Consider the following 72,089-nt stretch of genomic DNA (forward strand, 5'->3'; position numbering starts at 1 on the left):
CTCACTCTTCCACTCTGTCACTCCGTAACGTTACAAAGAAAAATGTTCCTTGCACATATATACTACATCACATGGATACTCTGGCCTGTGGCTCCATGCGTTTCTCATGTATGAATGAGCTATGGAAGAAATGGCTGTCACCACTATAACTCCTTCCTTGGAAGTCCAGAGTAAAAGACAGGGCAGAGCAGAGGGAGCACTGCCGTAAGCTGGGACGACCAAAACAGAGACCAGGCATCTCAGAGGAGCACCAGACATCTCCAAAACTTGGCAGCTGCTTGGCAGCCTAAGGAAGAGGAGCTGCAGGCCTGTAACTGTTGTAAGATGCCTGGAAATGCCTGGGGAGGGAGAAGGATGGGGGAAGACCTTAAAAATAGGAAGTGTGAGAGTTTTTAATGCATAACTTTCTTTTATCCAGAATACATGAATTCTCATGAATTTCACAATCTCATCACTATAAACTAGGTTAAGTACATCTGCCCTGAGTTTTCAGGGGAAATTAAGTGAGAACCAGAAAAAATTTGGAAGGTGGCATTTCCAGTCAGGTGCCTTTGCCAGGCGTAACAATTTCTGCAGCTATTTACAGCCAACCCTTGGCACTTCTCTTCCATTTCTGTTGACATCTCACCAGACAGGGGTTCAATAGACCTCTTAGGACAAACTAAAGCCAGGCTGCTTTTGAGTATGCCCAGCACTTGTCCAGTCTGGGAAGAGGCATGCCTCTGCAAACATTGAGATTTCCTGATGAAAAATGAAACCTTAACTACCAACTTATGGCAAACGAAATCCTTCTGTATTACCAATCATCCAAGAGCACTCAGGATACTCTGGTGTAAGACTGATTAAGCTTAGTTGAAGTGTTGCAGAGTAAAGACAGTTAACAGATTTATTGCCAAATCAGATACTTCTTGAATAAACATTTGAACAAAAAGTTAACATTTCCTCCTTCAAATAGGCATTCTGTCTTGTCCACTCAATGTTAGATGAAAAGTGTGCCTGGGGGTGCTGAGTAATACTTTAACAAACAGTGTCTGTTGAAACCCCATTTACAGGAGGTGGACCTGGAGCTGTGGTCCCACCAGAACTCTACTGCCCTTGAGAAAGCTAGGAAAGCAGATGAGTTGAGATTACCACTAGAAGTTGTAGTTTCTTTTAGTGTTTTCCTCAGAGGAGAATGTATAAATAGCTGTTCCATGGACTGGTACAATCTGTTGGGAGGGCAAGAGTGATATAAATGTGTTCCTCTTGTTTCTCTTTCACCAAAAGGAACCCATTTCTACCACAGCTGTGTATAAAAATGTAGGTAAATTAGAAAGTAGAATTGAGGGGATTTTTATGTGACAGATTCAGACTTCTGTATAACAGCTCAGAAACTGTAAGTGTAAATAGTCTTTGTTTCTAACAAAATTGCCAATGCCCTGCCACGAACTGAAACACCTTTTTCTAGTGTTTCCTTCAAACACGGATTTAGAAATAAAAACCATACTGCATCACCAGATAAAACTATGGAAAACATGCTGCTTCAGCCTCTGAAGCCAGGCACACTGTATTAATAATATTGTACAGCAGGAATACTGCACAGACAAAACCCTCTATATTAATAAAAGTATATTTGCCTCCAAAATTGTTTTGGCGATGCGATGAAGTCTCGCGTAGCTGTGTACACTCATTACTTTACCAAAGTCAGGTAAGAATGTGAAGAACCTTTATTAGTTTTTCATTAAAAACATACATAAAAACATACATTATCTCACACTTGCTAATCGAAAGACATAAGAGGGTTCAAACCCAGCTGTTTTTTCCAGCTTTTTCATAATGAGATGCTGCTGAACGTTTAGCTGTTAACAAATAAAAATAACTGTGGGAAGAAACTGAATGGTCATGAAGACAATCCTGCCACTGAAGGAAATGGTCACTCTGCAAAACATGCATTCATGTTATGCTCAAAAAGACGGGACCACCTCCATTTCACAGTTTGAGGACTTACTATCAACAGGTTTGCAACAGTGGCCCAGAGCAGTTCCTGTAATAACTATTACACCAGCTTTGAGTTAAAACTGGAGAGCATTACCACCATCAGTGATGAAAGATGTTAGAATAACCTGTCAGCATATTTCCTGGTCAAAACAAAGCCACATGAGAGTCACTCTAAAACATTAATAACAGAGGCAGAAGATACTGCTATTGTGAGGCAATGTGCTTGCGTTCCTGTGTGTGCATGAGACAGAGGGAGCCCACACCTCTACTTCTCTGTAGTGCAGCCTTGAGAAAACTAGAGAGAGAAAAAGCACAAGAGGTGTTTTTCTTCAGCCTGGCAGACCAATATTTAGAGGAAGAAGCTGTGAACAAAGACACTGCTGCTTCTTGTTTGATTCATCCATCATTCAGGGAAACAGGTCTCTGTTCTCTGAAAAAAAAAAAAAAAAAAATCACAGGTCTGCTTCAAAGAGCCACTGGTCTTCATCATATTTCTTCTAAGCAGAACACCCTGCAAAATCCTAAATGTGTGTCTGAATGCTCGGGTCAAAGGAGCAATTGTTGCTTCCAAGTTGTCTTGTCATCTAAGTGGCATTACTGAGACCAAGGCCTCTGAAAGATCCTGGCAACAGGGGACCTCCCAGAGGTCCTGTGAAGAAATCAAAGAAGTCATCCAATGAGGAGTATAACCGTATTTCCCTTTCTGAAATGAAGACCTGCCTTCTGACCTCCTGGCTGCTCAGAATAATGCCAGCATTGTTATGACACATTCATTTGCCCTCAGGTGCAAGGTGCCTTCACAGGAACACTTCCACCCAGGGACATTAAATACAAGCAGACTGGGGTTGCGAGGGAAAGCCATGTGTTAGAAACCTTCTAATCTACAACCTTCCCTCTCCTCTGGGCATAAATATCCCTTCTCTGCCCAGGGTCCTCAAAGCACTAAATCCTGTGGAGCTATGTCAGAGCGTCACAGCGATGAGCTACAGCCAAGTGTGTGACACACACCAGGCTGATCTGGATCAGGGCTGTGAAATTGCTCTGTGGCAACTCAGATGTCCTGAAATGATGTAATGCTTAATAAAACCAAGACAGGTACCGAAGAAAAGTTACTCTTAGGAAATATGTATAGGACTTTTTTTTTAAACTTCTTTTCCTCCTTACCAAATGGAAAATATGTCAAAACTAGAAGAGAAATAAATAGCAAGTTCAAAAATTACTATTTTTCTGATTAAAGACAATTATGGAAGATCTTTACTCTTGTATGGATCCATAATTTTATGTAGGCTTTTGTCTATCTTACAGGACGTGGATAAATAAGTGACAGATATGTGACAATGGAATATAAAAAGGACATCTTAATATAGATTACTTTCCTTGATATCACATAAATCATAGACTTCATGGTGGATGAATCATATTCTGCCCAGTCTTCATTAAAAATAATCCTGGGTATTATTCTACTGTCATGCCTAAGAAACAGAACAAGGCTGGAACTAGTCTGAGGCTCAGTCTGAGGCTTGTCTGTAGTAGCAGGCAGGAGGCAAGACAACTGGCACTTTTGTGGTTACGTCCCTGCTCAGTGATGACTTCTGAGCTATTTGCCAAGGAATTTGGGAAAACAGCATGAAAAGGCCTCAGTCCACACCAGCCAGGAGAGGAGAGGAGGTTGGAATGGCTGCTTCCCTGCCTCCAGGGGCTCTAGCAATGAGGTCCAGCAATTCGGGACCATAGAGGAGCTGCTTAGCCCCGTGTGAGCACACAGCTGAGCTCTAGAGAGCCTGTTTGGACCCTTTGGTTAAGAAGTTGCAATGAATCCACTACAAAAGTCTGTTCATGCACGTCTGAGGAAGTCTCAAGTTCTGAGCCCACCCACCTCTCTTCTTTTTTTTTTTTCCCCCTCCCCAGTTTTTCCTAAGCGTATAACAGTGTTTTGAAGTAGAAATTTAAATTCCCTTCTAACAGGACTGCTTTTCTTTATTCTGGTCAAAACTGAAGCAAACTGAAAGCTAATTATTTCCTGTTTCAAGCACAATAGAGTGTTTATTGGAATGTTCCCTATAATCCTATCAGAATTGTTATAGGAGCTCAGGAATAAATGAGTTTCCAATTAATTAAATGCAGCTCTCCATATAGACAGATCACTCCAGAAACTGTCTTTCTTTTTTCCTCCTGCATCAACATCAGTTATTACAAAGCAGGAAGAAGGTATTCACTGGAGTTTAATACAAAACATCATGATTGCAGAATGTTTCACTCATGGTGAAATTCATCCTTAGTGAGTTAACGTTAAAAACTAAATAGAAATATTATTAGTTCCACTGTTAAAATGTAATTTATTTGGGTACAGTTTTTGCACTTGATTTTTTTTTTAAGCATTCTAAAATTGGTAATGTAAAATTGGAACTTCCGTCATTTTTAATAGGATTTTTAATAGCATTTCTCTCTTAATTGCATTTAAATTACATTTTAGAGAATTAACATTCATTCTTGATCAAGACAATATGAAATACAACAAAAGTTATTTGTGTATCAGAAGTGAAAAGATGATGATTTTTTCAAATGTTAAAAGTGGGATGAAAGGGCTATTTTCAAACCATCTTGATGCACGGAAACAAACTCTACAACTCAGAGAGAGCTATAAAGTAGATATGCTTATTCTAGCATCAGGGTGCAAGGGGATTTCTCCACAAAGCTTGTACACCAACAGCACATTTTACTAAAAATTTATAGAGTGTGGATATACATATTCACTGGATTACACAAGACAAATATCCATATGCATAAGTAAGGCTGGGTTAGCTCAAAAGGCTGGTGTCAGTGGTTCATGTTCTCTTTGCACCTGTGCATTGCCTCCTTGTGGGCATCTCCAGGGGTCTTCTGGAGGAAGGCTCACAGTCCTCCTCACCTTGTACTTTTCACCCTGTTCCTTGAAGCATACACAGATTCTCCTAAATAATTTCTTGAAGAAGAGTGGTCCCAGCCAGTTTACTCCCTCTATCTTATCTAAAAGCACCAGCATACTAGTTCCTACTGTCCACACATGGTGATCTGTACTCTACAAAGACTCAGCTTGTTAGAACCCATATGCTTTCCAAGGACATGTCTCTCATTTTTGCAGAACAAAAGTAGTTCTTGGTAAGTTTCCACAGAAAACTGCTTTGTTTTGATGAACACAGTAGTCCTTGGTAAGCTTCCACAGAACAGTCAGGGCAAGCAGGATTATTAAGCAGTATTAGCAATATTCAAAATCAGTTTAAGTTGCTGTAAGTAAATAAGTTGCAAAGCAGGTGACAATTTCTCTGTATCAATCTAGATATTTAGAGACACTCTGCTACAGGTGTTTTGGTGTCAGGAGAGTTGCTCTGAAAAAAACAAAAGTGGACACTTTTCTGCTTTACTTGCCTAGATACTCCATGCATTTACAAGGGACAAAAATTAGGCTGCAGGGCTCTCCAAAGAAAACTGGTCTAAGTGCATTCATTCCTCCACAGTGCTAAGGAGTCGCTAAGGAATGAGCTTAAAGCATATAAACTGATCCATGAAGATGCCCCTTTGGTGTGCTCTGTGGTATGTATGCTGTGGGGAAGGCATGAAAGAGAAGCGAACTCTTTGGGTTTACTCTGGCTGCAGAGTAGCCAGTGTGTTATGTGGCCGTATTTCAGCTACCCCGTACACTGGGAAAGGCATTTTATTATATTATATATGTGTAGGTACTATAAGGTAAAAAGAGTGGACTTGGGCAGAAATACCTGAATCATCTGTGCTTCAGATCTTTTGGTTTCTAGGAAACTGGTGGCTTATATATTTATATGCAGTGTAGAATATTGATAGCATCTACTGAGTTCCTGATTAACAGAGGCACCTTAGGAATGGTGAAATGAAAGAAAAAATGTTCCTTTGCTACCTAAGAAAATGTTTGGTACCAAACAATCAAAGACAAAAGAAAGCATAGATGTAAGGGGGGGTGGGGGTGTTCTATCTGAGCTACAAGATATAGGATACAGCAGATGCTGGTTGGTGTGACAGCCTCTGCTTCAGGCTATAGTGAGCCTTAACAATAACCTGGGGCATGATTTTGGATTCATAAGGTAGGCAAAAGTTCAAGTGCTCCTTGAAAGAGATCATGCTGGAAATAAGGAATAAAATTTACGTGTGAGAAAAGTTTCCAGGGACTTACAAGGCAGAGCAAAAAAGGCATTCCTGCCACTCAGATTAAAAACGTGTCTCCTCACCTGACTGGCACTAGTAAAACAGCTGTCACTAAGTGATTCCCAAGGTCCCACCAGTGCACAGCCAGACAGCTAAGTTGCCTTTTTGAATAACACCTGTTCCAAGCGCATCAAAGAAGCAACACCAAATGACCAGGGAAACAAAAATCCATCCCTTTTGTCTTGGTGCTACAGGCTTTCCTGAGCCAGCCAAGTACTGACAGAATTGCAGCCTGTGATCTTCCAGCTCAGAAAAGGGAGGTGGCTGGACAGAAAGGCTGACAATGCTGCAGGAGAAGTAAACACTCTTTCAGGCTGCTGGCCTGTGGAGCCAGAGGGCTGCAAGAGGCAGGTGCTTCTCATCCTGGCCAAGGGGAGTGTGATGCTGAACACTCCAGCTCTGGGTGGAACAGCTAAACTCCAAGGTCTGATGCACCAGCATCTGCATTTTATCCTCACAGTTCTAGGGGGGAGGGTGACTTCTAAGCTCAAGTTCCTGCATGGAAAGTCACTGTTAAAACATTTTCATCCTGGACCTGTGTCAGTGCCTGCTTTGACATGGAAAGCTACAAAGGCTGAGTGAGCCTGCTTAAAAACTTTGGTCCATCTACCTTTATCTCCATTCATAGCAAAACCACCCTGAAATCAAACCTCAGCAGCTGGTAGATTTTTGTTCTCTCCAAAAAGTGTCAGTTTCTCCACCTGAAACAGTGTGCACAGCCCTTGCTTTGAAGCTTATGCCTGGTAAGAAATCACCCTTATTGAAAGATCTCACTGTAGGGCACTGACTTGCCCCATTAAATGATCTTTGTAAATATTCTTTATTATTTCCTTCCCCTATAATTTATACTGGAAAACATAATTCTGAACAAATATTAATAACAACAGCCTCTGAAGATAGGGTGGTCAAACTGGTCCAGACTGTTGTTAATAGCCCTTGCATCTGATCTACCATTGTGCCTGATTGTTTTCCTGTCATTTATGCGTGTAGAGCTGGGAAATCTCATACTGGTTTAGAGCAGCAGAGTTGGAAGAACAAATCTCTTGGTGAAACATACAGAGAAAAAAAAATTTAGTATCAAAACTAAGAACTGGATTTAAAATTTAATCCAGGGTTTTAAGTATATATTCTGCCTACAATTTGGCACAAGTGACAGTGGTTGATTGCCTGAACTTTTACTAATGTTGGAGTAACATGGGAAAAATTACTAGATTGCTTTCTGAGATGAAAATCGAGTCGTTTGAGGGCATGTTCATATTACTACATTTGCTTTCCACAATCATGCCTGGTAAAAATAAGGAGGCATAAATATTTATGCAGAATACAGTTATAGGGAGGCACAGCCAGACCATTACACAGCCATTTGTAACTACGTGAGTTTGGGGCATATTCATGACATAAAAGACTGATTCTCATGAGCTACAGAGGAAATTTGGCCTCAGCAGTTCTTCAGGTCCCTATTATCCAGGTGTTTCTTCAATTCAAAAACTACAGTTAGCAGGAATGATTACACTATTGACAAGAAGTTATTAGTCATACACAGGTATTAGTCATACACATAAATACAGAGCCCTTTATGAAAAGCTGTTAGTGGGGAACTAAGTTTTGGGGAATTTGTTGGATTTTTGTCTGTTTTTTAAAATAAAGGTGCAAGTGAAATGGCTGGTGCTTTTAGAGGTTATGGCTCAGTTGTGATGCAATCATATCAGCCAGGCCGTAACATAGAATGATATTCAGGTTAGAGAAGAGCTGGTACTGCAGGAGCTGCTCATCCATACAGATTTTCATTGGCTAAGTATGATTTTAGTGTCCCTATATATTTGCTACAACTATTTAGATTTTAAATGTTCTGTCCAGAAGATTGCAAATGCTGATGATATTTAATACAGCATTTTAAAGACAAAAGGCACCCATGGTAGGGAGAAGTGATGGGTTAAGAGAATGACACCAGAGTGACACCAATGAGTTAAAGGTTATGAAGTAAGAGCTACTTTGTGATGGACACATGCAGAATAGCAATACTTGTTACCTTGTGAATTACCAGGTTTATAGATTATACAGCCAGATTATAAAGTCTGATCTGAGGCATAGATCAGAGCATTTTGCTGAATTGATTTTTGTTTGAATTACAGTATGTCTTCTAAGAAAAAAAAAATCCCAACTTTATTCTTACATTGTCCTGAAGGCCTTAAGAAATTCAGGGAAGGCTGCCAGTAATATGAAATGAGAAAGATGCAATCTCTTTCTCTCTGTTGCTCTCTCCCCTCCCCCCTGCCTTACAAATATGGAAGAGACACCATGTCAGAGAGAATCCGCAATTCTCTCACAGTATCAAAGTAGAGCTACCCCAACTGAGAACTTGTATGCTAGCAGTAAGCAAGATTCGGCTGGGAAGGAAACATCCTCTGTCATGTCATCAAATGACAAAAGCTGTGGGCTCTGGATTTTATTAGCCTTTGAACGTCCTGTTTTTAATCCTTTTGAGGGAAAGGCTTCATGTATTTGTGAACCCCCAGGCACGTCCTTTTGAATTATAAAGACTGTAGAAGATTTACACAAAACTCAGGCAGCATGAGACTTAAATTCTCTACCATGAATGTCTGGGGAGAGAATGCTTGGGACTAGAGACAAAACATAGAAAGGGACCAGCTAGATAATAACTGTGTAGGGCTCCAAACCTCCAGAGTGGGCAGTAGTTAGATGTATCTTACAATGGACACTAATTTTTTTTATCACTTTCGCTAAATAAATCCCCTGTGTACCCTTACAATTAAAAGCAGGTTATTATCCCTTTCAAAAACCTATCAGGGGTAGCAGGAAGAGATCCTGTTACTTAGTAGACTGAATGGATACAGTAGGAAAAAAGACACATGTCTCCAAGCTGCTCTTCAGGTCTTAATGAATATAAACAGAGATTGTGGTGACTTGGCAGAGTTAAGCTCTTAAGGTCATAGACAAACTACTAGGTGATCTTTCAGTTTTTATTAATTTTGATATTTTGTAGATCTGATGTAGTACCAAGGCTAAAAGAAGCTGAAATATTTAAAAACAAACAGCATACGATTTAAAGCCATGCAACAACAAGTGGCTTTTTTCTAGGTTCACCCAGTTGTGTTAAGTCTAGTGCTGCCTTCCTTGCTTCTAAACCACTCCAATGGCACTGTGAAGATCAACAGGAAGGCCTTGTACTATGACAAAGTTGTGTTTCATGACTAGAAACTAACCTGGGAATGACTAGAACTAACTATAACATCGCATTTAATTTGTGGTGTGAAATTTGTTGAATGTATTTGAAAAATTAGTCTGTTGATTACATATATTAAAGCGTACATTACTGAGAAAGCAGATGTAAATGCTACTTCATTACTTTCTTAAGCCTTGGGAATGCAAAGTCAACAGTGACTGCAATTAAGTGCAAGTAAAACCACATGTGTCCTTCTTATCAGAAGAGAGAAACCTCCAAAATTCTGGCATGAAAGCAGCCCCTGCTCAGTGGCTACCCAATGTCAGTGTTTCAGCCCTTTTAATGTAAAATACAGAGTAAATGGGATTGAAAACACCTGAGCATTGAAAGTACATGACAGGCAAAGGCGAGGGTGCCCATGACCCAGATGAAGATGTATATGCATGACAATGCGACCGATAATATTTCTCTGTAGGTCTTTGCAGTTGTCACACTTCTATGCTTCATTGATTAGACTGAAAGGACAAAAAACCCTAAGGTTTGTGATCATGAGTTTCGAGATGTTTCAGACCTGAAAACTTTTATTTGAAGGGGAACACTTTTCATTTTTGAGATACTTCATCCACTGTTATTTGGACATCATCAAATCATTTTACGTTCTCAATATTTTTCAGAGATCCAGCTCGAAACTGCAAGATGATGTTCAGATTTTTTTTTTCCTCTAGCATGTGGCAATTATGATGAATCAGAATTTATACTGTGTTCTGTCAATCACCATAGTAACCTGTACTCTCTGTATTTAACAGGAAGCAAAAAGTTATTTACTTGACAGAAATGGAGTTCTGGGAGGCATTGGCTTACGAACATTGGCAAGATATTTTAATGGGACTATTTGCTTCTCAGGTTGTTATGGGTACCAGTAATTTGATCTTCATCTGTCACAGACTTCACAAGAAGAAATTGATTGTAGTCAAAACACATTCATTAGGGTTACAGCTATTTTCTACTCTTATTGCCTGTTATATAAAGCTAGACATTGCCCTATTCAGTCCAGATTGTTTTTGTATATGTAAAGCATAGTAAAGATACCTTGATAGCTATTGGGCTTGGTTTGTATTCTCAGGAACCAAATGGATTCCTAAACTGCTAACAAGAGATAGCAATTGTTTATTGTTATTTAATGAAATCATTGCTGTTGAGTATCAGTTCTCTTAAAGTCTATTTTTTTCAAGCCCATCAGATTTTAATAGTTCCTTTGATGGTGTGAATTGATTTTATGAAATGGAATTACCTACTTTTAGTGTGTTAATTGAACTTTCTGACTGGTTACTCCCAACGGGGATCAATCCACTGATCTGTCTCATAAAAGCGGCCCCACAAAACACAGAGACAGCACCGGGCAATAATTGGTATCCGGTGTGGGGCAGAGGAAGTTATGGGAAGCTGAAGAGATCTTTCTGCCCAGTCCCTTGCTCTGTGGAACTCAAGACACCAAATATGCCTGCTTACTGAACTTTTCCTTAAGCAAATTTTAGTCTTAAAGAGTAAGCTGTAGGGAAATTAGGATGATTGCCAATGCAGTTTTTCTTTATGAAGAGAATTTCTGCACTTTCAGTACCCTGGTGAAAATATCCCATGATATGACATACTCTCAGAAATATTTATAAATATAAAGCAATCCATCAGGAAAAGATGGGGTCATTACAGTTCTGACCTCCTCTACTGCAATGACTGCTTCATTATTGAACTTCATTATTATAAAGCACTTAATTTTTTTCTACCTTTACAACTTACCTACACCACAATTAGCACACTATTGAGTTAGTCTCCAGTCCCTCAAGCATTCGTGTATTCTACCTATCTTTGGTTCAACATTTTATCATGCTGCAGTGAAATATATTTTACAATGCATACAAATTTAAAGCTTGAATTTCACCAGTTCTATAGGGAATGTTTTACCCAGAAGGGTGAATTTATTTCTTCTAACTCAGGAAAAATTTTGATGTTAACTCTGAGACATTAAAATGTACCAAAAAAAATATAATAGAAAACACCTCCATTAATTCAGAACTTTTATTTTATTAGAAACACAGGGCTAGTATTTAATATACTTATTGTATATACTTAAATATACATTATCTCCCATAGAAGCAGATGGAATCAATACCAAGCATCAAACGGTACGTGTACAGTGATTGTACAAAACAACCCCCTTTCACACTCATGTTACCAAATAGGTTTTCTCACCTCTATTCTTTGGAATGCAATTTGGATGATGTGCATATGTATGTGTAAAACGAACTATTATTATCACTTCAGCTGTGTGTGTGTTGGCACTGCAGGCTACCAATTTTGTTGAAGTAATAATTTGGTGATATCAAGGGATGGAAAACCAGATCATCTAAGCACTATTCAGAAGGAATTGCTGAGTAAGTGCATTGTGCTATTTCTTTCCTGCTAGGAGATTAAACATCATACCTGGATATTATCTCATAAACACCACACACACAGAGTACTTATGAGATAGATGAGGGAAGACTGGTAGCACAAGCAAAAATCAGAGGCATTAGGAGATAGCAAATGTTACCTGTGATATATGCATTTTTCTAGCATAATGAGCTTCCCCGGAATGCACTGGTTTTGCTCTACAAAACAGTTAATCAAAATATAAGCAATGTTTTTTAATCAAAATATTAGCAATGGGTTTTTTTTGTTCTAAAACCTGCAGAAGACAGGGACCTGAGGATGGTGTGCTCGATGGTTTACCTTTGGACACTAGGTTTGGATTTTTGAGCAGCTTAATAGCAAGCAAGCATCTTCACTCTAAATGTTCAAAAATACAGAAGTCTCATTTTCAAGTTTATTTCAAGCAAGTCTATATAGGCAGGTGCACAAAGAGACAGGCTTTCACTAGGCACACTCTGAAATGGCCAACACAGACTAGTTCTGAACAGGGACCATATAACTATGCCTAAGCTGTTAAGCCCCACTGAACTTTCCTAATCATCCCAAGTGCTTTAGCCAAGTGTAGGATCACAAGATTCATGCCTAACTCAGGTAGGCACAGACAGGTAAATTTGCATTTTCCCTTGTAGCTTTATCTGCAAAATGGGTATACAAACATCTACCTTTCACAAAGCTGTGATATGTTTAAATAATACAATATTGGATATATTGGATACAATAAGATCTTGGATGGGAAACTGCATAAATGCAAAGCGTAGGATCATTAATGCCCACAGTTTATGCTTTCACATTCTGATGATCAATGTATGCTTGTATCCTTTTTCCAGAAAATAACAGAATTATTGCTGAGATAATGGTGAACAGCTTGTAGAGAACTTATATATATGAGTTGTACATAATTTATGCATTGAAGAATTTGCATCGATATTTCATTTCCTTCATAAATGTCATTAGTAGAGAGCACTGGCAAGGGATATCACATACAATACACCTTTTGTTAATTTACATAGAGCCACAGTACACAGGTCACACGTAGCAAATAGAAGACTTTAGCTCAAGAAAAGACATATAATTGTAAAATGGATTTGTTTGCACAAATGAATGCAAAATTACAAATAAAGCAAGAAGACAGTATTGATTTTGATATAGCCACCCCTAAAACTACAGGGTTTACAGAGTCAATACTGTCTTGATTTAGGTTCTAACCTAACCCAAAAGTCTCAAATTCAGCTCTGTCCACTTATTATTGATTTGTCTGGCATGCTGGGTTGTTTTTTTTTCCAGAAATGCTTTTCTGCTCTCAAATTTTAGCTAGCTCTCCCAAAAGAATGTCTAATACAGTCACAAAGAGCAATTCTATTCCTTACAACTGAGCTATTGACTATCGTAATAAAAAGACAGAAGTCATGTCAGCTTAGCTTCTGACAGGACCTTACAGTCCTCCTTCATTCAAAAACACTTATGTAATCAACAAGCAATGAGTAATGAGTTGTAAAATATCAGCAGCCCTTAATTTTCTATCAGGTATGATAAAAACTTTATAAAGCTGTGCTATTTTTAAGGAATAAAAGACCTTATAACTATCACCAAGACATCAGTTCTTTGCTATTTTACTATAATACCTCATCCTTTTTATTTTTTTTTCTCTTCTGCTACCTGACATCTAAATGCCTATAATTTTAGGCATCAGGACCACATAGTGGCAAAAAAAATCCAGAGGCAGAGAGCTGAAAGATATTATTTTTGCCATTTGTAGACAGTAGTTTTACTTGATGTGCATCTTCAGCACCTTCTTCATCTTCTCATGGAGGGGGGGGGGGGGGGGGGGGAAGATGAAGGAGCACAGAGAGACAGTGCAGCTTCTTTAATAAGCCTTAACAATTTTACTTTGATTAAATTTGTACAGTAAAATTGAAATACTCTGGGTAGGGGTAAGAAATCCCTGTTGATGTATTATAAAGGACATCAAGAGAGGAAATAAAGCCACACTTGAAAGATATTAAAAATGCTATAAAGTTTTCAATATATTTAGCATGTAGGAATTACAAGACGTAAGTGATTGGCTGAGGTGCAAATATATGTGTGGGTAGGATGAAAGGGAAGTGTAAATTTGTCTGAGGAGTCAATCTACTTAGGTCATTATAGTTCAATATGGCCATGATACAGAAAAACACTTGAGCATATGTTTGGTTTTAACATGTGAGTCATGCTCTCAATATCTGAGCTCTGCTTACTTTCTCAGGTTCAGGTTTAAGTGATTTCATCGTAGCCAGGATCCTCTCCTGAACTGCACCACTCAAAAGCCCATAAAAGCCAACTAACTAAAAGATGGAATGGTTTTGGACTGGGTATCTACTTGAAGAATCCTTTTTCTGGACACACAAAAGTGCAGACTTTGCTTTCCATTATGGCATGTGCTTAGAAATGTCAACATATTTTTGCACACACAGAGGTTGAAGACGATGGCAGCCAGAGGGGATGTGACATCAGGACTCTGCAAGATTTTAACTTCTGGAAAATTGTGTTAATATTTTGTGAGAGGTGGCACAACACGATAATCAGATTTAACTTGGCCAAAATTACTATGCATTCAATGCTTATTGGTGTGGTTTGGTTAGGACTGGCTGGGGGCAGACAGCTGTGCCAAAGCATGGCCAAGGATGAGGCAGAGCAGCTCCTCCTCTCACCCCACGAGCACAAGAGGGGCTCTCCAAAGTGTCTCTGTGAAGACACTTTATGTTGCCGTCATTAACTGCTGATAACAAGAAATGGATGCTTTGACTGTTCTTTCTACCCCAAGTTTTGGTGAGATTTCAGACCAGGGCAGAGGAATGACTCTGGGAGAAGTCTAAGTCCATGGTTCTGAACCACTAATATGGGCTGATTGTGAAAAGAACTTGTGAAAACACCACAAGTTTAAATCTTAGATATTTTTCCCCACCTTCTCATCCCTGGGAGTCCATTCTGCTTCCTCTCTAAAAATCTTCTATTTTCTAGGGCAGAAGGAAATATAATTTTGGCTTTTCAGAAATGAACAAGGTAGAAAAGATAGATAGATACATGCCAGTGTCACCAGGTACCATATTTATTTTTCTTAACTCTGTTTCCTGAGCAATGGGAATTGAAGAATCACAGCTTTCACTGAACAATAAAGTTAATTTCTAATTCTCAAGGTTTCACAGAAAAACATTAAAACATGATTCGTGCGATGTCACCACAAATATCACTTGGACTTGAATTTTCCTTGCTTCTGAGCTTGCTCTCTGAGGATGCAACAATTCACTTATACAAGCAATTTGCAGAATAGAGAGGCCTGTTTATCTAATATGGCACAGACTTCTTTTTCTCCTAGGAAGCCATGATGATGCACAAGAACAAACAGCTATATTTTTATACAACCAAAATATTCACAAGATTTTTTTTTAATTGCTGCATTGTATTAATAAGCTACTAGTTAAAAGGCTTCCTTGAAACAATTCAGAAGTTGAAATGAAAAACTGTGTGTCTTTTTCAGCATCTTTATGTTTCATTTATTGTCAAATTCTCAGTCAGCAAGATAAGGTGGCTGATAATTATTCAGGGTTGCCAATTAACCTACTTAGCAGGTCACATAGGTAACTGGCATAGATTGTGTCAAATCTCACTATTGGGATAATAATTTAATTAGCCAGTGCACTGACTGAAGGCCAGAGAATCTGGAGAATAATTTAAACAGGAAAATAAAACCAGAACCTAGACAGGTATTATATTTAAATACATGAAAACAGTTTGTCACACAGAATTATGAAGCATACGACTCACTAGTAGAAACCCGGTGAAGCGTGGGGTGGGGGTTGGTGGTATTGAGGGTGGGGGGGATTTCAATAATAATATCCAGCATGGGTACAAAAAAATGTTATGTGTCGCTTTGCTTTTATAAATGAAAGATTTTTCTACATATGAAGTCATGACCATGTGTGTTATTCTTTAGCATTTAGACAGACTTGCAACGCAATTGTCTTTAATGCAGTGTTACAGACCAGAACTTCCCGGACATATCTGCTTTGTGATCTACGTGAAACAATCCCCGCCTCTCCTTTCCCATATATCCCAGCCTTGTTCAGTTCTTCATGTCTGGCTTTAGAGCAAAGACAAAGGAATGTCAAATAAGAAGGTCACATAATGGATAAAATTATATTGCTGGATCTTTCAAGATGGTCAGGAGAGAAGAAAAATTACAGTAAGTGCAATTGTCAAAGTCACAGAGCCAATGAAAAAGCTGCGCTTTGTACAGTAATGCTCTGCATTTCCAAGGTGACTGAGTAAATAGGAGGTAGGAAGAGTAGAGTCTGTCTGGAAGAAAAACATTTTTGGTGCAGGTAGATAAAGAACTATTAGGAGGAACAATAACATCTTTAAAAATGGTTTTCAGTATAAAACACTTTAGAGAGGTACAAACATTACCAGAAATTATCAGAGTTTTAATATAAAATATACACTGGAGAAAAAACACCACCACTAGTGACAGGACCTAGTTGGTCCTGAATGTGTGAGGTGTGTGGAGTCCCACAGCATGACAAAAGTACATGAAAGACTCAGGAAAAGACCAGAATATGGTGAACGTGCCCTCATCCTCATAGTCTATACCAATGGTTTACTGCCTACAAGAACAAGAGGGCGATAAAAGAAGCCATCATTCCTCCAAGTAGTGGATCATTCAGTTTAAACATATCTCATAGCTCTTATGGCCAAGAATTACAGCGTACCAAGCACCGCTCCAGGACTTGGAATTTATTCACTCAGGAGGAAAAAAAAGTGACTACCATATCAGCTCATGATAGGCCTGTAAAATAAAAACAGCCAGCATGCCAGGAATGAATGCTGATCTCTTAACTAGCTTTGCTTTTTTCTACAACAATGAGCATGAATACATGCTTAAGTTACTAGATATGACCTAGACCACTCATGTTGTCAAATGTATTAATTTGAATCATAAATTGTCTTGCTACTGAAACAGCTTATGTTACAGCAGAAAGGCTGAGCATATCTATTTCAATTCTGGAATTACAGAAACGACATGCAGCTCTTAAGTGTCTATTTTAACTGTGCCCACAGAGTACAAATGCTACAGTAGTCAATAACTTCTTAGTTGTTTGGGTTTTTTTTTTTAATAAAAGACTAGAGCAGGATAGCACTATTCATGGATGCTACCCCCTAGTTCAGGAGCGCCAGATAACAGAAACTGCTCACAGAGAAAAAAAAAAACTTTCACCTAAGAAAACTTAACATTGATGAGTTAACCTTTCTCATTAAAACTTTCCCTGATAAATAAGCAACAGGCTTAAAAATATAGGTTTGCTTGGTTTTTTAACATAAAGCAAGAGCTCTGAAGTACTGGATAAATTCAGTGCAAGGGCCTCTCAAGAGGTGTCAGCTCATGTAAATGAAGTTACCCTTTGCTACAAGTTTGGAGCCTAAACTTCAGCTGCCAGCAGTTACTAATCTCTGTGGACAGAAGGCCCACAGATCCCAGTATGCTTTTCTGGTTCATGTGAACACTTACAGTGGTTTCAGCTCATTGGTAATTTTTCATATATTATGTACTAAAGTTATAGATGATTAATCAAACTACATAGCCTACAATCATGGTAAAGGGTGACAGTAGATTAAGAAACTCTATTAGAATATACTTCACTATCTAGATATCTAGGTAAATCTGATTTTATAAATGCTTTGATAAGGCAAAAGCATTATCAACTCACTTCCACGCCAGTCTAGAGAGCCATCATTTCAGAGGTTAGCTGAAGGCAATAACATAGCCCAGACAGCATGATTCCCGTACTGTGAAGTCAGGACATATTCTAAGTGGGGTTTCAGGTCTGGATGGAGGTAAACCCAAGAGTGAGCAACGACATGGATCTGCAGATGTATATACTCTGCTGTAGCTGTGAGGGACTGCTGCAGAGACTGAACATACACTAATTGCATCTTCCACAAAGAGAAATCTTTCTACATGTGATCTGCTTCGAGTGATCTCTGGGAAAAGGATCAATTAAAAACTTTTTGCTCCCCTTTCATTTATTAGATTTTCCATTTAAAAAAAAATTCCATTGTTCTTTCATATGTAATTCACAGTCTGCAATTGTCATGAAGAGTAACCCCACTATATTGTTGTCATTGCACCATTTCACAACTCTTCATTTTAAAAAGTGCTTTCCAATGACACCATTATTTCTTCAGTTGCCAACAATCACCTGTGTATTTGTTGACTACAGATTTAATAAGGAGTACTAGCTGATATGAAAGTAAGATAGTGTTTTGGACAGATCCAGACCAGTTAAAATTTATTCACACCCTCCCCCAGCAGTGTCCAGGCTTCAATATTCCTGTTCAGTGCTAATCTCTTTCATTCCTCTCCTTAATCAGACTAACACTGATTTAGCGCCTGCTTCCCTGTATAGGTGATGCTAATTGCTACCATGCTTGCAGCAAATTGAACCATCTACCCCCCTGGGATGGTTTGGGGCAGGGAATGATTTCTCCCTCTGGTGAAAATTATGAGTGCTCACGGCTGCTAATTTCCACTGAAAGGAAAAAAGCAAGCAGGTTTTAATCGGAAGAGGGGAGATGAGGGAAGAAGGCAGCCTCTATGCCTCCCCAGGGTTACAGCAACTCCTCCACAAGGAAGGTGCTGCAAAGCTTTCCAGGGTCTGCCCCCCCTAACCCCAAGACAGAGCTAAACACGCTGCAGCATGGCCCTTTGCCCTATGCTCCCCACCCTGGCTCTCACCCTCACTCCCTCCTCACAGAGTGCTGTCTCATTGGGGGAGGTTAGTTACAACCTACTGGGATCCTTATGTGAGCATCCACCTAAATGCCAGGGCTGCGAGAGCAAAGGGCAGACTGCATTTTTTTCCCCATCACGATTGCCTGTTTTTCTGGACACTAGAAATGGTTTTAAATCACTGCAAGCTGCAAAGAGCCCAGACTGCTCTATCCCACTCCCTAGGCAAGCATTTTATCACCAGGTTGTATTTTTTACAAATAGATACTATATATTATACTCAACACAGTAATCCCACTTCAAGCCCTGGTGAGAATTATTGGAAATTTGGTATAGGACACAAATTAGTCCCATATAAGTTCCAATGCAGAAGGTTTGACTTGCTGCCTGCATCTGTGCTGGGCAATTCTGGCTCAGGAAGCAACAAGTGTTTTGGTTTAGGACTGCAGAATATGGATGGGTTTTGTTTGCCTCTGTGGCTTTCCCACTGCTCACAGAAAAAATTCTTTAACTTTCAGTAAATGCATAGCTGAACTAATAGACTGTCAGGGATTCATTACAAAAGGACAGTTCACCATTCAAGATAACTCTAAAGATTCACAAGTGTAAGGGTCTGCAACAGAATGTAAAACATTTTAAATGTAATGCAGTGATTAACCATGAGCTTGCCATAACAATCATCATTTAGTGAAAGTATAAATAGAATAAAAGCAATATTGAAGCAAATAAATGACCTCTGACATAAAAAATGGCTTGCATTTCATATTACTTTACTTAACTGCCCCCTCCTTCCCCCCACCAAACAGAAGGTTTATTGACAAAATCTGCTCTGGTGATTTAGTCTGTAGACTTAAAGAATGCAGCTCTGGGAAAAACGGAATTATGGGTTCTATTTGTGAGATGAGGAATGGCATGTAATAACTTAATGAACTGGAAGTTTATTAGTTGTAAAAGAGAGAAGTAATGGAATACATTGTCTATCAATCTTTTTTTTAACTTGAAAATGTTCAGGTGGGTAGGTGTCACATCCATTATGCATTTATTATCTTACTAATACAAATATGTGCTAGAATCTCAGTAAGCTACAAAAAAATACATCTCAGCTTCTAATTTAACATGTATTTTTGTTTTGCCAATTATTAGGCCTAGCATAAAGGACACAGCCAGCATAAAGATGAACCAATAACCAAATTGTATTTGACACAAAAGGGTCAGTACATGGGTGAGCACTGGGGGTACAAACAAGTCAGATTATACATAATCGACATCAATCCCACTGACCCCAACACCACCACACAACCAACAACGGGTGGAATAAATGGCAAAATGCAGTCTCTCATAGAAGGAACAGGAGACAACCAAGGCAACAAGCCAAACACATAAGACCAAGGAAGCCACACGCTGAATCTCCACACAGCCCACGTTTACAAAAGCCAGACCTGACTGGAGCCCAGTCCCAGGGAGGCGGGAGGTCCTTCCCCAACAGGGAACTCTGCACAGGGCATCCACCTCACACACAGACACTGCCCCTCCTGCAAGGGGTCCCAGCTTTCATCCCTCAGTGGGACACCTGACCTTGGGTTACTGAATGGGGGACACCCGGGGCTCCTTTACCCCATGGCTCTGTCTGCCAGGCCGCCGCACCCTGGGGGGAAGCCTAAAGGTAAAGTCACCCCCCCTTTGGGAAGGGCTGTGGGAATCACCCACATGTCAACCTTAACTTGGGATTGAAACCCCAGCATTTCAATTTTATTAGTCAGTTTTGGAGGCTCCATTCTAAACCCAAGTCATTAGAATTGCTACTCAGATATTTGGCCAGTTCACTTGAACACAGGAGCTACCAATTTACATCATCTAAGGTTACAGCCCTCTGCTCCCTGTACAGACTATGTTCATCAAAATTGTGAAGTGAAATAAATGCACACGCAGTCATGATGACAGCCTCATTTCAATAGCTATTTATTGCTCAGAAGACACATAAATATAAAAGGACAGTAAGATAACCATTTTAACAAGAAACATGTAGAGAAACCAGTCTAACATAAAATGTAAGACTCAAATCCTTAGCTGTTAAAGAAGTTTCTCCACTGTGCAAAGTATAGGGATTTACCTCAGCTATACTTTCACATGGATTTACTTATTTTGCACAATTGAATGATTTGCTTCAAAATATTTTGGATAATGATATGCAGAACAATGACAATAATAAAGTAGTCTAAAATCTGTTAGGACGCTTCTCCCAGTCTTAGCTGATATTATGTCTTAGAAACACAACGTAACAAATAGAATTTAGCCCTCAATAAATACATTAAACATGTGCAAGTAATAAAAACTGGCAGAGTAGGAAATTCAAAGTTCAAGTCAATGCATATGAAGGTATAAGTAGAACAAAGCAGTCGGGTTCTACTCTATCAGCCCCAATGTTTCATGCACTGCATAGATCCTTGGATTGATCTATTTGCTTTGATTTTCTATTCCAGAGATGAAAATAGGCAAGGAAGGAAAACCTGCATTAATTTATGCTTCTCATAGGCTCCTGTGGGTGGACCTTTTTTGTTTTACTGCTTTTTTTCATGTGGCCAGTCTAGCAGCAGATGTCTTATGCATATTTAGCTGTTTAGAAGACCAGTCATAGCCATCCCACTTAATCAGGTAATAGCATACTATTGACATATTAGACCAATTTAATACATTTGTTTTCTTTATCAATTTACATTTCATCTCAGAAGTCCAATACAATGGGATTTTGAACCATTTGTGCCGAGCACAATCGAAGGGCCAGTAATCCAATTATTTGATTTTCTTGCTGAAGAGAACAGAAGAGAGGGAAAGACATCTTCCCCTCACTCCAGCAAGTGAGCTGCAGGCCTACATTAGGATTTAAGCTTCCTGTGTAAAACATCCCCCAAGGGCAACAGAAGGCCACTTAAATACAGTTTGGAGGGCATAAGTGGAACATGGCTGTGGCACGTTGGCTTTCTGCCCAGGAATAAATTCCAACCATTAGCATCAAACACACATCCTGAACCTCTCATACGTTAATTAAATGCTACCTATCAAATAAATAAACAGTAACAAATTAAAGTAGCACAAGTAAATTAAAAAAATAAAAATGCAGTAATTTATACTGTGGATCATCTGTTGTGGATTGCTTTCCAGATTGCACACCTCAGATTATCTCTCAGACTTTTTTTCTCACAATTGTATTTTTGCACATGCAAAATGGCCCTCGATGCACAAACTGAATTTATTAATGGCGTACCCTACATGTTAATAAAAATACAGTTTTAAAGAGCCCTTGCTTTTCCCATGCAAATAATTTTGTTTACTTCTGCTAGTCAGCAGAATCTGACCTATTTGCCACACAGGTTGAGTCTCCGTGAACTGCCATCTAAACAAGAATTCAGACAACAATAATTAAGCATGCAAAAATGTACCTTTAGATACCTCAGGTGGAACTGCACATTCTGGTTTAGGCAGTGGAGAATAATTTCAGCAGGCCTCAGAATTTGGAGTGCTGTGAAGTTAAAAAGAATCAGTCCTTTTAAAGTGCTCACAGGAAAAGCAGACTGTATTCTGGGACAGATTTTAAAAGGGGAATTTTCAGTAAGCAGAACTTAATTACCTAACTGGAATTTTGCCATGATGTCCTGGGTAAACCTTCACTTTTTGTGAATAAGAGAAAAAAACTCAGGGAAACTATTATGCTCTATCTGAACCATATCTATCATAGCAATAAATTCAGCCTTGTACTGGGATGGGGCAGTACTAAGAAGGAAAGCAAAGGGAAATATCTCACCTACTGAATATTAGTCTCATTTCCTGAAACAAGTTGATTCTTCCCAGGAACTTATTTCTCAGAACTTCCTTAGGGTATGAAATAATTGGCTATTAAGCAGTGTGTTCTTGACCCAAAGAATGGAGCAGAAAACATGCAAGACTTGTCTGGATTACGAGGAGAGATAAAAGAGAAATTAGAGTTGATGTGTACTGACTAAACCCATGTCTCTCTTGATTTTGCTACTTCAGACTGGGAGGGTTTTACCTGCACTTGTACTAGGGCAAAGACCTGAGGGAAAAAGCAGGCAGAAAATGGGGGAAAGGAAAACAGAATGGCACAACTTTCTCCCTTTTCAGATTTTAGTGGAAGGTGTACCTGCCCATGGCAGGGGGACTGGAACTAGATTATCTTTAAGGTCCCTTCCAACCTAAACCATTCTATGATTCTATGATTATTTTTTTTTTTCCCCTGCCTCTTTGCCCTGCATTTAGTGTGGGGATGTGAAAAAGAAAGGTTGACAGCTCCATATTGCCAGCATAGTGGTCAGCCTGTCACCTCAAGGAAAAAGAGAAGTTACAGAAAAAGTGTCAGCACACTAAGAAAAAGAAATGCAAATCCTACTCATCACCAAGCCTGTACACAGTCTTCTGAACAAGTGATAGTTTCCTTTTTATTTCCCCTTGTAAATGTGATCACCTGTAACCTACCAAACCCTCAGCGTGTCCCTCGAGGGCTGCCCCAGCGCCCGAGCGTGGGCAGGCAGTGAGCCAGGTGAGCTGCTGCGGTGGAGGCTCCAAACGCCACACGAGGAACGGCCGAGGCCGCCGGCCTGCGCAGAGGCACTTCCCCTGCCCTGCAAGGATGAAAACAAGTCGTTAGTATGCACCAGGCGGTGCTGACGGTTGAGCCCGCTGCTGAGGAGCGCTATGCAGAGGGCTCAGGTCCTTTAGTTTTGCCAAATTCTGTGCACTTGGAACACCTGTGAAGCACACCACCAAAACACACCTCGGCTTGCATCACTGTCCGCGTGCAGCACGTCGTGACTGAGGTGCCGGGGCAGGTGTCTCTGAGCCATTCATGAGATATCTGCCCCTTGGTGTCAAGTGCTTTGCAAGTAACGAAGTCTTTACAGGTCTGGTAGGCCTCTCTACCTGCACCTACTCTGCTGCTGGGGCAGGTGCCTCTGGGCATGGTGCTGGTTCACAGTGGTTTGTAATGGTTCCCAGTAAGTGCCTGTACACTACAGCACACAGCATGGACACAAACGGGAGGCAGGAGATGTCCTGGGCTGGGCTGCAGTCTTGCTGGGATCACAGCAATGCAGAGCACTAGCTGTGGGGAGTGGGGCAGGCAGCTGCGTAGAGGGCTGCCATGGATGGGTTCAGCTCCTCGGGAAGGACAGGCCAGGACAGCAAGAGGGAGAGCTACCCTTGATGGGAAACAGCAACTGGGGTGCATGGACCTGGGCTTTGGGACAGATGATGAGCCAACTGGCAGTTTATGGGTCAGGATTAGAGGGCAGCCCATGGTGGGTGAGATCGTGGTGGGTGACTGCTACAGGCCACCTGATCAGAAAGAAGCAGATGAAGCTAAAAACTGGAAGAAGCCTCGTGCTCACAGGCCAGCAAGGGTCAGAGCGCTGAAGCTACACAGAGCACTACTAATGAAGTAGCAGAACACACACATACCATGAAATGCTCCTAGTAGATTCTAGCTTGACTCTGTCTACCTTAAAAGGTGGCTCTCATCCTCTGTACAAGCATTGTGCTGCCTTCCAGAGGATGGTGTGTGCTACCTGTATAGCACAGACCTTCTCAGCAGTCTCCAAGAGGGTTTCTTTGTCGTCTTACATCCCGCCAGGATGTTCTGCAGCAGAAAGCAAGCTTCTGGCCTCTCTGGCCTTATCCTGCTGATCACAGTTTGATGCCCTGAATGTGTAACGCATGCAAAGAGGACGCACTGGCTGCAAATTCTGGGAAAGCGTTTATTTTCATACAGGCAAAAAGGAGGTTGTACGCGTAGGAGGTGTATGTGCATACACCTGCTTTAAATAAAGCTCCCCCATGTTTCCAGGTTAGATTGCACTCTATTTCAAAAGCCTTCACCTGCCACATACCCCAAAGCATCTGAATAGAAAGAGGATTGGAAAAGCTTTGCTAACTACTGTAAAAGGAAAAATTACTCTAACGTAGGTGTTTCAGCAGATTACATGATTCCTAAGTCCTCACCCTTATTGAGTGAAGGATGCCTTCAAGATAGAGATAAATAGTACTCAGTTGTAAGACAGTAAATTTTCACTGGTGATGAAAGTCAAGGCTGAAGCTTAATGGGGAAGAATAGTATCCCCAACACTGTGCTTTGCCATTCCTACCTCTGTGGCAGGAATTTCCCTGATTTTGTTACAGCCCGAGTCCTCCATATTGCAAAAGATGGCAGGCAGAGCCAGTTTTGCCTCCATATAAGAACAGTCATTACATGTTCTTATGGTGATGTGCTAATTCCCTCAGGATCTCTGAAAAGATCACACAGCAATCAGAAAGTCCTGTGGTGTGTTCTAGTGATGTGGGACCATTTCTAGAGAATTTGAGGGAGGAATTTTAATGTATTGGGAAAAGCTAGCAAGGATGTCATTTAGCTGCAGGAGTCTTCCCTCCTCTGCTCTTTACAGACTACAACTTCAAACAGAAATTAGGACCCTTAATTTTCTTTAAACTGTATGGCAAACTTCAGATTCTGTGAGTGCCTCAGGATCTTGCCTCACTACACTCTTACGCACACCTACATAATATCAGTGCTTTGCTTATTCCGTATTTCAGTAACTTAATTACACGATGAATTCTCTCACGCTGCAAATTTATCTTCATTGAGCTAACTTTTGATCTCGGGTATTAACTCTGATCAGTGCTAACACAGAGACAGTCTATCCAATTAGCAGGTGGCAGCCTCAGAAGCTCAGGACAGAGCACCTCTGTCACTCTGGTTTCCAGGAGCTTTGACCTCAACAAACACACTTGATGAACCTGGCCATGGTATTTTGGCTGCCTACCTCAGCTCATCTGCTTGGATGGCACTTTGCCTGTTAGCAAGGTAATATGCCTGCTAGTAAGGTAATAAATTCAGGAGATGCCAGAAAAGGATGGGTTTAGATCCGTAACTTGCTAAACTCTGTTAAAATAGCTTTCTTCTGACACTGAGCAATTACATAAAGCATCTTGACTTTCTCTGTATAAAAGTGACTCATTATCAGAGACTTCCTTGTATGGAATCCAAAAAACTTTTTTTTCCAACATCAGCAAAAAAGTATATATTTCAAAGAAGACTGGTTTTGTGGTTTTTGGAGGCTTTTCTGATATTTACAACATCAAGGAATCTCTGTGTATCTCAGTAGTTACACTTGGGGCAATGATCATCTTATTCTGTGTTTCCCCACGTCTAGAGCAAGGGGTATCTGAGCCATAGTCCAGGTGCCAAGTAAGCCTACCACTTTGTTTTGTTGGCAGTTTCAAAGTCACAGGGAGAATCCATGACTCCCATTAAAAGCCACTAGTTAATTGTGAACACCTCTGCCTTACCACTTTGTACCTCCATTTAACCTGTTGGTATGTTTGTGTCAACTGATGTCTGTTTGCTCTGACATGGCAGAGCCCCAAAGCTATGCAGATAAGAACGCCAAGATTTGAGAATGTGCTCTAAGCTGGATGAAATCAATAACTTTCCAGATGTCCCTGGATGCTTGAGGATGTGTCAAATGAGGCTGTGCTGAAGAACTCTTAGGTGACTTCAGGTGTGAAATGCCTAAGTGTGAAGAAAACACTGCAGCAGAACCACGCATTGACCCTGTTGCAAGTTCTTGGTAGCCACTGGGCGTTTGACTCTAGGGATCCAAATCAAAGCTGATCACTACACAGTATGGGGGACTGAAATCTTACATGTTCAGAAGAGCCTTTCAGTCTGCCTCTTTGGCACACCAAATCTGTGCTTGAAAAACATAGGCTAGAATGGAAAAGTGAAGCTCCCAGCTCTACTAGTGGGAGTCTACTAGATAATTTCTGAAACTAAGCCTGACTGACTGTGTGACTGTATTAATTCAGCATCTCAACTGGGTCATTAACTCTGAAACCTATGAGTGATCATGCAAATAGAGCATTAGAACATCAAGAAAAATGCAGGGACCTGTGTTCTTAAATTAGCTTAGGCTCGCTTGCCTTTGCCTAGCTGGGAATCACCACATTGTGGCTTCAAGGGTCCTTAACAGGAGAGAAGAATACGTGGGGCTTAGTCATGGCAGAAAACTGGGTCACACTGCTGCTAGGGCCAGAGGAGTAGAACAAAAGTAGCACTGGCATCTCCTGGCTTTTAACAGCCCGATATAAACAGAAGAGAGAAGAATCCTGTGACTGCCCTTCTGCCATATGCTGCAGAGATACTCGGTCTGTTCCAAGAAACAAAGCAAAGTGCAGCATGCACTAGCTCATAAAAACATAGAGATATCAGCTCACCTCAGCATCACACGAAGACAACTAGTTTCAGCACTGTTTTACACTGACATGGCTTCCACTTCCAGCATTTGATTATTTCTGATAACCGTGGGATCTCCAAACTGGGATCCTAAAATGGAGTTCATCCCGTTTTTCTTTTGCATTCCAAAAGCAGTCCCTTCTCTGTGCTTCTTCCAGTTTGTCTATTTTTTTTTTTTTTTTTTAACATCATTGATTGGAAGTCTATCTTGTCAGTCTCTGTTCAGTCCTGTTCTTGCCAGGCATTTTACATTCAGTACAACAGATCTAAAACCTAGAGCTGAGATGAGAAGAAAGAGATCATAGGAACAGAAAAAAAAGGATCAGGAAGAAAATCCTGTGATCCATCAAGAATATTGCTCTTTCGTGACTGAAGTGTGCTGTATAACAACAGTAAAGAAGCCACAGAAAACTGCTTTAATCTAACATGGAGCAAGGAACTTCATTAGAATGAGAAAAACCATATGATTGCTGAAATTACACTGCCTTTCTTGAACTTGCTCAAGCCACCCCATGCCTGGATTATTGCTAAGGGTTTAGAGAACTAAATACACAGTACTCTTCAAAAGGATGTGGGGGAAAGGGTTGGAAGTGAACGTAACACAAGGAAACCTGGAAAGGGGAGGAGGACTATGAACGCAACTTTCCCCATCTGCAAAATCAACTAAAATTGAGTAAAAGAACAGGATGATGTCTCCCTCCTACATTCTATTCCATTCCATTCTTCGTGTATACTGACATAAGAAGGGTAAGTGTGAAAAATAGCTCTATTTTCAGTGACACAAAGATGAAAAGAAGTTTGAGGATATATGCAAAAGAAGTTACAAGACTTCAGCCAACAGGTTCCTCTGCTGTAAACTTTGCATGGCCTCCTACAAGAGGACTGGCTCTGCTGGCAGCGTTAGACAGGCTTGGAGGGCCCTCTTTGGGGACTGGCACATTAGCAGGTCGCATAACTATTGTCCTATATAGATACAAGAAGCATGTTCTCATGCAGTCAAAGGCAACCTTCCAAACAGAGTTGAAAAGATTACCTTTCTGAATCAACATTAAGGTCCAGAGCAGGTACATAATGGGAGCCTGAAAAAAACCTTGGTTGCTGAAACCGCCACCCCCACCAAAGAACTTTTGAATGGTCATGCCCTAAACTATTCCTTCCTTTATCTTCCAAACACAATGTCGCCAACTGAAAACCAAATTATCATTTAGTGCCTAAGCAGTGAATGTTAACACTCAGTTAAATAAAGATTAACTGCATGGCTCATATTAATATATAGGAAGATCTGACGCATAAATTTTAACACAATGTACCAGCACTGTGTTCATTTTTGTTTAAAATAAGAATTAGTAGAATCTGTCTATCAAAAAGGCTTTTAATAAACTCAAAAGTACATGGTATTTTTCCTATAAAGGGAAAAGTGTATGTGAATACACCAACAGAGATGAAGGTAATTAAAATAGGAAAAAAGATAGCAAAAACAATTTCAGTTAATTCTCCTTTTCAGGATCTAATTAACCTTAAAAACTGTGAGTCTCCAGCCTTTCCCATGCATTTCAATGCAATGGAGAACGTCTCTTCCTACAAACTACAGGTCTGATTTAATGGAGTTTTGATTGAGAATAAAGACAGAAGAGTCAGTCTGTGGTACCCTCTCTTCACACTGAAAAGTGTCCAGTTCCAAAGGCAAATGCACTCAGCTCAGTCATCCCAATTAAAGTGTCAGCTGCTATTCAGCATAAGCAAAGATAGCACAAGGAAAGCAAAAGAATCAGCCATTACAGCATATTTACAAAGACAGCACAGAAATTGATGTTGGCTAGGGACAGCAAAGGAAAACACATGTTATTTAAACAAACAGATGTATATACATAGATGTATATATTTACTCATACAGAGATTCCCCCCCCCCCCCAAAATCTCACAATAAAATTACATTAAAAAAAAAGAAAAAGCCCTTTGTTCTCTTTAGGTCATTCTCTTGACTCTTTTGTCTGTATGAAAATAAGCAGAACTACAGCTGAAGCTGCAGTATCTGGCTGTTGAAGCAGCACCTTCTTGCTGCAAGTAAAAAGCGTTAAAAATAAATAAATACCCAAAGACCATTTTTGTCTTTAACAACTCATCTAGTATGCACAGCACACATAAACCCTGATCTTACGCTGATGTCAGCCTGCTGTAACCCCTCATGCCTCAAAAGGAATTTCTGTGCTGAGATCAGGATCCCGCTCGATATTGGCTGGGTCATACCCTGCAGTGGTGCCAGGCACAGATCTACTGGCATCTCTGGAGGTTTTGTATCAGTGCTAGCGGCAGCCCGTTAAATTCAGGTCAAGTCACCTGAAATGCTCCAGCTTCCTTGTTTCCCAAATGCCTACCAGTTACTATATTTTTAACAGAAAGAATGAGAGAGACAAAGAGACTTCCCTGCCAAAGGTTATCTCCAAGTTCATACCGTGCGTCCTTATGCTGCCACATCCAGTAAATCATTAACGTTGTCTGTTCCACGCAGGCTTCCCTGGGACTGGTCTTGTGGGGCCAGCACGAATTTGTGCAGGCTGCTGCAATACGGAGGACAAGCTGGGCTGGCACCATGGCTCTCTGTGGATGCAGCCAGCCTTCAAATGTTTGTGAAATGATCTTTCAAAGTTCAGCTTTCAACTGCTACTTTTGTTTTCAAGAACAAAAGAGCCACAGGCAACCGGAGTCTGCTCAGCAAGAACACAGCTCACTCAGGGCACCTCCCCGAAGTCCTCTGTGCTGGTTCGAAATGCCCCGGAGAAGGGCGAGGGATGCTCTGCTCTCCTCAGCATCCCTGAAGAGCACCAGCACTGGGCTTTTGGCCTAGGTGCATGCTCGTGCTCACACACAAGGAGCTTCGACCACTTCAGCCTACCCATGTAGATCAAAATTACCGGGGGGGAGGACTGCAGTGTAAATGATGTGATCTCCCAGTAGTGGGGGTAAAGGTCATTTCTGACTTCTCTTATTTGAGAGGAAATTCACTTCCAAAAGCTAACACATGACATTGATAAAGTCCTTCTTAAGACCTCGAAGATCCCCCTCAACTTCCTATGCAACAGCTGGCATGGGTTTACAAAGCATGGGAGTAAACTGGTACATGGCCCATGCCCCTGTACTCAGCACAGTGATGGACTCTGTACCCTTTTAACCCTTTGTACAGCCAGAAGACCCAGGCTAGCAGCAGCAGGATGCCACTCTGAAGTGTAATTATTTTATAACTTCTACTTATTTTTTGGAATATCAAAATTGATGACAATCACAAAAGCAGATTGATTAAATCCTTAGCATAAACACACCAGGATAGAGAAGTTGTTTTGCTGTCATCCCAAGGAAGCATCTATTTGTAAAGTACATGGCAATATCAAAGAGCTCTCTATTGATTAAACTTTGAAAATAAAATTGTAGCACTTATCATATGCTGTTTGCAAAAATGCCAATCATTCTAATACTCACATAAGCATACTGTGTGTTCCCCCTGAACTCGTTAAATTTATTACTGAGACTCAATCCCGAGCTGCCTACATGTGGAAAAAATATCTTTCAGATAACACATTAACATTTATAACCAGTATTTAAAACCATGCACGGTGCCATCTCAAAAGATAAGGGACTTGTCAGCATTTCCAGTATAAGCCTCATTTCAGTGGATGGAGGGAGGGAGTGGCAACACTGTATTTCAGCTATTTTAAATGACACCAGCAAGAAGCCTAACATACAAGTTGTCAGTCTTTCAGAGATAGGTGCATCTTTCACCTCCACATTCAGTTTAAAAAATAGTGAAATTCTCAGTAGATCATTGTAAGCTACCTGGCAAGCGCTACCATTTTGCTTGTGCATACGGCATCCTGCACAATTATAATTCTAGCTCTAAACCTTCATATTACAAAAGCTTTTAAGGTGTGGAACAAAAATGATACGCTAGTTTATCACAGGTACACTTGTATTCTACAGAAGAAAGAAAGAGATAAGGAAAGCAATAGCTAAGAATACAACAGTGAGGGCTTGGTCCATGACTCATGTTATCAGATGTCCCTGCAGTATCAAAATACTAATAATACTGAATACAAAAGTTAATGACGAAAAGGGTAAAAAATAACAACGAAAAATGTTTTTTTGGGTAGAAATTTGTAGGTGCAATGCATCTGCCATTGAGCCCAGTTCTGCTACAGATAAAGCATAAGGTGTGATTTGCAAAATGAGACCTGTTAGTTGTTGATGTCAAAGCATTCTGTCAAGAGAGAAAAGATATTTGTATTAGCAAAAAAAAAAAAAAAAAATTATCAAAAGTCAACAAGCAGTTGTCATAAGGAAAGGGAGGCTTCAGAAGGTCACAACAGCTCTAAAGAAGTATGTAAGCTTATATTTGAGATGATCAGGACCACCAACCAGTTCATACCTAAATAGCTATAAAGGAATGATCTCATCCCTACATAATTTCAAGTGCATCAGTATCACCGGCTAGAAATAATAAAGCCAAACACTTCTATCTGCAACAGCAACAATATTTCTAGTCAGAAAGCTCAAATGCTAACCAATGTAGTGGTTGCAAAGCAAAAACGCTGTGGAGCAAGTATGTGTGCAAATAACTGGGTCTGCCCACAGTTTTCAAGATTCCAAGCCAGAGCTGATTACCAAAGGTGGCTGAACTGTCCTCTTCTACGAGCTTCGCTTGCTGCTCAGTCATGAAATCAACATTAAAATCTCCTGCCATGCAAATGATGTCATAGTTTTACAGGAAAAAGACTGATAGATGGTAAAAAAGAAGATGCCAGAGCAGTAATTCATAAATTACATGTGTGGCATGTGTGGCAGTTCGGACACATACTTACCCACTAATTATTCAACAGTTTCAGATGTCCCCTGGCACCTCCTGGCATTTACATCAGAAGGGAGATTACTAAGTATCTTCATCATCCTGGACCACAGTGACTGCAACATAAAGCAGAAGTATTACCATAACCTCCTCCCTTCCTGTTGTGCTTTCAGTCAACGTGCCATGTTTGGCACATCCCTGTTTTGCTTTGAAATGAGTCTATCAAGGCTCTGAGGATGCCCAGGAAAACAACTTAAAGCCCAGACAAACTGTAATGTTAAAAACTGAGATATCATGCAATTTTAAGCACCATCAGAATTTGATCACTGTCAGTAGGGGAGGAGATTCTGAGTATGCCTATTTACTACCTGAGCACCTAAATCTCACCATAAAATGTCGTATTAGGTACTTGAGATTTGTGTGTGTTTGTGTCTAACTCACCAGAGTAGAAGTCAGCTGAAATCCTGGCCCCATGAAGTCAAAGGGAGATTTGTCAGCAGCTGAAGTCTAGGTCAGGATTTTATGTATGTTTGTATTGTGCTTTGTGCACTAACGACTCAGGGAGCTACTTCAGATGCCAAATAAATTTTAAGGTTTCCCTGGAGTTTGGAATTCTTTATTCTAAGTGATTCTCCCCAACATATTAATGTAACCATCATTCTCATAAGTTCTAATTGTCTCATCAATTTCTTTTCATGCCACTTTGAGTTATACATCACGCTTCAAAGTCATTATTTGTAACCAAACAGCCTCCACAAAGAGAAATATTATAGGGTATTTTTCACGTAAATGATTACTGCTCAGAGACAGCAAAGTTTCTGGCTAAAGTGATGTGGAAAAGACTGCAAGAAAGTAGGGAATATTTTACTTCAGTCAAAAAAAGAAGTCCTTAATTCTCAGAGACTTAACTTTTCTATCCTTGGAAAATCAGAACAGAAACTATTTCTTCCTAATAGCTTCTTTGGGTTTTTAAGGGGTTTTTTTTGTTTGTTTTTTTGTTCTGACTTATTATACCCCCTTTTGAGAGATAAACTGCTTGGTTTTTCAGAGTAAGTTCTTCTTTCCTATTGACTCAAGGTAGCTCCTTGACCTACACTGTGTTGAGTGCCTAGTGATAAACTAGCTTCACCTCTGACGCCAGAAATGACCATCTCAGCCCCACAACCTCTTTTGCACCTATGGAACTCTATACAGTGAAGCCTCATACTGAGCCTAGGCAGAAACAAGACCTTGAAACAGCCCTGCAAATAATGGTGTGTCTGATCTGAAGAGAAAACATTTTCAAACATAGGGCTATTCCAACCCATTACTACTTGGTATTGCAGGATTCTGCAAACAACAAGGCAAATGCTTAAGAACACAACCCTTCCCTGCTCCCGACAGGCAGCTGGGTGAGTCGCCAAAACAATTTTCCGTTTTGAGCCAAACCCTGACGTGGATTTTTCTGACAGATAACAGCGGATGAGTGTGGTGGGTTGACTCTGGCTGGACATCAGGTGCCCACCAAGTTGCTCTATCACTCCCTTTCTCAGCAGGATGGGGAGGGTGGGGGAGAAAATAAGATTTAAAAAACCTTGTGGGTCAATATAAAGGCAGTTTAATAAAGCAAAAAGCAAAGGCTGTGCACAGAAGCAAAGGAAAGCAAAAGATTTATTCTCTACTTCCCATCAAATGATTTATTCTCTACTTCCCACCAGCAGGTGATGTTCAGCCACTTCCCAGGAAGTAGGGTTTCAGTTGGCATAGCAGTTGCTACAGAACACAGATGTTGTAATAATGAATGCCCCCCCCCCCCCTTTTCTTTTAACTTTTATCACTGAGCAGACGTCATATGGTGTGGAATATCCCTTAGGTCAGTTTGGGTCAGCTGTCCTGGCTGGGTCCTCTCCCAAGATCTTGCCCACCCCCAGCCTGCTGGTGAGGGGGGATGTGGGTGAGACAGCCTTGGTGCTGGGGGCACTGCTCAGCAGCAGCCAAAACACGGGTATGTTATCAGCACCTTTTAGTGACAACACAAAGCACAGCACCGTGAGGGCCCTGTGGGGAAAATTTACGCCATCTCAGTCAAACCAACACAATGAGGCCAGGCTGCAACCTTTCATCTGGTCAACACAATTCTCAGTACTTCTGCTGAAGAAGTGGGAAACTAAAATCTCTAATGGCCACTGCCTTTCATCAAATCTGGTTCAAAATATTTCTGAAGGAAGGGTATCTTGACTGAGCCAGACATATACACATACTGTGTACATGCAGCACAATTACATTTCTGTTAGAAACCAGGTGAAAAACACAAAAGCCAATGACTGCCAAAGTTTTCTTCAGTCAGCAACTGTTCACAAACATCTCAAGGAATTAACTTAATAGGAGGAATTTTTGGGAACACGTGGAGTCTGAAAAAAATACTGGGGTTTTTTTTCTACTCATGTCTTTTTTTTTCTGGAGCAAAACCAGAAATATGTGACCTCTGTGCATAATGACAACTCAATGACACAGCTCTCATTCTGAATGTGGAATATGAAATGCTCACTGTGAACTGCTCAAAAATAATCCTCAGGCCATGATTATTCATAGAAATTATTTGGTGAGTAATTTCAATTAAATAAATTCAAGGAATCAAGAAAAAGCGGCTAAACTGATAGAATGCATTATTTATGATGAATAATTCATTTGGAGGAACTTTCCCCTCCAACACCGTTGCAGAAAGCCAGCTCAAGGCATAGGACACTGGAGTCCCACTTAAGCCCTGTTTTGAGGTCTTAATTGGGGGCTTTCATGATGAATCACTCTGGGCTGGCCCTCTGCCCGGGACTGAATTTCACCCATTGCTTCTGCTCCTTGCATATTGCTAGATATGTCATTAGCACAGTGGGATTTGGATTCTTTCAACTTTACTGTCATAAAAATAATGATATGAAGAGATTTCACTACATTTCTTTCACCACTAATAAATAAAGGGAAGAAACCTCTCACATCAACCCACCAGACTTTCAACAGTGAACATTCATCATAGCCATACATCAACTGCATTACACAAGTATGAGCCCCATCACTAAGGCACGTCCATTCAGTAAAGCAAGAAAACCTGATAATTTCATCAAGACTCTCTGAATTACTAAAAAGGCTCGTCCGCACTTGTGCTTGCATGATGGGACATATCCAGTTAAAAACCTTCACAGTACACAACACATAGATTATGACCCTGAGGAAATCTGAAAAATTGCATTTATAAATGGTAGTGGTAAATATTAGTGTAGACATTCACGCATTTGAAATTCAAGGAACGATAAATCCATTGTTGTTTTAAGGATGGAAAAACATTTTTTTTGTTCTTGTTGTTCAGCAACATCATCAGGAAGAATCATCTCACTGTTCCTAGCAGAGAAAAAAAACCCACTGACATGATGAAACAAAACACTTCCAAAAATATTTAACCCACTCATTAAGACCTAAGTGTATGCTTTTAAGTTGAACATTTGTTCAAAGATCTGATTCAAATCCCACTGAGATCAGCAGGAGTCCTTTCACTGACACCAAAGGGCTTTGGATCAGACATACTACTCTGCTGAATAGGATGAACACATCCATATATATCAACAGTCTTACAGTACTTTGCTGGGTCCTATGCTAAAAGAGGGGTGTGTGTGTGTGTGTGTGTATGTGTGTGTACAAGGGGAGGGGAGATTTGTTTTTCTATGTAACAAAATAAAAAATTGGGCTAAAGCTAAAATAAATTACATAGTGGTGAGTCTATCAGTATCCCCAGTGCACAGGCTACCTAGGATGCTTTCTGACAGACAGCTTTGCTATCACATTTCCTGCTGAAACCAATATTACTGGTATTATAACTCACAAAATTGTTTTTTTATTTTTAAGAAAGTTAGGGTTCCGCATTAATGATACATCAGAAACATCAGAAATTGATAGTTTTACTGCTGAGTTTTGAACCACCAGTGTAAAATCATGCTGTGCTGTTACAACACAGATTACCCCAGACAAATCACAGCAAAGTCTCTTTGCAAAAAATTATGTTCTAATTAGACAATGGGTCTCAAAAACATGTATCCTTGGCCAGGGTCTGAGCCCTTGCAGGAAGCAGCAGCTGAGGGAAGAATTACAAAGCATGTTAAGTCATAGTTCATTAAATTCTTTTGTTTATACAGTAGATAGTCATGAAGTTGCAGTAAACACTATTCTGAAGTAGCCCATGGCTCTCCATATGCTTGAATGGTTCAGGGAAATGGAGCTAAGAAATGTGTCTGGAAACCAATGAAATTCATTACAGGTAATAGCAAAGGCAATTACTGACTGCCAGCAAAAAGCAACTCAGCAGCCCCCAGGCACTCAGAAGGCACCTGCACTCAGGAGTGCCCCTCTGCCCATGGCCTGGCTGCTGCTGGGCAGCACGGGTGAGCGGGGATGGACGCCAGGGCCATGGAGGGCAGAGCCCCAGCTCCTTCCAACCTTCCCTCATGCTCAGCCTCCTTCACTCGGCCCTTGCCCAAAGAAAGGAAGCGAAAGCCAGAGCCTCCTCTCTCACCCCTTTCTTTACAGCGTACTTCCCAGTGCTGCTGCAGGAGATAAAACCTTGGATTACAAGTAACAATTATTTTGCACACTGCTCACTGCTAAATCTGGAAACTGTTTATTTCCTTAATAATGACTTTTAAGTGAGGCACAAAAATATCCCACTTACAGTACAGGAAATATTCCAGAAAAGTACATACTCAGGGAGAGAGAATGTCTCTAGATACAAATAGGCACACACACACACAAGAGCATACAGAGAAAAATCCTCTTGGAAAACAAGAATGTAGGGTACTTGTTGAATAGCAATGATGATTATCTAAAGCTAACATGGAGCAGGCATATCATATTATGTAGCTCGGGATCACAGGATGAGGAACACATGAGATCACTAAGTAGCTAAATTTACAAATTCTCATTGTTTCACCACATCAGTCAGCATGTTTTGTTCACAAAAATCAATACTGGCATCTATTTATACTACATTAATAAATCCCTCCTTACCCACCGCCAGCACCCAGGCTACCTTGGTAGTTTCTAATGGTCAGTAAAACTTAAAACCTGACCTCCATCCAATTCAGAGATTTTTGATTAGTTTCTTGATGGAGCCTTTTTCTTCATTCCACGAGACTTGGTGGATATGTTTGTTCCTTCTTCATTTATATAGAGAGAAACAGAAACAGAAACCAGTAGGTAAAAATGCGTAAGTAGTGTTTAGCATCCATCTGCAGATACAATGTGAAGAAAGAAAACGATCTCCACCTTTCCAGACTTATTCTGCTCCCTGATATTTACTCTCACAGAGGACAACAGCATGATGTGCACTAGGTAGGAAACGTAATCATCTGTGCCAAATTTTGTGTGCTTTTGCTTCATGCTGTGGTCTGCATTTTTTTTCCCCCTGCCAGTAGATAAAGTAGTGGCTTTAGGACCATGCAGGAGCCAAGAGCTGCTTTGGTGTATGTACCAGCACAGGACTAACAGACAATTTTAAGGTGGTTAAGGCTGGTATCGGGCAAATATCATACTTGCTCTGCAGCAGTCTGGGAGTGCTCCCGTGGGAAACAGGTATGGGATAATTAAGGGCTCTTAAGCCAGCAGATAAGGATATTATAAGGATAAAAAATTCAAACTGAAGGTAGCCAGATGCAGAGTTGTAGAGAAAGCACAATTTTTTACCTGTGGGAGATGAAAGCTATTGGAACAATTTACCAAACATTATGGCAGATTTTCATCATAAGCAATTGCTAAAATCTGCCTGGATGTTATTGGTTTCTCAGTTTTGTTGTTTTTCTTTTTCCTATGAAGTATGATCTAGTTTAAACAGGAATTAATTCCAATTTAGCTGATGGCCTGGGTTATGCAAGATCCAAAAGCGACAATGGTTCCCTTATAATCTATGAATCTGCAAGTTCATGAATCTGTACTCAGTCTTCCTAACTTTGCTCCAAAAAAGGAGGATGGGGGGAACACAGCAAAGTATTTGGGAAAAAAAAGAATCCTTCATCATGCTTACAAATCGAGTGTAACACTAAGTTTTCCCAAACCCTCATAGGCTGCTCTATCAACCTGCCTCCTGGCCTTCCATTCCTGGAGGCTCCCAGATAGTCACAGCCTGAAAATGTTCCCATGTTCAACATGCAAAATAAAAAGGCAGTAAAACAGGTGGTGGTGGTGGTGGTGGTGTGTGTGTGGGGAGGGGTAGCTGTTCTTTTATACTCTGTTTTTAATTGAAAGGATTATAAAACACTTCAGGCATGCTGAGAAATCATGACTTTGTTCCTAAATAAAAAGCTGTAGCTATTATTTTTTTTTTAAACCCTTGTTCTTCCTCCTACAACAGCAGTTATTATACGCATGCATTTGCAGTGTAATAGAATCAGTATCATCTCTGTGTCTTATTACTGTTGCAATCCCCTAACATGCTGTTCCTTCCATCCCACATGAATCTGGTAATTACTGCTGAGGCATGCCATGCGTACACTTTCCCTTCCAAGGCAGCATCAGCTGTTACCACAAACACATTTCCTACGTACTAGTAAACACAGGCAAGTGGGACAGTATATGTTGTCCCATGAGCCAATTCCAGGCCATGATACTTGCTCACCAGAAAGCTGCACATCACTGAAACTCACGGACGTGAAACAAATGTATGCTGTGAGATGAGAGAAAAATGCATTGGGCTTACTTCTGCCTTCAGCTTTTGCTGTGTTGGAGCAAGCCCTGTGAGTGCTGGCAACGCCGTGCAGGGCTGCTCAGGTGAGACATACTGACGGTAGGTTACAGCAACGTCTGTGTGCCTCTGTGCGTGTGTCAGCGGGGCAGGGTTGTGCATGAATATGCTCCCTTCAGAAAAACAAAACAAAAAAGTCAACCCGGGTCTACTTTTACCTTCTCTTTTTAGGCTGATGCCCCTAGACTGTGTTAGATCCAAAAATAAGATTTGTTTTGCTCTGTAACTAGTCTAATTTTGCTCCCCAAACACCGTATTCTTAATGTTTGAAGAAGAAAACAAGCAAAAAATCTTACAGAATAATAATCTGGCTGCTGTTGTATTGGTGTTGTAAAACCCCAGATCTGCTACACACATCTTTCCTGATCCCACCAATTTTTGCTCCTGAATTCAGCTGGATAAAGAGACTTAGAAATGGAGCAGCTGAGTGCGTTTCAGAACCCCAATCCTGTTGAAATTCATGCAGCACCACACCAAACGCATGTTCCAGTGTGGGATGCTCCTGCTTTTTCCCCAACCTCTCCAAATTTTAGATCGGGAAGTTACACAAACTCCAGCAGTGTTCCTGCCCGGCGGCGCTCCAAAGGCGCCTGTGCCGCAGGGTGTTACCTTTCCCCATCTCAAGCCCCCCCTAAGAATAGAAAACACATTTCTCCTGCTCCTAAAACGTGGGCTCTGAGACGTCATGGCTAAAGAACACAAAGGACAGTATCTCCTTTGCCAAACCCAGCACCCTTTTGGCAGCAAACCTCTATGCTCTAAAACCCAAGTGGAGTGTGTATAGCTCCCTGTCAAAACCTGGTAATAATGCACCACTTTAAAAATTCGTTGTGGAGTGGCTTTTTTTTTTTTTTTCCCCCCCCCAGTGTGAAGCCGAAGTTTTACCTTCCAGAGATCAAGAGCAGCCATCCTTTCCCATCAGACAGATGTGTGCCCCGTGCATGGTGCTTCACAGTAACCCACCTCCAGCAGCTCCTTCCTTTCCCCGGCAGCCAAAGGCCGTTTGGCAGCGGGACCGGTGCAGCCGGTGGGAATCATCCCGCGGGATGCGGGCTGCCTGCGCAGCGCCGGGCAGCGCGCAGGGACGCGGGCGCGGAGCTGCCGTGACCCGCCGGCCCGGGGAGGGGGTTCCAATGCCCCGAACGCGCGGGGACCCACGGGGGTGGGGGTGCTGCCGCGGAGCGGGGACCGGTGCTGAGGGCAGGTCCGCGCTGGGCAGCGCCCTGCGCCCACGGCTGGAGTGCGCGTGTGCGGGGGGTGCGCGGGGGGTAGTGTGTGTGCGTGTGTGGTGCGTGCGGTAGGTGCGTGTGCGCAGCGTGTGGTGTGTGTAGTGTGTGTGTAGCGCGTGCGTGTGCGCGGCGTGTGCGCGGTGTGCACCGTGTGTATAGTGTGTGCGTGTGCCCAGCGTGCGCGGGGTGTGTGCGGTGTGCGTAGTGTGTAGTGTGCGCGGGGTGTGCGCGGTGTGTGTAGTGTGTGCGCCTGTATGTGCGGTGTGTGCGCGGCGTGTGCGCGCGCTGGCCGCCTGCCTTGTGCCGAAAAAGCTGCTTGACTTGCTCTCGATTTTGAGAGCACGGATTTAGGGACTGGGGGGGGCAAAAATTCTCCGGAGCCAGGTGAATCCGCCCGTTACCTTCTCCCCCTCGCGGGTCCGAGTGCCCGCGGGCGCAGGTGCTGTCCGGGCGCTCCCGCGACGAGCCGGCAGCGGAGCCACCAGGCGGGGAGAGCCGGGGGGGCTGGGAAAAGCGTGTCCCCCCCGCCCCCGCCGTGACGTCAGCGCGGCTCCGTGCGGGGCAGCCGGCAAAAGCGCGGCACCGCGCCGCGCCCCGCGCAGAGCCGCCCGCGCTCCCGCAGCGGCGCCGCCGCCGCCGCTCCTCGCCCCCCGCCCGGCTCAACTTCCCGCCGGGACGGGACGGGACGGGCCGCGACGGGCCGGGCTCCTCCTGAGGCGTGGGGCGGGCGATGCCTCTCGCCGCCGGGCGCCTGGTTCCCGGGGCGCGGCGGCACTCGGCGGCGGCCCCTGCCCCTGCCCCCGCTGCCCCCTCGGGCGCCCCGAGAGCAGGTACGAGCCGAGGGGCGCGGGGGGAAGGCACGGGGGAGCCCCGAGGAGCGGGCGGGCGGGCGGGGAGAGGCTGTGCGGGCGTCGGTTCTCCCCGGCCGGCTCCAGACGGCGGGAGGTGACGGGGAGCCGGCGGGCGGGGGCTGCCCCGGCCCGGGGGCTGCTGCGGCGGCGGGCGGACGGGCCGGGCAGCGCCGGGGGCCGCGCGGTTCTCGGGGAGCTCCCCGACGGGGCTTCCCCCGCGGCAGCTCCGCGGGCGCCTTCCGAGAGGAGAAGGAGGGGTGGAGGAGCCGGCGGGGGGGGGTTCGGAGGAGTTTCGCAAGTCGTTGTCTTGCCGCCGCCCTCCCCCCGAGCCTTGCAGCCTGCTTCACCCTCCCCTGGCAGCCTCTCCTCCCGGCCGCTTTCACTGGGGATTTCTTCTTTCTCTCCTTCCCTGTCTCAAAAGGTTTGACTGTAGGTACCGAAGCGGGGATCGACGGCGCATAAAGATGCTGAAGGGTGTTTGGTTGCTCAGTTTGTTAACAGTGGCTGGGATCTCGCGGACGGAGAGTCGCAAACCTGCCAAAGACATTTGCAGCAAGAGCCGCTGCCCTTGTGAGGAGAAGGAGAACGTGCTGAACATTAATTGTGAAAACAAAGGATTTACAACCGTCAGCCTCCTCCTGCCGCCACCATCCAAGATCTACCAGCTGTTTCTCAACGGGAACGCGCTGACCCGCCTGTTCCCCAATGAGTTCGTCAACTACTCCAACGCCGTGACCCTCCACTTGGGCAACAACGACATGCAGGAGATCCGCACAGGGGCCTTCAGCGGCCTCCGCACCCTCAAGAGGCTGCACCTCAATAACAACAAGCTGGAAGTGCTGAAGGAGGACACGTTCCTGGGCTTGGAGAGCCTGGAGTACCTGCAGGCTGATTATAATTACATCAGTGCCATTGAGGCGGGCGCCTTCAGCAAGCTAAACAAGCTCAAGGTGCTGATTCTCAACGACAACCTCCTGCTGTCTCTGCCCAGCAATGTCTTCCGCTTCGTGCTCCTCACTCACCTGGACCTGCGGGGGAACCGGCTGAAGATGATGCCTTTTGCTGGCGTGCTGGAGCACATTGGAGGCATCATGGAAATCCAGCTGGAGGAAAACCCTTGGAACTGCACCTGTGACTTGCTGCCGCTCAAGGCCTGGCTAGACACCATCACCGTGTTCGTCGGCGAGATAGTCTGTGAAACCCCCTTCAGGCTTCATGGGAAAGATGTGACCCAGCTCACCAGGCAGGATCTCTGCCCTAGGAAAAGCTCCAGTGATTCAAACCAGAGGGAGAAACACCCTGTCCTCTCAGACCCCCACACCTCGAGGCTGTCGCCCACAGCCAACGCTGCCATCAGTCCCACCAGAGCCCCAAAAGCCAGCCGGCCGCCCAAAACCAGGAACCGCCCCACACCCCGTGTGACTGTGTCAAAAGACAGGCAAATATTCGGACCTATCATGGTTTACCAGACAAAGTCTCCCGTGCCCATCACCTGCCCATCTGGCTGCATCTGTACTTCGCAGAGCTCAGACAATGGCTTGAATGTGAACTGCCAAGAGAAAAAGATAAGTAACATCTCCGACCTCCACCCTAGGCCAACCAGTCCAAAGAAACTTTACCTTACCAGTAACTATCTGCAAGTCATTTATAGAACCGATCTCACAGAGTACAGCTCTCTGGATTTGTTACATCTAGGAAATAACAGAATTGCAGTGATACAAGAAGGTGCCTTTACAAACCTCACAAGTTTACGCAGACTTTATCTTAATGGCAACTACCTTGAGATTCTCTACCCATCCATGTTTGACGGGCTGCACAGCCTGCAGTATCTCTACCTAGAGTACAACGTCATTAAGGAGATCCTGCCACGCACCTTTGATGCGCTGAGTAATCTTCATCTGTTATTTCTCAATAACAACCTGCTCAGATCCTTGCCTGACAACGTCTTTGGTGGCACTTCCCTCACCAGACTCAACCTCAGAAACAACCATTTCTCACACCTGCCCGTGAGAGGAGTCTTGGACCAGCTCTCAGCTCTAATTCAGATAGACCTCCAGGAGAACCCTTGGGACTGCACATGTGACATCCTGGGGCTGAGGAACTGGATAGAGCAAGTCACTGACCAGAACAACCAGCAGTCAAATCCCCCCGTAGTTATCAATGAAGTCATATGTGAGTCTCCCACCAAGCACTCTGGAGAGCATCTGAAATTCCTGAGCAAAGAAGCCATCTGCCCAGATAACCCCAACTTGTCAGATTCTTCTCTCCTCTCCAGGAACCAGAACACGGATACACCCCATCTCCTTGGTGTCTCGCCCAGCTCCTACCCAGAAATACACACCGAAGTTCCGCTGTCTGTCTTAATTTTAGGCTTGCTGGTTGTGTTTATTTTGTCAGTCTGTTTTGGGGCAGGCCTGTTTGTCTTTGTCCTTAAGCGCCGGAAGGGGGTGCAGAGCATGCCCAGCAGCGCAAACAATTTAGATATAAGTTCATTTCAGCTCCAGTACGGGTCTTACAACACTGAGACCCATGATAAAACTGAAGGACATGTTTATAACTACATTCCCCCTCCCGTTGGACAGATGTGCCAAAACCCAATCTACATGCAAAAGGAAGGGGATCCAGTTGCCTATTACAGGAATCTCCATGAGTTTAGCTATAGCAACCTTGACCACAAAAAGGAAGACCCCACCAGTCTCGCATTTACAATCAGTGCAGCTGAACTACTGGAGAAGCAACCCTCGCCGAGGGAACCAGAGCTGCTGTATCAAAATATTGCAGAAAGGGTCAAGGAACTCCCCACCGGAGGATTAGTTCATTATAACTTTTGCACCTTACCCAAAAGGCAGTTTGCCCCTTCATATGAATCAAGACGCCAAAACCAGGACAGGCTAAATAAAACTGTTTTATATGGAACTCCCAGGAAATATTTTGCAGAACAGTCTAAACCCGAGCATCCTTTACTCCAAGGAAAGCTACAAACAGAACCAGACTACCTCGAAGTTCTGGAAAAACAAACTGCAATCAGTCAGCTGTGAGGGGGGAGGTGGGAGATAAAGAAAAATTTTTAAATGAGCTCAGCATCACATTTGATTGAGTCTGAACTCAATGCTGATGTCATCTGTCGCATTCCCAACATTTCCACTTTTTAAATTGGAGAGGGAGCGAGAGAGAAATGGAACCCTTACAGCATAGCAGGGATATGGTGTTGCTTTTGCAACATTCCCTTTAAGTTATTTCTATCTCTCTCTCCTTTTGACCCTTCTGTAGGAACTGTCACTGCAAATGTACGTTTCTGTAATAGATCTTGCATAATTCTTTTTGATTTGGAAGGAAATGAGGAGGGGGGTCTTTGGGTTTTCTGTTGGTTTGGGTTTTTTTCCTTTTCATTTCAGAGTGGAAAGTTAATGTATTATGTAGAAGATCTCCAAAGATCTTTTTTCCTGGACTATGACTTTCTTTTGTAAATAATAATATACAGTACTGCTGTTTCAATTACCAAGTATAGCCACTGGGCGTCACTTTTTTGTGTTAAAGTGCCTTTGCACTTTAAGTACATTATTACTTAATTGTTGCTCTTAGCTTTGATAAATTGAACCTATTTTAATGTGTTGTATTTTTGAAATTAAAAAAAATTGTAAAATAGATCTATGTCAGCTGCATTAAATCAGAAAGTTTGATTTATAGGAAAGCTGCCATTCTTTAAGTGAATCTAGTTCTAGGACCCTACAGACTCAAATGTAAATTATTGGGGTATTTTTTCCCTCTAGGTTTGCTTAGAGTGATTCACTGAAATCAACTGAGAGTATTTAGCATCATTCTAGAGGTTATCAAATGCCTCAGCTGGGAGGTAACAGCTCATTAATAAAAGACGTTTAACACAATGTCATAGTGAACTGAACAATTAATGTCCTTCTTAATGCATTGCACTGCAGCTCTAACACAGTAATGTTCAGTGGTTTAAGATTATTTTCATACTTAAGGAGAACATTATTCATTTTATGCATTAAATTAGGTATTTTTATACATTTTATGACAGAGTTTATATTTGTAACTTTTTGGGACTGAAATTAAGGTCCTTTTCCTGCCAGATACATATTTTTCTTATAAGCAGGGACACCAGCAGGGGTCATCCCACACCTCATTAAATTTATTAACATACAGGCAAATGAACCAGTGCCAAAGGTAAAATTTGAACCTGAGTCTCTGGAGTCCTCCAAATCAAGGTAGCAGAAATCGGTATGTGCATCACACTAACTTGCAGTAGTCTGAACTATGTCAAGTTTCAGTCTCTAAAGCAAAAGTAATACTGCAGTAATTAATCTACTAGAGCAAACTGCTCAGTTCATTATCTTAAATTTTATAAAATGTTTTAAGTTCACTGAATTCCATCCTCAACACCAGTTTTCTTAAGCCCATCAGTGAACAAACGCAGTAAGTCTTCTCCTTTCCCATTAATTCAGGCCTGTTTTACTTCAAGCTTTATGTTGCCACCTTCAATTTACATTTCCTTCCTGGAGAATATTGAAACCATTTTTATTAACAAGTATACAGTCAAACTTTATTAAGCCTTATTAGCTTCTAAATAATTTTTAGATGCAAACATTATTGTGCAATTTAAACAAACAGCCCTTATTTACAACAAAAACAGTTTTGTTTTGTCTATTGTAAATCCTTATGCAACTGGGATGGTGATCTGCATATAAAGTAGGCCAGGCTTTTCAATTCCTTATTAAAGCAATTGATGGAGTCTGAAAGAAGCACACTGTTTCCTTTTCATAAATAGGTTACTGCACATAATAATCCTTTATTATCATGCGGAGATTGAAGTGGCCTCTGCTGACTGATTTTTGGAGCTTTACTATAGTTAATAATACAGTATCTACAACTCTGAGAAATGTTCAGCAATAGCATTTGAGCTATAAATAACTACAACCTATGTTGTTCTAATCAGGACTTTGCCAAAAGGAAGTTGCTTTATATTTAAGAGCTAAAGAGGCTTTGCATGTATATTGCCAGATATCCGAGTCATTCAGTAAACTGTTCTAACCATTTACGTGACATCTGAGTCCATTAATATGCTAACATGTCAATTCTTTATGTTTAGAGCCCATAGCATCTATGGCTGTTCATTAGATCAGGTTTAAAACTGAAGTGCTACAGTGAACTACTGAAGAATCAGTCTTCAAAATGGTCTCACTTCAAGAAGGAGGCGAAATGGTATCACAGTAGTTGAACTTGGAACATTTGACTGGAATAGCATCCATCTTTGGGTGAGGTACTCGTTTGAAAGCTTCCAGTAGTGATTGTCTTATTATGGCTTCTTTTCCTGGGTAATTAAAAGCATTTATTACTGACACCCTAAGAAAAGTATAAGTGTTATTTTAAAGTTATTAACTCTTTCCAGGTATGATTCTAGTTTTGCCTGCAAAATAAGTACTATGATATATCTGGCACTCTAGCAGCTAGGAAATTATTATTTATTATTCTCTAGCGAGCCAGAATCAATTACAAGCTTTTTGCTCAGAAAAATGCTGATTTCTCCTACAAAAATGTTTTCAATTTTCTAGTGTTTGCAAACAACAGAGATAGGGAATTTAATCTTTTAGTAACTTTATCCTGGTTGTTTTTACTGTTTCAGTCTCAGAGTGTCTTACCATGTTTGCATTGGTAGCACAGCCATATTTTCCAGAGGTTGCTGTTGCTTTACATTTCCTTAGCTCTCCTAGTGGAATTTATTTAGTGACTACATTTTATTTTGCATCACCAGTACCAACTTAAAACTCATTATTGCTGTAGATCTTTTAGGTTTGTTTCTATACCCTTCAGCTGGCATCTATTAAGCAATTCTTTTCATAGTGTGTCTAGGTGAGAGAGAGGGAGATTTTTTTCAGTTACGCATAAAGAGATTTGTTTTACAGGGAAAGTGTGTCGGCAGCTGCTGTGTAGAAGGTCTCTACATTTCCTTAGCTGTGCAGCCCTGGAAGCTGCTGCTTGTTAGGAGAGTGGCTTGATAATGAGTCTGAAAAAAATTTTCCTTCATAGTTTGAAAAGTTGAACTGTGAAAATTATGTAACCAGGTTAGCAAAGTATTTTCTCCCTCAGGAAAATAGCATGCAAATAGTTTTCTTTCTTCCTAAGTTTTCTTTTGTGAAAGTGGACATCGTGACCTTTACAGAAACAGTTAACGGTGCAGACTGAAGCACTGTTAAAACTCTGCAGTTATCTCCAGTGAAGATGAGGGGCAGTACACTTCCAGTGCATGAATACATTTTTGAAGAGATCTTTCTGTGTAAGCATGAAGTAGAGTTTAGCATTGATCTTAGAAACTGGATTTCGATAAGTAACTTCAATGGCAAAATGGAGAGACACGCTCACCTTACACTACTGTGCCCAGATTGCCCTACGGTTCCTAGGCAGACATGTAACTCCTTTTTGCTGGAATAGATCTTTGCTAGCAACAGAACACACCCAGAGGATAATAGGCTAATTGTCTTCCTTTTTTCTCCCCACAAAACAAATGCCGCTTCTTGCAGAAGGGTCTGTACTTTCTGTCTGGGTTCTCAAGTCTGCTGCAGAGCCACTCTGAACGCCTCTTGGTAGGCCTCCTTTCTGCAGTCTCTCTCTTCCATCAGATTTCATCCCTACAGGTTCCAGCATTTGCTAAGTTCTTGCCTCACTGCCATTATCTGCTTTCTGAGTCCTCGCCGTGTAATGCTCCAACCTTTCCCCTCATATTTGTCCCCTGGGCTCTCCTTTTCTTGCCTAACTAGCTCTGGAGGACCTATTTCAGCCTGGAAGGGAGTTGATGTCTCTCCCACACTGAGAGCTCAGCCCTTACCTCCTCCCGTTACGTTGCTGAGTGGCCCCGTGTGAAATGAGATGCCTGATCCCAGGAATACCTGGGGCCACACTGGAAGAAGGTCTGCATAGCTGTTCCCTCTTCCACTTGTTGAGCAGAGGAGAGAGGCATAAGATCAAACAATCAAATCAAGTTTCAGCTTCCACGCAAGATTTCGTGTGTGCCAAGCCCGGCTATGCGAGCAGCATTTCTGAGTAAGAACAAATGGATGAGCTATTTGAAACTACTGGCATCACATCACACTTTACTGTAATTTCAGCGAGCTGTCTTCAGCATAGGTTAATCTTGCCAAAATTAGCTACTAAAAATTTAAGACTCAAACTGATTGTGTAGGGTCTCTAGAGTAAATAGCAAAACCCAAGCCATTCAAAGGTGATTTATTCCCTCACAAAATATATGTCATGAATTGGGCTACAGAAGATATGCCTGCTTTTTTCCAGTAACTGTAGAGAGGATAGATGACGAGCACTGATTAGATAGCTAATTCCCACAGTTGCAGTCAGCCCAGCCTGATAATTTTCTAGCACACCCACATGCAACATAGCTGCTGTGCTGAGTACCTGCCAGTCTCTACCCCAAGACATTTCCATTCTGTCCATGAGAGAAATGTTCCCTGTGGAGTTTATAGCCTGCTTCGGTCAAAGGCACTGGCTTTTTATAATACTTGTGCTGATAGAGAGCTATACAGTAGGGTTTAGTTTGGTTTTATTTTTCTTCCCATCAACACTTGAGTTTGTAAAATAAAAATCAAACTTTTTAAAGTTAGAAGCTGTAATTAGTAGTGTCGAAATAAGGATACCAACAAGTTAAAGTGCCTAAATAAAAGTCTTAAAGAATACTGATCTTGTATAAGAATACAAATGCCATAATTTTAAACTGCTCATGAGTGAAATGAGATACTGGAAATGTTAATGAAACTTCTTAGGCTCTTACAGGCTAATCACTGATACAGTTTGTGATTTTTCATATTACTGTTTTTGCAGACAGTAAATGTCATTTAACAGAGAGAAAAGAAAAAAAAAAAAAACCCACACTGTTTCCCGAAGTCTCTCCCTGAACTGTACAGCTTCAAACCAACAGATAAATTAACTTATGCAGATGATGTGACATTTCTTGTATTTTTCCCTTCACTTTTTCAAAGTGTTCTGTAGGAGAAGTACAAAAGTTATTCTTTTGTAAGAGGATCATTAAGTCTGTTTGGATTATTGATCTCATAGCTTTTCTGGGCACAAGGCCAGTCATTTTGACTAAGGTTTTTAATCCTAGCTAATGAGGGAGGTGGATTAATGAGAGGGTTTTTGTTGTTTATTTGTTATTGGAGGGTTGGTTGGATTTTTTGAACCAGAAGATTGGCATGTTTATGAATACAGATGAATAGATCATTTTGAATGAAAGAAATGTTGAAGCTGCAATTGGAGATGCAGTCATTCTAAAGACCAAATAGACTCAAGACTATGAGTGAGGTTTGAGAAACAAGACATCATGAAACTGCTTTTCTTCCTGAGATCATAAACACAGAGGGCCCCCATCTGAGTACAGCAGGGGCTTTTGTTACATGCTGCTAAACATTTGGAGGGATGAAATTGCAGTCCAGATGCATCTTCGTTATCTTTAAAGATGTTCAGGTAACTGAAGTGTTCAGAATTTGGTTCCCATCCCTGATTATTACCCTATTTGTGCATGCATCTATATTACCACTGGCAATGCACTATGCTTGAAAAAGTAATCAGGGTGAAGTTTGGAAGAGTAGAGCTAGTTGCAGTATTTCCAAATCATCTTTATCTCTCTTTTTTTAGAAATAAAATGAATTAATCATCATTGCTGATCTTAAAAAGGAAGGTGGCACTACCATTTAGAAATTGAAATAATGGAAATCCGTATTTGCAGATTAACAGAAATTATACCGACATTACAAAGTGTCTGCAATACGACGTCAGGATTCTTTATGGCAACAGAACAAGTATAGATTTGCATCTTAGCAACACAGATTCCTTGTATCTTCTTTTCTCACCCTGCATGTACATTGCTCCCCAGAGCCAGAAGTGTTAGGCACCAATTATCTTCTGAGTAGGAGGCAGTACAGCCATTTTAAGAATGCTGTCTGCATTGGAAAAGGCACAGCTAATGTATATAGACCTGTTGCAGTTAGCTCCTCTTGAGATAAGACCTATTTCCATACAAAAGCCTGGAAGAAAAATCCCCTTGAGATGACTGATAATATGACAGAGTCTATTTTAAGGCATCTTGATTTTTGTTCTGAGAGCCTCTTATCCGAGAGGCAGAGGAATTGGAGTTGAGGCAGTTTTTTCCCCATGCTACAAACTTTTTCCCTTCTTCCCAGGGATTTGTTACTGACTTGGTACCTGCCAGTATCTTAGCTGGACAGCTAACATTAACAGATAATTTGGAAAGAATTGTGAAAATGTAAGGAGTACATAATCTCTCTTCTAATCACAAAAGAAGAAACAACATAATACCAAAGCAAAGCTGACACAAGGCTTTTAAAAGGTTTCAGGGTACAGCCACATCAGAGGGATTCAGGTGTAGCTGCAAGGTAGCTTTGTTAGCTCCAGGGGGTCTTCTAGGATTGGTACCAGTGACAAGAATCTCAGCAAATACAGGCACTTGCTGAGCTCACACCGAAGGGTGAGTGGCAGAGGAGAGAGAAAATGGTTATGTTCTCTTACCACCACTTAAACTGCCACTTGGGAGTTTTCCAGACTGAACACTGATCCACATAAATCTTAAATCAGCATATTCCAACTTTGCACATGGGTCGCTAAGTATCAGATTTTCAGTAATGTTTGAATACTCCATGATGTGACTGACCTTTTGGTTTAAAGTGTGGCCAAAATCTTAACTGCTATCACATCTCCTGCTCCTGGGAGGGTGAGGTTTTGCTTGGAATATCAAGTTTATTATATCTCTGTTAAATTCTAATCCTTGATTATCCCTGACTGTTCTTGCTATGGAGGGCAAGTGGCATATGTTCAGCTAAGTCTTTGTTTTTTCTTTATGTTCTTTCACAAGTAGCCAAGTTCCTCAGGTACCAGGGCAGCTGAGACTTGAGCCACTCAGAAGAGGTTCTGAAACTCACTGATCCACTCAAGTGAGCAAAGCTTTACCAAAGCTTTACTGCTCCCATCACATCTGCTGTGTTCTGCTGAGCTGTTGCTTCTTTTCAGTTGTATTCCAACTTGGGACACATACACACTAATAAGTATCTGTGGAGAACCTTACAATATTCAGCTTATGCGATTACTTACAATAGAAAAAGAAGAGAGGAGGTTAGAGGATGGGAAAAGCCTTTCAAAATTTCTGAGCTTTTTTCTGAAGGTTTCAGAGGGGCTTATTATGATTATTAGTGAATCAAAGGGAAATGTTGTGTGGGGTTTTTGCCTTTTTGTTCAAGATAGTGGGGAAAAAAAGGGGGGGACAAACAAGGTAGATTATAATTGTCTTAACTATCAAGATGTTAAAATGAGACTACCAGAAAGCTAAGGGCTTGTAATTCTTTGTTCTTTTTTTGCAATTTTTTGTGGAACTTCTTAAGGGAAATGGTACACAGCCTGCTTTCCTAATGGCTAAGGGAACTGGACAGGCATCTTGGACAGCTGAGAAATCCTGGTCTTAAAGTTAAACCAGAACTACTGCAATTCAGACATAAACATGGCTCATGAGAAAAGACAATGATAGTGGGGAAAATGCTTAATGCTACACTTCACACTTCAATGAGCGGTGTAGTTTTTAGCTTGTCTTTTCTGAGACCCTATTTACCATCCCATCAAACTCGTAAGCTACTTACCAGAAACAAGTGGATAATTCTTATTTATTAATGTGGCCTTCTTTTCCATAAGGCAGTGTTTACAAATTTCTTTGCTGGTGGCTTATATTTTCCATGGCTTCTCGTTGTTCTCCAAATAATGTGAGGGAGTAATTCCTAGCTATAGAGTCCTAATGGATAATTCATACTGATTGCTTAAAATTGAACTACGGAGGACTTTGTTTATACTATTGTATTTATTTATTTATTCGCTCTAGATGGGGAGGAGGTGGGCCTAGTTAAGAGCTCATTTGCTGGGAAATGAGAAATCAGTGTTCTCTTTTTAGGTCTGCCAGTGACCTTGCACAAGGCATACCTGTATCCCCATGCTTTAATTTCTGCATCATTAAATGAGGAGGATGATACTTTCTGCCTTAGTCTAGTGAGATTTACTGATGAGAAATGTTAGGTATAATTGTTTTTCAAAGCCAGTGCTTATGGCTTTATAGTTTCATCCAAATAAAGCAATGGTCTACTGCTTCTTTCCCTGGCATATGTTACTGTGATCTAAGAATATGGTGTGTGCATTTCAGATTTAGTTTGGTTTTTTGTTTTTACAGTTAAAAACAGACCATGAAGATTATCTTGTACAGGAAAAAAATACTATCTCCTTGTAAAAAGAAGTTGACATACATGGAATGAAATGAGGGGAAAAAAAAAAAAAAAAAGCTACAGTTTGTTTTTAAACTCTTGAAAATGCACAGTATCCATCTCCTAAATTTTCCCTCTCTGGCTGACTTGAATCACCTTGTCTGTTTCTGCCCTATAGAATCCTTCAGCAATAGTTCTTAGCATACCAGTTATTTTTTATTCACCTTTTTTTCTGCATGAAGTCAGCTTGGCTATTGCAGACAGCTTTTATGCTAGTAAGTGAGCCAAAAGAGGCTCTGAGTGGCAGACAGCTGCTGAAATAAGAACCTGGCACTCTGGGGAGAGAACAAAATTCATTCAACTTTCCTTTTCTATCTCTTCCCTGTACTCTGTAACCTCTCCTTTTTTCTACTCCATACTTACTCTTGCCCACTGAATGCAGAGTGTGGGCATATTTTTTCATCTTACAGCCCAGCTGTAAAATCCAACTACTTGTGCTGGAAAGCCTACCATTTTGCACAGTCTTCCAGAACATATGTGGACAAGTCATGCCTAGCAATCTGAGGGTGCTTCCATCCAACAGAGATGATTTGTAAATGTAGGATACATGCTACAAGAATCTGTGGGAGCATATCGATTCAAAGCAACCGAGCCACAATTCACCTCCACTTTAAATGGGCTTTTGATTAGCCAACTACAGTTCATTCAGTGGCTAGGCATGTGATTCTGGTTTAGGTTAGACTGTGTGCCTGAATCTAAATTTTGAGTCTGCTAAGACTGATCCTCTCACTTTCCCTGCTGACTCATAAAATGTGACACGTGAACAATTGTTCCTGGTTTCTAGACTGTAAATGACATGGGGCTGGATGGAGTAAGTGCTCTGATCCCGTGCACAATTTTATACTTCTAGACATTTGGCAGTTGTTTTAGAGGCTACTTATATAGAACATAAGATACATGGTACACCACAAAATATTTCTAGCAGTGTAGTGTAAACCATCTGTCCTGGACCAGCAGAAGTACATCAAATGCAGTAGTTCAAATAGTCCTTCAAAAGACTTGTTCTCTTTAAGTTCTGGGAAAAATATAGATCAAGGAATATAAACATTCAATGATCCTTTTAATGTGTTCATCTTAGAGATTTTGTTAACTTTTCTATCCTAACAGTTAGTATTTAAGTAAGGGTACCCAGGTCCTCAGCTGCTGGAAATAATGTTTAGCTCCATAAACATCCCTGTAACATTTATAGTAGCTGAGGATACAGCCACTTTGTTTGTGGACCTCTTAACCTAAGCAGTCAACATTTATACTGATAATGGATCAGCACTATAAGTAATGCAATATGTTGTTCACTTTAATTTCACTGCTTTAGAACCAATACAATTTGCTGCTCTTTTGGAATTTTTAGTCACATTTTAAAAAAAGAGATCTTTGCAAGTTCATCACCTAGTTCATTTTGGGATGCAAATGAATCATTTGTGCAATAAAACTCTTTGGTGGATGTATTTATACATTTGGTGATTTACAAGCCCTTTTAATTTTTAAGGCTTCCAGTTAGTAATACAAAGCGGTGAGACAGAAAGGCATTATTTTTGTGTTCTGCATTTGGGTTTCCTTACTTATTCTGAAAGATCAAAGCTACTTAACAACTCTTGCATACCCATTCTGCCACCCTCAGAGTTCGGATAGAGTCTGGGATCAATGGGAACTGCACTCTAACAGTAAATACACTTTTAAAGAAAAGTAGCTGTAGAGTCTTGGGACATGCACAAAGTCACATTTAGAAAGTCATGTTTTCCCAAGGATGGCCACAGCTGTTTCTTCTTCTTTGTGAGCAATACATTGTCTTAATCTAAAATATATAACCTTATTATCATGCAAATATTTATGCCACATTAGAACCAGGCTTGCTCTTTTCACAATAGATAAGCCTCCTGTATTATTACAGATAACGACAATCCAATTTCTGAAAATGTTCTGTTATTGTTTCTTTTTTTTCTCTGCTTTTTATTAGTGAAGAACTTGTAATTATTTGGTCTTATTCAGACTTTCCAGGGGAAGAACTGAAGTCATATTTCCCACACATTGGGATTCTGATCACTGAAATTCACTTCTTTCTTTTCTTTCTATTGCCTTTAAATAAAGCAATGTACTAGGGAAAAAGACTCAGCTCAGTCTGGAATGATACAAGTGCAAGTCAGGAATAATTGAAAATAGTTTTGATCACTCTTTGAAATCCTAGATTAAGCAGTTTTGCTAGCACTCAAAGAAATTCACTGGAACCTTTTGATTTATTGCACAATAGGTAGAAAGCTTCTTTTCTTCTTCTTCAGGGTCTTACCCTGCCAATGGATATTTGTTCTGTAAGCAGCACTGACATGAAAAGTCTGAAGTTGTCCACTTTTCTCCCTTTGACCAACATTCCCTTGGTAAACACAGTACCATGAGGAAGGCGGTGTTAATCCTCTAAATTTAGCTTTGTGAAAAAGCCACACTGAAAGCTGTGAAATCTTTGAGCAAAATTAACAAAACTTTGCAAGCCTCGCCAGCATCTTTACAGAACACTTGCCATTATATGAGATTCTAATTTAGTAATACCCATAACAGTTTCTTCCAAATTAATAAAATATTAAAGTGGAAAAAACAGGGGCTATACCCTTGGCTGAAGTAACTCCATTTAGCAACATGGATTGCAATGTTGATTGCAATGCTAGTTCTTTGATCTGTTGAATTTTGCTTATTAATTGAATTAATTGAATTGATGAATTTTGCTGCCTCTGGGCTGAGCAGTTAGGCTGGGTAAGGGCCAGGCTGCTTCTGCAAAGAGGAATTAAGGGACAGAAGTCAAACTGCAAGAGAGACACAAAAGCCCCGAAGAGAAGGTTGAGGTCACCAAGTGGAGAGCACTGCCCTCCTAGGAGGGAACCCCTCCCTCACACGTAGAGACAGGCTTCTCCAGCGTGACGTTCTATCCCACATTCCACAGTCAGGCTTCAGTGGGCTCTGGCATAACCAAACCATACAGCAGGCACCCGGCCTTTCTGGTTCCTCCAGAGCTGCTTGCATGGCATACTGTTCAGCCAGTTACACTAGTTGGTGTCTACCCATTCAAAGCTGTCCACAATTCTCTTAAACTTGGCTAATTGTTAAGAAATCCAGTGGGCTGGTAGAACTCCCAGAGCTAAGGAATTCACTCCGGAGTGCTCTGGGTTTCATCAGACTGGAAAAGTGTGAAAAGCACACACAACTCTCCTCAAGAGAGTCCTAGGAGTCTGCCCTGACCTTCTTAATGTCATTGCACTGAATAAGCAGTATTTAAAAGATAAAATATAAGTAAGATGTCTCAACAAAGGCACAGAGGCAGATTAAAATGGCTGTATAAGAGGAAGTACTTGGAGATCAAATAGGAATGCAATGGTGGAGCCACTAAGAAACAAACTGGCATCCCAGGGTACAGTCCCTTGAATGGTACGTGTTGCTGCTCTGTGACAACAGATACTGCTGCCACCAGAAAAGCATAGCCCAAAGGTTTCCCACAGTTTCCAGAAGTTGGATTTTTTTTTTTTTTTTTTTTTCACCATTAATCATGCTGAGTTGCAGTTCTCCCAAATTTACCCACTGAAATTAGTCACACTGTGCATAGGGTACATATAAACATGGGAGGCAAAATCTGTTACTGCCTTCTTTTTAAGGGGCCTGACTGACCAGAAAGTAAGACTCCCACTTTGCCACTTTTCCACAGCATTTAAAGATACTGGGTGAAGTCCCACTGGATGAACAGACGTTGTTCTGAACGCAGTCCCCAGCAGCTGTGGAGGAAAACGTTGCCAATACCATGTTATCAGCTAAGTACTGTTTCCCATGGGACAGCAAACACTGGGGACAACTACTCTAAATAATTTACCTCTCCTCTGTTAGTAGGCCAACACATGGTGCTCTATTCCAATAGGTTTTGTCTCCTCTACAATGAACAATATCACATTCAGAAATAAACCTGTTTTGACATGGAAGAGGAAGGTAGAAAAGATAGGGAATGCCACAGAAACAGCCTTGCTTTTCTAGACTGAGATAAATTTTCATCTGTCCCAAATATATGGACAGGACCATCCTGAACAGGAGACTTAAGAAGATGGGACTCCCTGATGAACTCAAAAGTGAAAGAACAGATGAGCCCTGTCTTCTTTATTAACTGACCCTGGCTCCAGGTGCCTTCTGATAGCACAGATGAGAGAAAAAACACTGGACTCTCTCTGCCCTTGGAATAAAGTGGGTCACATAGCACCATCAATTTTTAAGCAAAGCTCTTCGCTTGGAATCAGTGCTTGACTTGTTCTTAAAAACTGTGCACTGATCTACCCTTTTAATGTAGTGAAATGATGATCTCGATACCAAACAGGGCAGTACTGTACTCTCAAGTCCAGTGCAGCAAGAGATTTCGACTCCAGCACTCATAGGAGAAGGTCTTTTGACAGATGAACTATAAGCATTATTGCCTCCACAAATGGTCTCTCTAATAAATGTTGCTTTTTTTTGCTGTTTGATTTTGTCATTCATTTTGCATTCACGTCACTTAATGGTAGCTACCTAAGCATGAGATGTCTTGTCTAGTTTAATCATCTGTGTTCTTTTTATAGTTAACAGAAGAAATCAGCCCCGCTACAAGTTGATTCATCTCACCCACCTCAGCAAATTGTCATTGTCTGCATACTACTTATGCTTTTGTGAGTTAGTTAGACTAGTCTTCTCCTCAAGTTAAATTAAGAGCTGAAAGTCCTATTGAACAGGAAACAGGTGAAACTTCCAAAGCAGTTTTTATTTTCGAGTCACATCCATATGGATCTTTAAGCTTCCCGTAGAAACAGATGAATTGTCCGTGCTTTAAAGGCAAGGTGAATCTCTTGTCAAGAGAAAAAATGAATCAAGGGAAAAAAAAAAAAAATGTTCTCCTATTTAAAATCATTTTTATGAGAAGAGCATACAGTTAGTGGTATGCAGACCCCTACACCTCCTTCCTTCATGCCCACAGCCACAGATTCTCAGGGCTCCCCGAGCCTTTAATCTCCTCCATCCACCTCCCTTCTTGAAGAAATCTGGCTCACATAATGCTGTACCAAATCTGCTGTGCCTATGCTCAGACTACCCCTGTGAAAACCATCTTTTTAGGAACAATTAGCTATAATCCTGGAATCCCCCATAGATACCTGAGATATGTATGGGTCCTCATCTCCCTCCTAATCTAATTACAAGCAATAGGGCTTTTTCAGACATGTGACCTGAGATTTGTAGTCCTTTTAAAATGCAGGTGCCCTAACCACAAATGAGGTTTTGTAGCAGATAAATCCTTCAGTGGCACCACATGTCACAACAGCAGGAAAATTACATCCTCTCGAGCTATTAAAGGCCACATTTGGATGTATTTACACAAAGAGAAAGATCCAGTAGTCTTAAGAGTAGCAAAGATACTTGTGCATCTCATATATTCAACTAGATTTAAGAGAAGTGCAGGGGAGAGAGAAAGTAATTTGAAAGATCCCTAGGATTTACTACCGTGAGGGGACAGGGAGTGGTGTTTTTAGTGTGAGAGTGATCCCTAGGAGTTACTACTGTGAGGGGATAGGGAGTAGTGGGTTTAGTTTTAGAATAGTGAGCAAGCAAGAGATTCCACCAAGTGCTGCGAATCTTCATGTTGATCACTCTGACTCAGCCATATACAGTAGCTCTGAGTATCTAGCAAAGTATTTAAAATAATTCTGCTTAGCCAACCGTGGCTTTATGATCTGCTGTCTATCATAACAGTTCCTGCTTATAGAGAGTGACTTCACTTTGCTATTACTCACTGAGACAAATCGCTCCGTCTTTTTTACATGTCCTTTTGTAAATGAAAATGCTTAGGAGGAAAAGGTAGCATTTTCAAAGGCTTACTGCTGAACCATAAATTACCACCTGAACAGCAGATCATAAAAGAAATAGAAAATATTTTTAAGCAGCTAATGCTCATTTGTTTCTCAAGCTCTGAGCAGTTTCAGAAGACACCTAAATGCCCACTTTACTCCAGCTGTGCAAATATGAAGAACTAGTATTACCCAAATAAGTTGTGAGTTTACAAAATTTGGTGATTTATTTCTTTTTTCAGTTGCTGCTGTTTTGTCACAAATCACATTTGTCCAGATAAACAGTGCCTCAGGCAATTAAGGAACACTCAGTTGGGGAAGGACACACAATCCTCATGATCCCCTGAGGCCTCTGTCCCAGCTCTCAAGGCCAAACCCAAGTCTGAGTACCTGCTGCAGCCTTTCCAGGATGCTCACATAAGGAAAAAAAGGTGCCCCTGCAGCCATCCCTGTTTGTACTCTCTGACTTCTAGTCACTCCTTTTGCAGAAGGAAAGACAAATGATCAAGTAGCTGGAGATGACTAGACCCCCCTCCCCAAATAGGCTTGCCTCTATCCACCTCTTGTGAATCATACTGACAAAACGTGTAATACAATGCATAAAACAGAGATTTTCCTGACTGGTTTTTTTAACATCTTACTCACAGATTCAACACCGTTAATCTTTGTTTGGAAAGCCATGGATATTACTTTCTATAGCTAGTAAATAATCATTCTTTTTTATTACTTGGTCTCTGTAATATTAAAAGATGCGTATTTTACTCTTCTGTTTTGTACCAAGGAGACAGAAAGACAATGCAGGCTGTACTCTTGTTTTAGCTGAGCCCTTCCTGTCTCCCAGCTGATACATATCCACACTTCACAGAATCCTCTAGGTTGGAAAAGACCTTGAAGATCCTCCAGTCCAGCCATTAACCTCACACTGACAGTTCCCAACAACAGCATATCCCTCAGCGCTTCTCTCTTTTATAAAGCAAATAAAGCAGCAATAACTACCTCTCTTATTCATTTACACTGGTTCCACTAAAAGAACATACTCAGATATCAACTGATCAAATAGGGCAACTCATCCATGCAATAGCTGCGTAATTGTGGACTTATCCAGAAGAACTGTAAGGAAGATAAGGATTTCCCCATGGGAAATGCAAACACAAGTAGAATGTAAATTTGGTAAATGCACAAAAATGCTTGTCCTTCATTCCCTTCTATAACAAGAATCTCAAACTGAGAAATCAGGTAACTTAAAACAGTCCTTTAAAAGTCATACAGATGAGTCATGTTAATTACAGAACTACTCCCTTCTTTGCAAAAAATGGTGTATTTTTTTTTTACAAGTCATTAGATTCCATTAGCTAGTATTTAGAGTTCTGAGAGTCCCAGGTAGGAAGAGCTACTGAAGTGTAAAATACGTATTGTTATCGTTGCTCATTGTTATTTAATACCCTTCACTTTCCAATCTAAGGAATGCTAAGTATAAAAGAACATTCAGGCTGTAGGGACAACTCTTCTAAAAATATCAGCCCATTATCTACTTTTTTTTCTTTATTATGGAGAAAGGATGAAATACACCCATCAAAGATATTATAAGCCAGTTGCACCCTTTTGATGCAATCCTGTATTGCTGAAATCCATGTAAATTCAGTAGGAATGGCATTAAGGATTTTACTGGAACAGCAGTGGTGTATTACAGGAAACTTTCATATAATTGAAAATCCTCCCAGCAACAAAATTATTTGTAAGGAGACACCAAGTTTGTGTCTGAAAAGATAATTTTAAACTATGCAGCATGTACCAAGCCACTAGTTTCTGGTCCTGAATCCTTCCCACAGATGAAGACTGCTCAGCACTGCTGTATTTCTCAGCCTGGGAATAACTGCGCCTTACCTCTCCTTGCTGTGAGCAGCTTCACAGTGAGATCACATCACACCTGCGAGAATTAGCAATCTTAATGACTGTCCTAGACATGACACCTTAGAGCAGCAGACCTTCCTCTGCTGCTCAGCAAACCTCTGCTGCTGAAAGATTTTGCTGTTCAGTTCAGGAACCTAAAGGCAGTTGAGTTTACAACTGCTTTTTAAGAAGATCCTTAAATCTTAGAGCCAGATTAAGTGAATACACAGAAGTTTCAGGAGATACACACACACAATTTCCTACTTTTCCAAAGAAAAAAAATATACTTAATAAGAGCCTAATTTAACAGCAACGTTATTAAGTGGAAATTTTGCCATTGCAGCAGGATGGCTATCACCTCCACCATACATAGCACGCAGAGATCTCCACAGGACTTTAATGCACATATTACACAAACCGGAATGCCAGCCCTCAGTGCCTCTATCCTTTTGCCCTCTTTCAAGCAGAGGAATCACTCTTTCTTCTGTTAGGGGCTTGGGGTTGAGCAAGAGCTTTTCCTATATAAAACACATGACACTCTGTTTGTAATAACCTGTTGCTATGAAATGCTTATATCCATTGATTATCCCATAAGATGATCAACATAAAAGCCACCATACCTTTTATTGCAAAGGAAATTGCTCAAATGACACATAGCCACTTCTCTATTAGTAGAGACTGCACTGCAAAATGAAACCTGATAACTTCCCTCTGAAATGGAAGCCATAACATCCCATTTTATGCCATGGCCAGTCGAGCGTGTGCATTATGGTACCAACTTAAAAATCTTGTGTCTGTACTTGTGGGAAATATACAGTACTTTTATTGTGGCAAAATAGATATATGAAGTTTGCCATTCAACAAGTCCATTCGGTTATTTCCCATTTAGACACCTTTTAAAGCCTTTACTCTTCTTACAAGATTTTCATTAGACTAGGAGGTTTAAAAAGTACTGCTGAGCCAATACGGAAAAATTTCTATTAAACAAAATGATAAAGAAAACAATATCAGCATGCCTCTGAGATAATTATCTCTGATCTCAACGCAAATATTTTTATTTTTTAATAGTACTCACAGAATTAAGCTGTCTGAACACTGAAAAACAGTTCTCTTTGCTTTTTATAATTCTTCTAGTCAGGCAACACTACCTAATACACAAATACACACATTTCAAGCAAATATGACAGAATGAGGGCATTATGGTTATGATACTATATATATATTTGGAACTGTGGGTAAATTTAGTAGGACTGCTGCAGTTGCTTGAAATACATATGGTCAATGCCATCCTCTGAATAAAAGGAAAGAGCAGCAATCACTTGTTAATTAAAGATAAAATTAGGAGTGAGAAACCCTCTGGAAATTGGGTGTACAATTCTGAATCCCAATCAGCTGCAGTGAAAACCCAGCCTTCACACCACCTTGCCTTCACATCGCCGGCGCCTCACAGAGACGGGTGGTGTATACACCTGCACGGCCGGACCCACGCTTTAACATACTCTGTCAACTTCTTACACGTGATGAGTTCAGTGGAACTCAATGCCAGTCCCCTGCCTTTCTGAAGCAATATGAAAGTTTCTGCTCATCTATACTCTGAGGGCCTTATCCAGCTTTCCTGAGCACCTGTACACTGATATCAATGGACTTTGGATCTGGTTGCTGTCTCTGAACCTCTTTGCTCAAAAGAGAATGGAAATGCAGACCTGAGTTGCTGTGCCTGAGACAAGACTCTCTAATGTCACATCTCACACCCAGCACAGGACCAGTCAGGATGCTGCACATGTAAGGATCAGCAATGGATGTAAGAGCTGCATCCTGTGTCCTACAGTGGGTTACAGAGGTTAGCTTATGCTGATCTGACTCTTTTATATCTGTTTCCCAATAGGATAAGTTTGAACCTAATTAGTTCTTTTAATTAAGAACCTAATTATTATAATGTATTTGATAAGTCCTGTTCTATGTCCTTAAAGGGACAACAGTTATTTAATTAATCTGTCCAGACACAGGTTGGCAGGTATATTCAGGGTCATCAGAATGGCAGCAGTGTTGGGTTGTCTCAGTCCAAAGACATAGCGAAAGCAAAATAATCCAGGGAATATGACTGGGGTGAGCTCACTGCCTTTATCTTCTAAGGTCCTCCAGGTTTTTCTAAGACCAAAAGTTTGTCTGCTTTTTCCATATGTATTAACCATGTAAAGAAGACATTATTTTTTCTCACAAAGCTTGAATCTTTATAGGTACACAGATGGAGACTATAACTTCTCATCAATATATGGACTATAATGAAGCAAGCTAACTGTAAGTTTCCTGTAACTGACTTTTTTATTATCCTTATCACATCAAGAACTGTTGTACAGAGAAGTAAGTTTTATGAAAAAAATGGACAGCATTTTGTCCTGGGTTCAGCTGCGTTCAGCTGGGATAGAGTTAATGTTCACCAGAGCTGGGAGGGAGCACAGCCAGGACAGCTGGCCCAAACCAGCCCAGGGGATATTCGACACCATATGACAGTCATGCCCAGTATGTAACTGGGAGAGCTGGCCAGGGAGGGAGACGATTCGCAGCCCAGGAACAGGCTGGGCATTGTGTTCCAGGTGTTGAACAATTGCATTGGGCAACACTCACTTTGTATATTCTTTTCTTACTACTATTGTTTTTATTATTTCTTCTTGCCTTGTGTTGTCCTGTTAAACTGTCCTTATCTCAATCCATGAGTTTTTACCCTTGTTCTTCCAATTCTTCTCCCCATCCCACCAGGCCAGAGAGAGGAGTGAGGGAGCAGCCACGTGGTGCTTAGTTGCCAGCTGGGCATAAACCATGACACATTTTCAGATTAAAAGGAGAATGAGGCCTACAAGTTGTTTTTAAAGCATATTTTAAGAAGCAAGCAGACCTGATCACATGTCAAGAACCAATTTGTTCATGTGAGATTTGCCACTGGTAGGCTCTAAAAGTCAGTGAGAGTTTAGTTTCTATTTCACAAGTCCTGATCATATCAGTTAGCTTCATGCTGTTAGATTAACTTGCACACTGAACCTTCCAGAGACAGAGGGAAGAAAAAGATAAGGGAGAAAAAAAGTGAAGTCTAAAAGAAAAGCAAAGGAAATAAAAAGAAGCTGGAGGTGCGATATAAGAGCCGTAAAGGATATAGAATTGCTAGGAGTGAAAAAAAAAAAAAAAAAAAAAAAAAAGGAAAGTGGGGATATGCAAAAAGATGGGAGGGGAAAACAAATGTTCCTGATTAACAAGAAAAGGAAATGAGTTTACTGAGACTGACAGAGGGATGGCAAAGCACTTAGTATTTCATTGTCTCTAGCTGAGGGAGGAAGATAAACACCAATGCATTATTTTGCCCTCAGAGCTAAGTAGTGATTATTTCCATTCCATCTAAATGTTTTACAATATCCTTTACTCATTCATGAAAGTTGTAATCTTTGCACTTCTCTATCATCCTGCGTAAAAATACGGTTACAAATGTAGCAGGGTCTACTCTCTGCTCAGTTGTATTTACGTTCTTTATGAAATTAATAAAAAAGTTGTCACAAGGTCAAAGGGAAATTCCATGTTCAAACTAGCTTGGATCAGATCATTAATGCTAAAATTCTTAAGATCCCTATGGAGCTACACTAATTTACACCAGCGGGGAATTTGGACTGTGTCTGTTCAAGTACAGCCTGAAGCAGATACCTAATAAAACTATTAAAATTAAAAGTGACATCATTTCATTGAAGTGAGCATATTGTACTGTACTAAGGCCAATGGAGTGCAGTTATATTAACCAGGTTCTATATTGCTTTGCACTAATTATTAATTTCAGCATACTTTTTTTACACCAAATTCAAAACATGTTTGCATCTTTCATTTAAGAGCATGCAGCAAATTTCCTGTAGTTTAATAATATTCTTCTTCAGTTTTTTTATTTTTGTAGCATTTTGCTTTGATCTATGAGACATCTTTTAATGCACATTGCCCAGGCCCTAGTTCCATCAAAAGAGATCATGTCTAAATACTGCCCCATGTATACATGGTTTAATTTTCACCTAGCATAGGCAAAGGGCAACAATATAAGAAAACTACACTAGCTTCATCTTATTGTTCACTGTGGTTCCTATTGTTCACTATCCTATCGTTCACTTCACCCTATAATCCTATATCTTTCTTTAATAGTGGCCAGCACGTTTTTTACAATTTGTGGTATGTGCCGCCCTCCCCATTAAATATTTCCTCACTGGGATAAGCATGGAAATGAAACACGAGTTTATTACCTCTTTCAAAAATAATTTTGAATATTCTTATTGATATTCTTGTTATTAATTGACTAGACTCCTTATGACTGTCGTTACATTTTTGGTCTGAATGATTGGGGGGGGTTTACAAATAAATTGTGGGGTTTTGTTCAAAGTTATCAAAACCCATTACTGAGGGAACATTTCACAGTCAGGTCTAATTATAATATTTTACGTGTTATTCCCCATCCTATATCTTTTGCTTCTTAATGTCTTTTTGGACTTCTGGCCATAGCTAATGTCTTCATTAAGCTGTCTGTAACAACATCCAAATCTCTTTACTGAACTAAATAATTAATTCCAAATCCTTTCCACTTTCATAGATGTTTTAATGCTTTGCATGTATTGATGGCGAGTCTCATTTGCTGTCATGATCCTGGTGAACCTCATCCATCAGCACACGGTACTGAATAAGACCATGGGGCCGCTAAGTCTGGAAGCACTTCACCACATTATTGATGTTTAAACCAGAAAAAACAGTATGAACATCTTTCTGTTCCCACACACCATAAATCAGTCTTCCCTAGTGATGACTAACCAATACACCTGTACCTTCTGCAAATTTTGCTGCTTCCTATTCATTATCTTTTTCAGGAATTGCTAAATATATTAAGCAATGATGCACCTAATACAGAAAGTTAAATTTTTACTTTTATATTTTACTTACCAGGAAGAAACTCGTAATTTCCTGTCTCTTTGCATATGGAGACCCAAGCTTAATGTTTACATAATCTGGAAGCCACTATATCAAAATATAAATGCTATGAAAGTCAAAAAATATGTGCTCTAGAATTTTTATATACATTTTTTTCCTTGATTCTCATAAAAGATGAATCAGGATCATGAGGAATTTATGATTATTTTTTTTTGCCACAGTAAGAGAATATGTTCCTGGAAAGAATAAATTTAGACTAAGGTATTATAAAATGCACTGAAATGCCGTATGGAACAATTAAAATCTTTTCAGAAACAGAAAACAGTGGGTTACAGTGCAGTATCAAGGTGGTGAGGACTCACTGTTTCATTGTGCTCTGGATTTGTTTTAACTCTCTACTGGTTTTACTTTTTTTCCTCTTTAGGGGAAATAAAGATAAAATTTTAGTTACAGGTAATAAGGAGAGAATCCGATCTTCAGATACAAGCTTTAATATTTTAGGCCCCTTTTAGCAACCATAACCTGAAGCTAGAAAAACAGAACAGAGAATCTTTCACAGAAAAGTGGTACTGCTTCAGCACTTCTTCACCATTTCTTTCATTCCTAGAAGCCTGTTCACTTGACTTGTATCTGTAAGAGATTCTGGCACATATGCAAATGGAAAAGGGGAGACTCAACTCATCCACACTTCATACCATACACATTTGTAGGCTCTGCCAGCATTGCAAAAGATAATCAAGTGGTTGTTCCTGACCCTTAGAGCTTCCAAGATCCCTTGTCCAACATTGCTACAAGGAGAAGACAACATACATCATGCAAATGAGGAGAGGGAATCTCAGCCAGGATGCATGAAACATGAGAGCGTAACAAAAAAAATTTTGTAAATTGAGTTTAAAATCTGGTGAGAGCCCTGGACACCTTCACAATATTTTAAAACTAGCATCTCACTAAACATGCATACGGAAACTATGAGACTTACTACAGCTTCTGCATGCAACTCCCACCAGATAGCATTTGGAACAGGAAGAACAATGTTATAGTAAAATATTAATCAATGGAAAGATAAGATTTCCCTTACTATACTTGACAATCTGGGAAATCAAATGGATTTAATTTACAGAGATACCAACAATTTCTAGCATTTGGGTAAGATTTATTATCTAATTTCCATGAAAAAAGTAAGGAGTGAATCTGTAAATATGTGTAAGGAAATCTTTAATCCAGGTGTCTACAGGGCACGACAATGCTTCCCTGGGAATGATTCACAGGTTTCCATATTAACTGTGTATTATAGGACCAGATGAAAATGTAGGGAGACCGTTTACAAATAACACATGATTGCCCATTATTCACAGCTTTTGAATTCATGAGATGTGAATAATTAGCAGGGTTCTGGGGATGGTAGAAAGCATATATTTTTTTAATATTAAGCCATACTGTCCACTGACCAAATGCCAAGGGCTAAACTGTGCCCCAGTCCTTTCACTAAAAGCCTCCTTACACCCTGCAGTTCGGAGTCATGCTTGAGCAGTAGCCACCTGGGACTCAACAGGCCACTCATAAAGGTACTATGCAAGAGTTATTGATGGGGTCAGCACCAGGCCTTGCTAGAATGACACGTAATTTACCGCTGAACGTGAATTTTTTAGAAATTTTTAAAAATGACCCTTCACAGTGTGCAGTTAAAAACACCCTTATTCTTCTCTGACCTCCATGTAGTTGTAACTCTGGTTCATACAGTCTGAGGAAAATGCACAATGGTGGTGTTTGCAGGCAAAAGAATCCATACATAGGCTGTAATCTTCCTTAATTTGTACTAAAAGTTTAATTCAAATAAGATTTATATAAGTTGACAAAGAAGACTTAATGGCACATTTCGAAAGCAAAATGTCATTGTTGATTAATTAAACTCTGTAAAAACTGTTAGTAACCTTACTTGTGTATACCTGGTTTTGTTGAGGTGTAAGTTCCACTTCAGTCTGCAAAATTCACAGTGATGGGTGGAAAGAGTGCAAACTCAAACCACCTGTGAGTAAATTAAGCCATCCATTAGAGGCGACCATTCACAGTGTACTCTTTTTTGTATCTGCACTGAATTGTTTGCCACTGTCCATTATCAACCATCCATTGTTTTTTAAGGCTGAAAATTTTAAAATGCTCTGCCTACCTGCTAAAACTACCCAGCTACAGAATTGCTTTCAAATAAGTGCTACTGACTTTTATATAAAAGATCTGTAAACATAGGGAACGAGTGAGTGAAAGAGCCATTTTTGCCCTACATTCTCAATTGCCCAGTGGGTGTGCTTCACATTTAAAGAGCTTTCCTCTGCCAGTAACACTGAGTCGTCACACATGTTACACGGCTTCTGTTTTGCTATGCACAATGCTAATCGCAAATGTGAAGATTGGTAGGTGGGAAAAAAACATTTGTTTTGGTTTAGTAGTGAAGAAACCATGTTTATTTTGCATATTTAAAACTAAACTGCATTAAATCACTAAAAGAAAAAAAAGTGTGGTGCAAATTAGATATATGACCAAAGATCAGATTTACTGCTAAGCCACAGAAAATAGAGTTGGCTAACATTCAATCCTAGCTATCATGTTAAAAAAACAAAAAACCAAAAAAACCCGCACACAAAATAACAAAAACAAACAAACAAACCCAAAAACAACCCACAGAAAGAAAGATGCATCCTACTAAATGTTGCCATCCTTCTGTGCTGAGATCCTTTGAACAGACAGATGATAGAACTCTTTTATAAAAAGTAAACCACCATTAACTGCCACCATATGTTAACACATATTTCTATTTACAGCCAATTAATAACTGCATTATTCAGTTATTCTCCCTTTATGCTAGCTGGTGTGTTAAAAAAAGAACTGAGTTAAAAAGAAGCACTTAAGCTGACACTACTTCAGCAAACCTCAACCATACTTACTGCTAGTTGACATTAGCTAGCCTACCATTTCATAGAATAACAGAATCACAGAATGGTTTTGGTTATAAGGGACCTTAAAGATACCCAGTCCCACCCCCCTGCCATGGGCAGGGACACCTTCCACTAGCCCAGGTTGCCCAAAGCCCCGTCCAACCTGGCCTTGAACCCTGCCACGGAGGGGGCAGCCACAGCTGCTCTGGGCAACCTGTGCCAGGGCCTCACCACCCTCACAGGGAAGAATTTCTTCCTTAGATCTAATCTAAATCTCCCCTCTTTCAGTTTAAAACCGTTACCCCTCATCCTATCCCTACACCCCCTGATGAAGATTCCCTCCCCATCTGTCCTGTAGGGCCCATTTAGGTACTGAGGGAAACCAGAAGGGATATTCCTATCCCTCCTGGATGGCACAATTACAGACAGGAATTCATAGAGGAGAAAGACATTGGTAAGCATTAAGACTACAGTATCTGCTTAAAGGTAATAAGCATCACAGGTTGAATATATAAAATGGCCTTTTCTGTCAGAACAAAGATTACCATTTCCTTGTATCTTTTCCTTCAAACAGCCAAGAACAGATGTCTAAAGGATTATATGAACCAGACAACAGTGTTGGGATACTTCCTCAGAATATTTTCGCAGCCTCCAAAAATTTGAATCTCAGAGCTTTCCTAAGCCACAAATACGGAAACACGGTGACTTCCAGAAGTAGGTCTGATAAGAAATACAGGGCAATCCCCCCACCCCACCCCCCCTTCCTAATTTAACAGAGGGTCATTAATGTAAATGTAATGGCAGTGAAGTATGTTACTGAGTTGGTTGTAGAAAATAGAAACAAAAATCACTGACTCCAATAGGCTGTGCCAGAATGCTACAGGCAGTAATATCAACTGAAACATTGAGGTCAACAGGGATGAGCAAAGGGAAGCACAGACTAACAAGCAATGTTATTTAAGCACAACAGAAAAGTCAATGTCAATGCTGCAAAAATGGCGTAAGTCAGGTTGGAAACAGCAGCGGAATAGGTTGGGGGAACTGACATGGGGCAGAAAGCCATGGTGTTTACAGTAAAGAAATACTAATAACTACTCACCTTATCTCCTAATTTTGCATTCAAAGTGCGTAAACCAACATGTATTTAGACACCACTGCAAAGGGCCAAAGGTGCTCCATTTTCCCATCAGTTTTATAACCTTTGGTCATGTTGACCAAGACCTGTCAATTGTCATGCATCCAGCTCTGTCACTGAATTGATGTGTATATCTTGAAAAGAGCGCTTTGCTGAATTTTTCATTTTCGCACGTCAAGTTTTTCTCTATTAATTACACCACGAGAAACAAACAAAAATGTGAGAGAGGAGAATCCATCAAAGACCCTATGTCAGTTTTCAGAGCTTCCAATTTCACACCATCTCTAAGGAACATGACTTCTGTTTTCATTATTGTCTCCAGAAAGAAGTATCAGCTCCTCTCAATTGCTGTCAGCTGGCCTCAGTGTTGCCTGAACATTTGCACCAGTGAATTGTAACAGCTTTTCCTTTTACACAGGGATGCTTTTCCAGGGAATGGCTTTATTTACATTTGCTTTCTATGTGAAAGGTTTAAATTTCCTCTCTATGTTCTTGTAGAATATCTAATCGAGTGGATAATTCAAGTCTTAGTATGATTCTACTTACAAACCGAATTTGAAAAAATATTACAGGGCACTTGGATTGTCAACTCAAGCAGACAGATCATTGTTATTTGCATATAATCCCATTTCAGATTTTTATTTTATGCAAAGAAGTAATTTAGCCAAAAGGGGAAGAAAAACCCAAAGAAGCCCCTACTCCATGCCATTGACCAGAACTAATCTCTTCACTCTTTGTATTCAAGTTTGGACTTTGGCTTACATATAAGTGCGAACATTTCAAGCACTACATGAAGTTTATCATGTGCTATTGTACTGAAACTGGCTACAATGCCCAGATCCTCTGGTCTCTACTTTCTTGTTTTTCATAGTCTGTGAGGAGCCATCAGATTTATGCATAAAGTGTATCAGTCATCTCATTTGAAGTTCATTTCTATTCCACGCTCCTATAGGCCTATGTATTATCAACATTGTAACATTACAAAATGCTCAAAAAACCCATGTTGCTTGAAAAAAAAAGAAGTTCTACTGCAATGTATAAAGTGTGTTTGCTGCTGCGAACAGATTTGATAGGCAGGCCATAGGGAATGGTTAGAAGTGAAGACTCCAACAGTAGGAAAGAGCCATAATTGAGTTATAAGTAGTTTGTGCTATTTTCATTTTAATATTATTAACATAGAAAGTATCATCCACAGTGGGACATATAATTTGAATGGGAAGGAAATGGGTTATTAATATAATATCAAAAGCTTGACAATAAAGCATAGTCTTTGTTCTACACTTAGAAAAACAGTTTCAGAACAGCATTTCCATGAGGCACATACCAAAAGGAATGGGTCATTTCATTTTGGCTTAGTTTTGCTTTTAAAGCTCAGTATTTTCATCATAATAGACCTTTCTTTGATGCTTTTTGTGCTGAACTTCTTTTTCCTCTTTTTAAAATAAAATCCCTGTGTTAGCTTTTATAATGGCTTAGCTCTGTTTTCTTGTTCTGTTCTTTTAATTTGCTTGGAAATGCAGCCTTTTGTTCTAGCCCCTGAATGAGTGGTATTGTTGCAGATGTAAGTTAATTCTTGGTAGGTTTCTGGCAAGATGATTTTTAAATATGATGTACCTTGTCCAACATAGTATAATACATCAACACATTAGTAGGGCATTTCCAACATGTTGCAACAGAGTCTATGAAGTCTGGGAGCATGTATTCTAGACTCAAGATAAGTTTTGATTTTGCAGCCTGAAGATTTGTGCTTATTACAAAATAAGGCAGGGGTTTAGCTTTTCCTATTGGATCATTCTGGTGTCTGTGCATTCAGGAATAAGAACAACTTTTGGAAGCTCCTAACTCTTCTCACTGACTTTTCCTGGAATTTATAAGCCAAAAGTTTAATATAAGTTCTTAAGCTTTTGTCCTCACTAGGCTTTTTAAATAGGTCTAACGCAGTGGAGAACAACTGGCTTCTCTGGGAGAGAAGCAACAGCCTCTAGACGTTTTGTCATATTGCATCTCTCCTTGAAAGTCTTCTGCTGGTCTCCTCCAAATGATCACTATACCCTAGTCCTTATGGATTTCTGCTGGCTATTCACTCACAGCTCAGTTAGACTTTTCCAGTGCTTAAAGCAGAAGTCTTACCAGAAAATAAAAATTTCACCTGTGGATACACTGCAGAGGATGGAAACTATAGTCAGATAAGAACAACAGATAAAGAGAGAGCATAGATTTGAGGAAGAGGTATTCCTAATTACACCAGAGATCCCATGTAAGCATTCCCAGGAGGTATTAGGAAGACATTTACCCAGACAGCAGACAGTCACACTACCATACCTGGTAAGGTTTCAGTTAGATTCTCCTGAATGTAGAATAGATTTCCCTATGAGCATGTATTTGCACCTGAGTGTAAATCCAGGTCTTCCTGATTACACCAGTGATGTTCTGGGAGTACTGGGGTTTTGCTACCAGACTACAGATGACGTTCCATTTATATTTAGTGTTCCTTAATCCCTCACAATAAAATGCATAACACAGTCGCAAGTTCATTTTCTTCACGACATTTTAACAGCAGCTGCTTAATAATCAATCAGAATTTTTTAAAGCATGATGATCCATTCCATTCTTCTACTAACCCCACTTACCATTCAGAGATGAGGAGAGACGGAAAAATTTTTATTACTCTATTAAAATAATACTCTCTTAGATATAAGTGCTCCCTTGAAAGATCTAGAGCTGGCATGTGAGTGAAATGAAAAAGCAGAGAGACTGTCCCTTTCCAGAGAGCAATTGATCTTGCCTAAGGAGAGACACTTACAAGGACAAATTGGGACATAAAGAGAGGAAGAGGAACAGTTCCAGTGGGCAAGGACCTTTCAGGATAAGCAGAGCTGAGGAGATGGCTGACGAGTAGAAATAAGATACATAGCCAGATCTTCCAGGTAATGATGAAAAAGAAGCTTTTGTTGCAGAATCTCATGTATTTTGCTGCCACACTAGAAAAACTCTTGGGTTATTTGGGTGCTAACTCCAAGGGAAAAAGGTAGACATGCAATTTGAAACTGTGGATGACCGAGGGTCCTGTAGCTGGGAGAAAGGGTGGATTAACACAGCAGGAATGCACTGAAAGCTATTTCTAGAATACTAAAGGAGTAAAATATGTGGATTGTAAAGGCTGAGATATTTTCCAAAAGAAGAGAATATAATCTAGCACAATTCGTAGCTTTCTGGATTTGGCAGCTTCACTGTGACCCTAAACAGTATGGTAGACACTTTCTAAAAATATTGTCTATTGTGTATATTTAATACTTACATTAAAAATATTTTCTGGCAGCAGGCAGTTTTAAAGGGAAGTTAGTCTGATTTCTCTTAAATTAAGCGTGATTTAATAGTATTTAAATAGCATTTTCTCTCCAGCAAGAGACATAGCTTAGTCATACCAGTAAAGGACTTGTTCTGTTTGCTGACT

General features: G+C 40.8%; 1 protein-coding gene and 1 long non-coding RNA gene across 2 annotated transcripts; one reads left to right on the forward strand and one right to left on the reverse strand.

Moving 5' to 3' along the window:
- Positions 1 to 21,977: 21,977 nt before the first annotated feature.
- LOC141964719 (uncharacterized) lies at positions 21,978 to 31,846 on the reverse strand. Its single transcript, XR_012634378.1, has 3 exons — positions 31,752 to 31,846; positions 23,091 to 23,236; positions 21,978 to 22,119 (listed from the first exon to the last, which is right to left on the reverse strand). It is a non-coding gene; the product is annotated as an uncharacterized LOC141964719 (long non-coding RNA).
- Positions 31,847 to 40,444: 8,598 nt separating this feature from the next.
- Positions 40,445 to 45,216, forward strand: SLITRK2 (SLIT and NTRK like family member 2). Its single transcript, XM_074915401.1, has 2 exons — positions 40,445 to 40,551; positions 40,994 to 45,216. The coding sequence occupies exon 2, from the start codon at positions 41,037 to 41,039 to the stop codon at positions 43,608 to 43,610; it is 2,574 nt and encodes an 857-aa protein (XP_074771502.1). The 5' UTR covers positions 40,445 to 40,551; positions 40,994 to 41,036; the 3' UTR covers positions 43,611 to 45,216.
- Positions 45,217 to 72,089: the final 26,873 nt, after the last annotated feature.

The sequence above is a fragment of the Athene noctua genome, chromosome 11 (genome assembly GCF_965140245.1).
Source record: "Athene noctua chromosome 11, bAthNoc1.hap1.1, whole genome shotgun sequence".
In the NCBI taxonomy this organism is placed as follows: domain Eukaryota; kingdom Metazoa; phylum Chordata; class Aves; order Strigiformes; family Strigidae; genus Athene; species Athene noctua.

Coding starts and splice junctions, on each gene's coding strand:
- SLITRK2 (XM_074915401.1), top strand. CDS start 41,037: ATGCTGAAGGGTGTTTGGTTGCTCAGTTTGTTAACAGTGGCTGGGATC.